Below are 72,089 nucleotides of genomic sequence, written 5' to 3'. Positions count from 1 at the left end.
TGATATGCTCCAGTAATCAAGGACTTCCAGAATACTCCTTACATCGGGTGAGCAGACAATTATTAAGAGAGAAGATAGATTTAGAATGCATATGCTATACACCCAGGTCGGATCTCTTCCAATCACGCAGAGGGTGAAACATATGACTAACTGAAGTTTTAGAAGGATTGAGAAGTAGAATGGTGCATATACTGTGTACCAGGTCGGATTATGAGTCACGCAAAGGAGATAGTATATGGCTAACAGATAGAAAGAATTGCATAGATAGAAGATGCAGAGAAATAGAATTGCATATGTTACAGTCCAGGTCGGATTTTGAGTCACGTAGAGGAGGTAACATATGACTAACAGACAGATAGAGAAAGAAAACAATTTTCTACAGACCTAATTCATCGGAATTCACCAGTCACCCCATCAATACCGGAATTAAGGACAGAATCCACACATCGAGGAAAAGTTAATCCACGGTTCCAAGTACAGGTTCTTTAATGTGACTAGTAGATTCCCATATATATCTCCCTGCTCAACCTATCCAAGCGTCGTATTGTCAGGCTAAACGGATCTAACTAGGTCAAGATTTGTCAAGTCTAAGAATTTCTTAAGTTCAACTCTGCCTAGTCAAGTCCCTTTAGAATCTTTCGTGCCTACCAGCGCATCAAACCCAGAGCATAGACCCTTCAACTTTGGGTACGTTACGCAGACTCAAATTGCCTGTTATCACTTGATAATATCACTTCCCAAATCATCTCCATCAAGCACATTTCATAACCAACATATTTTTGGATTTTCTGATTTTTTTGTTTTTATTTCTCCCCCTAAATTTGTGCATAGGAGAGAAACGAAAGTAAATGCGCAAATTTAAACTATCCTAAAACAAAAATTTGTCTTTGAAGCGAATCAGAGTAAGATAAACTCAGGAGTATAGAGAAGAAAACGCAAACCGTAATTCACCGATTGAATTTGCATCCAGAAGGTCTGAGAACGGCACGCATAATCTCAGAACAGATCCGAAAATTCTTCATGTCATTAAGCACTAACCCCATGTGTGATCCCTTCTTTTCTTCCTTTCCCGCAAAGGACACATACTCCCAGACAAAGTTATGAATGTTGTACATTTGAGAGATGTCCCCTATCATGTGCCAGGAACAGCCACTACCAACAAACCGAAGTCTGATGATATGCCTCCATAGCTTCTCCGACACATAGCGAGATTAGTTGGTCTTTGGAACCCAGTCCATTTTGAAACTGGGTCGACTTTTTTCATCTTTGCATGGTACTCTCTCCCATGACATATCCTGTTTATCACAAACAGAAGATGTAAAAATATTAGAATTGTTAGAAGATTTAGGAGAGTGAGCCTTTGGAACCCATTTGTATTTGGGTTTAACCCATTTCTTTCTCGATCCGATGGGTGGCTCAGTACTTGTTTTTGATCTTGATGTCGGCCGTTGAGATGACTTTGACCTAGCCGGTCTTTGTTTCACTTGAGCATCTCTTGGATTGGGCTTCTTGGCCGACATTCCCTTCTTGCCCTTGGGATTCGGATTCTTGGCCTTGTAGGTTTGATTCTTGGCCTTCTGCGCGTTCCAGTCACCATGGTCTGAACGTGACCTTGAGGGGTTTCTTTTGGAGTATCTCCCTCTTGGCGCGTTCTGCCAGCCTTGTGCGTAGTAAGGAACGTATGCGCGATTTGGACAGTTTCTGGCAATGTGTCCAGGTGTTCCACAGTGAAAACAAGTCTTTTTCTTTACTGTGAAGTTGTTTCGTCCTGCCCCTGGTGGCATAACCTTGCCTTGTCTCTTATTGTTCCCACAAGCACAATCACAACAGGCACTCTGTTTCACTGGAATTGGTGGCCTGTATTTCTGAACAGCAGGTTGATCAGAAGCAGCTGAGTTCGAAGCAACAGATTCAGAGTTCAAGGAGAAGTTGGTTTGTTCAATGGTGTTCTCCTTGTTCTCATTCTCTGCTACTTTACCTGCACATGAAGTAGATATGCTAGAAACAGGAACATCAGTATTTTCAAACAAATAATCAAATATGTCAAAAAAATTTAACTCCACATGATCCGATGCAAAAGCATCAAAAGCATCACAAGATGTATCATCAACTTTAATATCAGAAACAGAAGGTTTTTCATTGGAAACAGAAACATCAGGTTCAGGCTCAGTTTTGTTATCAGAAACAGATCCTTCAACTTTGTGCTTTGACTGATCTAAGGATTGATCTGCAGGGGAAGTAGAAACGTTAATACTTTCAACATTAATAAATCCTCCTGAATCGAAACCAGATGGCTTGCCATAAACCATAAATGGTTCATTGGCAATCTCATCCTTGGATAGGGGTTGATACTGATATGTATGATTATAAGGAGGAGGTACACTATCATATCCTAAACCCTTTGACTGATTTCGTTTGAACTGTATGCAGTGATCAATCATGTTGGCAACTACCTCGCTTGATCCATCAAATTTTCTAAAATTAAAATTTGCAGTTTCAAATTCTCTTTTCAATGTATCAAGCTCGGTAATTAACTCATCATTTTGTCTCTTAACATAATCATAAAGCTCACATTTTTCACTGTATTCTGTCTGAATTCTTTTAAAATCTTTTATTTTTGTCTCTAACTGGGCCTTAAGGGGCTTTTGTCCTTTCCTGAGTTGATATCCTTCATATCTCAGGTCCTCAACTTCTCTTTTTAATAAATCAATTTGTTCCCGAAGAAATTTAATCGTAGTTTCACAAGATGGAGTACATGAAACTTTAGTGACTGGAACGTTTAAAGAACTCATTGTTGTTGTTGTGTTTTTTTTTTTAAATATGCCCTTTGACTAAAAACTCAAAAGTCAACCTCAAAAGTCAAATTTGAAAAGTCAAACTCAAAAGTCAAACTGAAATGCTAAATTTGAAAATTTAAAAATCAAACGAGAAAGTTAAAGTTTAAAGTCAAATGTCAAACTTTAAAAGTCAAAGTCAAAATTTTAAGTAAAAAGTAAAAAATAAAAGTCAAAAATTAAAAATTAAAATTTTTGGTTGAAATTGGAATTTAAAATGAAAAGAAATTGAATTTTGGGGTTAAAAGTGTCAAATTGCGAAAATAGGAACCGAGAAGGACAGGTTTTGAATTAAATTTCGAAGGAGAGTATCAAGGTAGTTGAGTTGGCTAACACGCTGAGATTAGGAACTAGAGGTCTCGGGTTCGATTCCCGGCATCCCCAACTTCGCGTCCCCTTTTTATTTGAAGCTGCTGAACGAACAAGAGATACTGCTGAACGAACCGGAGGTGGCTGCTGAACGAGACGAGGCCGCAGCTTAGCCGAACCGAGCCGCAATCCACCGTCCACCGAGCAGAGGCGCAGACGATCCGAGCCGTAAACCGCCGAGCCGAGCCGCAAGCCGCCGACCGTAAACACGTTTACGGCCGTAAACTCCGGACCGTAAACCCTTCAAAGACCGTAAACTCTTCAAGAACCGTAAACACAGCTGCAGATCGCAAAAAAAAAAAAACGGCGTTTTTCACCATTTTTGCTCCAAAACTCGATCAAAAACTCGTTTTTATGAAAAACGCGAAGAACAAACCCCCCCTAATTTTCAGAGATCTATCCAAAAACGCAAGAATCTTTCCAAAATAAGATCAAATCGGCTCCAGATCTGAAAAAGATGACTGATACAATCCAAGCTCTGATACCAATTGTAAGGTCCCTAATCTGCTTGTGTATCAATCAGATCCGTTTGATGGTGCGGAATCCCAATTAAACGGATGATGTCAGATCAAATAGAAGAGAAGGAGAAGAAGAATATGATGAATCTTGTATGTATTGATTATGAATGAAGATCCGGATACAAGATTCACACACACTAACACACACTCTCTTTTCTCTCTCTTTCTCTCTCTAGAACACCTTGAGTTTCACACACTTAAGCTCTTCTAGTCTATGTGTTCATCAATCGCTACTCCTCACCCCTAACACCTATATATATACAAGGGGAACATGGGCTTGGTGAACATGGGCCGTAAATGGGTTTATGGTCGTAAATGGGTTTACGACTGTAAACGCTTAAACCGTAAACAGGGTTTACGGCCGTAAACACCCATCTAGCCGTAAACTCATAAAATATTACATTTTCCTAGAAAAGCAAAGTATAAACCATATTTTTGACCCAACAAATGGCTTGGTGTTAAGCCCAATCTCATGGCCTTTGTTGTTATGGTTGGTCAACAATTACAGGTATATTCCTAAATTACATCGATAATTGTTTATATTTTAGAAAGATTACAATGGATTAGATGCACGCACACACACACATATCGTGTTGAAAGTATTGATAAAATGAAATAATTATCTAAAAACACTCTATATTCGTTTTGCTTAAAAACTATTATCATTTTCCCATTATGTTATGTTCAAAGTATCGATAAAACGAATTGTTATGTAACAACTAAAAAAATCTTATAGGACCCAGTTAAATCATTTAAATAACAACCGGGTCTTAAAGCCGGCGAGTCCTATGTGAAAAAAATAAATAGAACATGGTTTTAAAACCGGCTCCTATCTGCCACAAAAGAACACGGTTGTTCATAAAACTGGGACATATAAGGGGATAATAATGCACAACACTTGATCATAAATGAAGATTAGGATGCGGTCCTACCAAAAATTGGGTCCTAATTGGCGAGTCTTATACCGCTTTTTGTAGTACTGTATATTCATTTTGCTTAAAAACCATAATGGATTGTACTTAGTTGTTTGAATATTGGGCAAGGTTCCTGCTATTTATTTCTCATGGATTTATCTTTTTACTACATTGTAGGTTATTAGCAATGGGCGGATAAAATGTTCAGAGCATAGAATCATAACAAACTCAATCGATCCTCGTATAACAATTATCTACTCCATGCGTCCAAAACCAAACACAATAGTAAAACCTGCTAAAGATCTCATCAACGGTTCTAATCCTGCCCTCTACAAAGCCTACCGTTTTCAAGAATTTCAAGAAACCACTCGAGAGTTAAAAGATTACAGTATATGGACGTTAGAGTATTTTAAGGTTAAACAAGAGTGATACATGTTGGCCGGGCATTTTGGGAAACTTCCCTTTTTTTTAGTACTCTATTATTATTAGCATAAATAAGGGATTAAGTCTTGTGTTTTTCCAGCAGCAAACCTTGATTTTCAAATAATTTCAAAGTTTTTTTCCTACTCTATTCCCCTTTTTCCCATGTGGCTTTTTTTACATGTAATGTGTACTTTATGCACTAGTTTTAAATTTTAAAAATTCTAATTTATCGCAACTAAACTAATACACTACATCGTGTAGCAATGTAATGTTAGTAAAAAACTGAAAACCTGGTAACGGGAATGATTCAAACCAACTAATTCAAATGTCAATCAAAATTGTAATCAAGAAAGTAAAGAGATGTTTTTTTTTTAAATTCGATTAAACTTAATTAAAACTAATAAAACGACAACAAAACTAGAGAATAGATTTAGAGACAATAAACATAAAGATGTTTTCACATAAATTCAATTTGTCATTAAGATATAATGCGCTACTAAAAAACAGGCTTTTAATATATGTGAACTATTACACACAATGAATTTAGGACATACAAAAATGGGTGTCCTAAAAAGTTATCATCTCTTATAAAATCTAAAGGATTTAGGACATATTTTTGCGTATCCTAGAATTTGTTGTCGTTTTATAATTTTTTTTTAGAAATGCGGTTCTTCCTCCTTAGTACATAGAGGGAAAAGGAAATCCCCAAATATTTTTAAACTATGCCTTCTTCTCCCACATTTGTTTCCATCTGTTCTCTTATATCCCCTCCCCTCCGTCCCTCACCCACCTCCATCGCCTCCAACCCTCACCCTCCTCTTCTAGCATCACAACCCCCACATAACTTCGATCGAAAGACCTCTTTCAAAAAAAAAACTTCGATCGGAAGAGTATGAAGGAATTGGAAGTTGCTCAATGACAAATTTCAGATGATGACGCCCTCAACACCCACCACACCAGCACCACCATACACCACCATCACCGTATAAAAACCCAAATTTTCAAAAAAAATAAAGAATTTTTTAAATATCACAAATCATGCATTTAACATCTTTTATTAAGAATAGATTTAAAAGCCAAATCCCAAGATCAATCAGTTACTTGGATCCATTATCAGTTATACTTCCATAATTTATGAAAACACATTTAATCAAATTTCAAAACCAGCATCCCGCCTCGAGCCAACGTGTACGATCATGCCTGACCATCCTGTGTACCTGAAACTGTTTTTAAAGGGAAAAGCGATAACCACAAAGCTTAGCTAATTCCACGTGTACACAATATCATATCATATAATCCTTACCCCTATACACAGATACAAACAGTATCAACACACAACTACGCATGCATGTCAGAGAACGAATCAGTAACATACATACTCCTACTGGGACACATTGGCTAAGCCCGACCCCCCTTGCTCAATACATCGAGCCCTTGGGACACATTGGCTAAGCCCAATCCCTAGTACCTAAACCCAGTAGGACACATTGGACTTGCCCGATCCCTATTGTTGAGTTCGTCGAGCATTTGCGACACATTGGCTACACCCGATCCCCACTCGGATGCACCAAGTTCTACCATGCATAATCCTCAATACGAGAGCGAAACAACTAGACTCTACCCTTCCTAGTACTACCCGCATAAAAAAAACATAGCACACATAAGCTAACGTAAAGAGAATATAACACAATACGGTGTAGTGAGGAACTCACCTCCAAATACAAATCAACCTGCAAACCAATCCAGGACTCACTCACACCTGATCAACTTTCGAACTCCCTAATAATAACAATTTAAGTTAAGTTTAGCCACTCATTGACCCTAATCATGCAAATAGGAAAATGGGTTAAATTTCAGGTTTCTACATAGACAATTAGGTCTATACGGGACTTGTTTTGCCCACATTCAACTCCATATTTTGTAAAAATGAGTTACATGTAAATGGTTCAGATTTCTACACATACATATAATAAAACAAACTTAATAACTTTGACATAATATGTTATGAGTATCTTGACAAATCAAAGCTCGAAACTATATTTGTGGTTAATTTTAATTAATCAAAAAAATAAATAAATGATAGAACGATTAAAACTAAGCTTCAAGTCATAAACAAAAATCTATTAGACTACAAAAGTAATTAAAAAAAAAAGAGGAGTACATCTTGCTTTTTTTTGTACAACAAATAAATGACATAAATGATGAAATGATTAAAATTAACCTATAAATATTAAAGAATGATAACATTTTTAAATTTTTTAGATAGAAATTAAGTTAATGCCCGTATAGGTATTAATTAGGATAAAGGAAATTAGCAAAGCCTGGTAAAAAAAATTCCAATTTAGTCAAGGAAATTGAGTAAATTAACTCTTATGAACGAAACTTTCGAAGAAAATAATCATATTTTTTTAGTTTTTGAAAAGTAACCATTTTTTTCAAAATGTCTACTTTTGGAGTACTGTTCATATTTCAGAGTATTGTACATTTTTTTTCTGGGTTTTTTTTCTTTTTTATTTTTCAAAGAAATTATTTTGTTTTTTTTTATTTCGAATGCTAAATTTCGTAATGTTTAATGTCATTATTATTCAATAAAATGCTTAATTTTATACATTCATATTGTATATAATTCATATTACTGTGTTTGTTAAATTAAGAAAAAATGATTTTTTCTCTTGAAATTCCGAAGTTTTTTTCCCCTGAAATTTTAGTCCGGAATACGGAATGTTGATCCGAAATCTAGAATGTCATTTCAAGGTCGAAAAACAGTGACATCAAACATTACGAAATATAGCATTTGAAATCTAAAAAAATAATAATAAATAAATAAAATAACCATCATAAGATCCAAAAAATTAGTAAGAAATTGTTTTGAAACACGTATAACATTCAATGTCAAGTGGCAAGTACGCCCCAACAAATCAAATAAATGTATTTACTATATGTAGATTGAATGCATATCAAGTGGCAAGTACGCCCCAACAAATCAAATAAATGTATTTACTATTTATAGATTGAATGCATATCCTTTGTATCGTCACCTTATTTATTTAATAATATACTGGTGTGACAAAAATCTCACATACACGAAAATATGGAAAATATGCTTTCAAGTTGGTTGTCTACAGACGCGAAATTCATCTGGGATTCGTACATTATGCTCATTCATTAACGACCTACCGATGACAGTAAGGACTTTTGCTCTCTTCCCGTGATCGACTTGGAGACTGCACTTTTTTGGATCGTCAAAATGCGGTTGAACAAGTGATTGAAGCATGTAAAAGTTTTGAATGTTTTCAGGTTAGAAAAATCTTATCTATCACCAACAGTTCATTTACTTGAATAAACCCAATCGGGTGTTTGATGACTATTTTTCCTAGATGCACACACAAACTGGGTTTGAGAGCTTTCTCAGACCCGACCACTGTTGGACAGGTCCACAACATGGCAAAACATTTTTGGGGATAATTTATTAAGCTTTTTTCAGTAACGTTTATATATATATATATATATATATATATATATATATATATATATATATATATATATATATATATATATATATATATATATATATATATATATATATATATATATATATATATTTGTTCCTCATTCTACGTATTATATTTTTATTAATAATGTTACTACAATTCGAAAACTAGCTGATCAACCATGGAGTCGAAGATAAAACACTCAGAGACACAATGGAAGTTGGGAAAGAGTTTTTTAGCCTTCCATATGAGGATAAGGCGGGTCTTTATTTGGATGATATTAAAAAAGAATGTAGGCTTTTCACTAGTGTTTCCTCCTTTAAAAGTGAAGAATTTCATTATTGGCACCATAGCCTACAACATAGATGTCCTCCCACCGTTGCCTCTTGCCGAAAAAACCAGCTAATTATTTCAGTAAATTACTTTTTATTCCTCGTATGTGATTTTTGTTGAAAAAACTAATTTTGAAATTAAGTATATGATATTGAATAATAAAGTATAATTAAACTTAAATCATTTAAGGTAGTGTTTGGATATGCTAACTCATGTAATCACTTTTGACTTTTTTTAGAATTTTTGACTACTTAAGAATATAAAAGTAACATCTCAAAAATATTTCTGAAAATTTTGAATTTAAAACATATGAACATCTATTTTATATTAATTGTAATCACATTTTGCTTAATATCCAAAACTAATAAGTTTGTTGCAACTGATATTAAACGATTATCCAAAATATATAACTAAACCTATAAACTTACAAATAAGACTACTTCATTAAAAAACTAACAATCGACCATTACAACTTCATATTACCATCATCCGAAAACATATGATTATTTCTAACAAATTCTCTCGAATAAATAAATGTTTTTTTTGCCACTTCTCACACTCTCATTCAATTTGTCAAATGTCATTTTGTGTTTTTTTGAATTAATTTTTTTTCGCACGTCATTTTATGAGTTTTCTATTTTATTAAATTTCACATAATTGGAAAAAATATAATAATAAATGGATATCAATTTCAATAATAAACTTACCTTTTAATTTCAAAATTCGTAAAATTAAAGCTTATTAATTTCTTTTCTTTATTTAAATTATTTGTTTAAATTTAAAAGATAAAAAACATTTCCATTATAATAATTCATTATTTTTCTTATTTTCTAATAAATTCAAAGTTTCAAATATTTTGACCTTTATATTTAACTATTTTTGTTTTAAATTCAACCATGTAATACATGTGTCTCACAACTCGTTGAAAAATATATCAAAATGACCCTTAATTCGATGTTGGTTATTCCTAATTTCCATTGTTTTTTACAACATGTTTTCCTTTTTCTGGTAATGATGTGATTTAATGAAAGATATAATTTGATGAAATAGTACAGTGAAAAATACTACTATTGCAATATAGATACATGGCTATATTTTTATCGCTAAAAGTTACGTACACATATAAAAGCTTCTATATATTACACTCCAAAGTATTCCAAACTATAGATCCAAGATTGTAGTTAAGGTATAATACAGTGTATTACATTACATTTTTATGTTACTGAATACTACAAATATTTTTTTGTTGCGGCATCTAATTCTTCGTCATATATATATATATATATATATATATATATATATATATATATATATATATATATATATATATATATATATATATAATTAAAAGTTTAATAAAGAACCATTATTAATCAAGGAACCAAGGAACCAATCTAAATCGTCGGAATTTAAAGCGATCAACAGCAAAAAGAATGCTATAAACTTTTATAATAGACGCACATGTACCGGATTATAATAAAACCCATTTTTTCATTTAATTTTTTTTAAGCAATGTTTTTTTTTATCGAAAAAGAAAAACCGAATAGACCAATGTTCATGATTTTCCGTCCTCTTTCCATAGAGATCTACACCTCTCTAATAAATGAAGGTTTTTTTTTTGTTACTTGTCACACTCTCATTAAATTTGTCAAATGTCATTTTGTGTTTATTTTGAATTACTTTTTTTCCACATGTCATTTTATTAGTTTTTCTATTTTATTAAATTCAACATAATATTTTAATGTAATAAATGCAATAAATGTAATAATAAATGGATGTCAATTTCATTAATAAACTTACCTTTTAATTTCAAAATTCCTAATATTAAAGCTCATTAGTTTCTTTTCTTTATTTAAATTATTTGTTTAAATTTAAAAGATAAAAAGCATTTCCATTAAAATAATTCATTATTTTGTCTTATTTTCTAATAAATTCGAAGTTTTCAAATATTTTTACATTTATACTTAACTATTTTATTTAAATTAATCCATGTAATACATGGGTCTCACAACTAGTTCCATATTAATTGAAGAGACGTCGTTATGCAATATTCACGTCAAGTGGGTGACCTGTCATCAAGAATTGTGGATCTAATATGTGAAGGTGTTGAGCTTGAAATTATGCTAAATAATAACAGAGTACTAAAAAAAGGGAAGTTTCCCAAAATGCCCAGCCAACATGTATCACTCTTGTTTAACCTTAAAATACTCTAGTTGTGAGACCCATTTATTACATATTAGATCCACAATTCTTTATTTTCAAATAATTTCAAAGTTTTTTTCCTACTTTATTCCTCTTTTTTCCATATGACTTTTTTTTACATGTAATGTGTATTTTATGAACTAATTTTAAATTTTAAAAATTCTAATTTATCGCAACTAAACTAATACACTACATGCAATGTACCTGATCGTGTAGCAATGTAATGTTAGTAAATAACTGAAAACCTGGTAACGGGAATGATTCAAACCAAATACTTCAAATGTCAATCAAAATTATAAACAATAAACTAAAGAGATGGTTTTGTTTAAATTCAATTAAACTTAATTAAAATTAATAAAACGACAACAAAACTAGAGAATAGATTTAGAAACAAAAATAAATAAAGATATTTTTACATAGATTCAATTTGTCATTCAGATATAATGCACTACTAAAAAACACGCTTTTAATGACACACACTGAATTTAGGACACACAAAAATGGGTGTCCTAAAAAGTTATCATCTCTTATAAAATCCGAAGGATTTAGGACATATTTTTGCGTATCCTGGAATTTGTTGTCGTTTTATAATTTTTTTTAGAAATGTGCTTCTTCCTCCTTAGTACATAGAGGGAAAAGGAAATCCCCAAATATTTTGAAACTCTACTTTCTTCTCCTACATTTGTTTCCATCTAATCTCTTATATCCTCTTCCCTCCGCCCCTCACCCACCTCCATTGCCTCCAACCCTCACCCCCCTCTTCTAGCCTCACAACCCCCACATAACTTTGATTGGAAGAGTATGAAGGAATTGGAAGTTGTTTAACGACAAATCGCAGATGATGACGCCCTCAACACCCACCACACCAGCACCACCATACACGACCATCACCGTGTAATAACCCAAATTTTCAAAAAACGTGAACTTTTTAATATCACAAATCATTCATTTAACATCTTTTATTAAGGATAAATTTAAAAGCCAAATCCCAAGATCAATCAGTTACTTGAATCCATTATCAATTATAATTCCATAATTTATGAAAACACATTTATTCAAATTTCAAAACCAGCATCCCTCATCGAGCCAACGTGTACGATCATGTCGGACCATCCTGTGTACCTGAAACAGTGTTTTGAAGGGAAAAGCGGTAAGCAAAAAGCTTAGTGAATTCCACACGTATACACTATCATATCATATAATCCTTACCCTATACACATAAAACGGTATCAATAAACAACCATGCATGCATGTCAAAGAACGAATCAGTAACATACATACTCCTACTGGGATACATTGGCTAAGCCCGACCCCCCTTGATCAATACATCCATCGAGCCCTTGGGACAAATTGGCTAAGCCTGATCCTCAGTACCTGAACCAGTGGGACACACTGGCCTTGCCAGATCCCTATTGCTCAATTCGTCGAGCATTTGCGACACATTAGTTACACCCGATCCCCACTCGGATGCGCCACGTTCTACCATTCATAATCCTCAATACGAGAAGGAACCACTAGACTCTACCCTTCCTATTATTACCCGCATAAACAACACATAGCACACATTAGCTAACGTAAAGAGCATATAACACAATACCGTGTAGTGAGGAACTTACCTCCAAATACAAATTAACCTGCAAACCAATCCAGGACTCACTCACACTTGATCAACCTTTAAACTCCCTAATAATAACAATTTAAGTTAAGTTTAGCCACTCATTGACCCTAATCATACAAATAGGAAAATGGGTTAAATTTCAAATTTATGCATACACAGTTAGGTCTGCCCACATTAAACTCCATATTTTGCAAAAATGAGTTACATGTAAATGGTTAAGATTTCTACACATAAAAATAATAAAACAACCTTATTAATTTTGACATAATATGTTATGAGTATCTTGAAAAATCAAAGCTCTAAACTATATTTGTGGTTAATTTTAATTAATCAAATAAATAAATAAATGATAGAACGATTAAAACTAAGCTTCAAGTCATAAACAAAAATCTACTAGCCGACAAAAGTAAATTTAAAAACAAAACGAGTTCATCTTGCTTTTTTTTTGTACAACAAACAAATGACATAAATGACGAAATGATTAAAATTAACCTATAAATAGTAAGGAATGATAACATTTTTAATTTAATTTTTTGAGATAGAAATTAAGTTAATGCTCGTATAGGTATTAATTAGGATAAAGGAAATTAGCAAAGCCTCGTAAAAAATTCCAATTTAGTCAAGGAAATTGAGTAAATTAACTGTTATAAACGTATTTTCAATGAAATTAAACATATTTTTTTAGTTTTTGAAAAATAACTATTTTTTCCAAAATATCTAATTTTGGAGTACTGTATATATTTCAGAGTATTGTTCATTTTTTTCTTCAGGGTTTTTTTTTCTTTTTTTTCTTTTTTTCAAAGAAATTATTTTGTGTTTTTTTTATTCCGAATGCTCAATTTCGTAATGTTTAAGGTCACTATTTTTCAATAAAATGCTTAATTTTATACATCATATTGTATATATTTCATATTAATATGTTTGTTTAATTTTTTGTTAAATTAAGAAAAAAATGATTTTTTTTCTTGAAATTCCAAAGTTTTTTCCCCTAAAATTTTAGTCTGGAATCCGGAATGTTGGTCCGAAATCTAGAATGTCATTTCAGAGTTGAAAAACGGTAACATCAAACATTACGAAATATAGCATTTGAAATCTAAAAAAATAATAAATAAATTAAGTAACCATCATATGATCCAAAAAATTAGTAAGAAATTGTTTTGAAACACGTATACATTTAATGCCAAGTGGCAAGTACGCCCCAACAAATCAAATAAATGTATTTACTATTTATAGATTGAATGCATATCCTTTGTATCGTCATCTTATTTATTTAATAAGATACTGTGAGAAAAATCTCACATACAAGAAAATATGGAAAATATGCTTTCAAGCTGGTTGTCTACACAGATGAAATTCATCCGGGATTCGTACATTATGCCCATTCATTCACGGCCTACCGATGACAATAAGGACTTTTGCTCTATCCACGTGATCGACTTGGAGACTGCACTTGTTAGGATCGGAAAAATGCGGTTCAACAAGTGACTGAAGCATGTAAAAGTTTTGGATGTTTTTAGGTTAGATAAATCTTATCTATCACCAACAATTTTTTTACTTGAATAAACCCAATCGAGTGTTTGATGACTATTTTTCCTAGATGCACACACAAACTGGGTTTTAGAGCTTTCTCGTACCCGACCACTATTGGACAGGTCAACAACATGGCAAAACATTTTTGAGGATAGTTTATTAAGCTTTTTTCAGTAACATATATATATATATATATATATATATATATATATATATATATATATATATATATTGTTCCTTATTGTACGTATTATATTTTTCTTAATAATGTTACTACAAATCTGAAACTAGTTGATCAACCATGGAGTCGAAGATAAAACACTCAGAGACACAATGGAAGTTCGGAAAGAGTTTTTCAGCCTTCCATATTGGCGCCATAGCCTACAACATAGGTGTCATCCCACTGATGCCTCAGTTTACTTGTGGCCGAAAAAGCCAGCTAATTATCTGTAAATTAATTTTTATTCCTCGTATGTGATTTTTGTTGAAAAAACTAATTTTGTATGTAAATTTTGAAATTAATTATTATGATATTGAATAATAAAGTATAACTAAACTTGCCATTTAAGGTAGTGTTTGGATATGCTAGCTCATGTAATCACTTTTGTCTTTTTTAGAATTTTTGACTATTTAAGAACGTAAAAGTAACAACTCATAAATATTTCTGAAAATTTTCAATTTAAAACATATGAACATCTATTTTATATCTATTTTATATTAAATGTAATCACATTTTTTCTTAATATCCAAAGCTAATAAGTTTATTGCAACTGATATTAAACGATTATCCAAAATATAGAACTAAACCTATAAACTTACAAATAAGACTATTTTATTAAAAAAAAACTAACAATCGACCATTACAACTTCATATTACCATCATCCGATAACGTATGATTATTTCTAAAAAATCTTCTCTAATAAATGAATGTTTTTTTTTTGCCACTTGTCACACTTTCATTCAATTTGTCAAATGTCATTTTGTGGTTATTTTGAATTAATTTTTTTTTCGCATGTCATTTTATGAGTTTTTATATTTTATTAAATTTCACATAATATTTTAATGTAATAATTGAAATAAATATAATAATAAATGGATATAAATTGCAATAATAAGCTTACCTTTTAATTTCAAAATTCTTAAAATTAAAGCTTATTAATTTCTTTTCTTTATTTAAATTATTTGTTTAAATTTAAAAGATAAAAGACATTTCCATTATAATAATTCATTATTTTTCTTATTTTTCAATAAATTCAAAGTTCTCAAATATTTTGACCTTTATATTTAACTTTTTTTTGTTAAATTAACTTATGTAATACATGTGTGACAACTAGTTGGAAAATATATTAAAAGGACCCTTAATTCAATGTTAGTTATTCCTAGTTTCCAATGTTTTTTACAATATGTTTTCCTTTTTTCTGTTGATGATGTGATTTAATGAAGGATAAATTTTGATGAAATATTACAGTGAAACCATTGCAACAGAGATACATGGCTACAATTGTTAGCCATTAGATTTTATTTGAAAGGGTTAGATTAAAAATTGATAATCCATGTGCCTAAAAACCGACCAATAAAAATCAAACAGTTTTAATATATAAACCGGTGGTGGATTAGATGTACATCACACTTTTTGAATAACTCTTCCAAAGTCTCCATAGATATCGGGTCTCCACCTCTTGTGTGTGTAAAGAACCCTAATTGCGGCGTTCAGCACCATCATCCACCTGCAAAATGGTTGTTGTCTAACTTGTCGCCATTTATCCTCTGTCGCCATCACCATTTGTAGAGATTTGTGTTCACCGTCCACACACAAATCCGTTTAAACGTACCAGTGTTACAGTCTCTTTCATTTGATGCAGTCTCTCCGCCACTAACGCCATCAAGACCTACCACCCTTCTTCTGCCGCCGTCACCACTTTATGCCACCGTTTCTTCAACACCAGCACCTTTACCACTATTAAGTTAAGAAGGCACCTGTTCTTCTCTTTAGCGTTTTTAGATCTTGAAACAAATATGTTTAGTTCCATCAGTTGAAAACCATGAAGCTGATAATCATTCTTCGGTATTTTCAGATACAAATATAAGCCTCAAGATTATCCTCATCTTTGGTTTCCAGGGATTCCATTTCAATTTGTATTATGTTTGTTTTTTTTGTTGAAGTTTTTGATATCGTTGTGATTTGATTTTTTTTTTTTTTGCTGAAAATTTGATTGTATATTTGTATGTCATTTTATTTTCTTTTGTTATGGAAGTTGGACCGTTATTTTTATAAATAGCTGATTAGCTGCATGGTGATCGAGTGTGGTTTGGTTTTTATTCAGGTAGAAGAAAATGGTTAATTTTCTGCAATTTTTAAATATTATTTACTTTTTAGTAATGGATTGTCATGTTATTTGTAAAATTATTAGGTCAATGCTTGTCATGTTGTTTCTAAAATTATTGGTGGAATGCTTTTGATTCTTCTGTATTTCGATTGTAACGTAAAAACCTTTTTACATGACTTGACTCCCCCTTTTATCCACCAATTTATTAAAATTCATCCTTAAGCTTGGTTTTAATTTCTTTTCTTTAAGTCTACATATTAAATTTTAATGGAGATGGATCGATATAGGAAAAAATGTAATTACTATGATTTTACAAGTAATTTAGCTTGAAACTTTTGTTGATATTATGTAAATCTATAAAACATTTTTATTAATGTTATATCTTTTAATTTACAAATGAAGATAAATGATAAAATTAAATATTATAAAACCAAATAAAGTTAACAAAATAACAATTAATAATAAAATAAATAAATATGACATCTTAGACCATCCGTTATGGTCTTCACGACCACCACCGTCATCCACCTCCATGTCACCACCACAACTATTCCTCAACCTAATGGGATGGTCACTTCCTCGTGGTCTGCAAGAAAGAAGAAGACAGGAAGAGAGAAGAGGAGAGAAGAAGTAGAGAGGAGAAGAGACCTGATTGGTCGTCCGCCTTCGACGTCCCCAACACGAACCGCCACGACCACGAGCAACCACGAGGCAGTGGGATAGTGTGCACGAACGTGGTTCATGGCCAGCTAGACCACGGAGGCCTTCGTTCCAGGTATACAGGACAGCCTTACTAATCGATGTGTACAGTTTCAAGGTAAAGGAATCATTCAAAGTGTCGATGTGTGGTTTCAAGGTACCAAAAGCAAGCTGTCAAAGCTCAAAATTGGTAAACTATGATTATCTTTATAAATAAACCTGATAGATAACCATAAAGCTTTAATGGATAATAATTACTTGATAGTTCCCAAAAAAATTCATACACTCCACGAAACTCAAAAGAAAGTATATAATGTGACCTATAAAACTAAAATTTCCAATACTAATATAAATATCGATAAATTTTTTTTAACATAGTTAACTATATAAAAATATTTTAATTAAAAAATGTTAATATATGTTTTCACATACAGTAATATTTATATACCATATATATAAAAAGAAATAAGCATATTAACTAATATTTAAAAAATTTTAAAAGATAAAATCCAAATACAAATAGTAATAGTAAAATTTAATTTAGTATGCGTTTGAAGCCTAGAAGACAAATCGTTTTTAGATGAGTTTAATGTATTTTTACGTAATCATCTTTCACCTTCTTTTAGTTTTGTTTGTGCTTAAATATTATTTTTCACAACACCAATTTATGAATGAAATGTCTTAAAATCTAAAAAAATTTAGCAAAATATGTATTCCACAAAAAATATTAATATGAAACTACATTTTTCTAATGATATAAGAAATAATACCAATTAATTGCACAAGATTTTTTTTAAAAATAATTCAAACAAGATTTTTATATTTTTAGAATTTTGACCTTTTAAAAGACGCTTTTAACAAATATGCGATGTAGATTGATGTTTACGATTTACTTTTTGAACTTTTTTCAGCGTTTCAAACTTTTTAAACCTATTTACAAAATAAAAAAAAAATTGTCATTTTTAAACGTAGTTTTACTGGTTACATAAGAATTAGTGTTTGGGGCATTGTCCCTTGTTCATTTTATTTTTTTAGATTTACCCACAAGTAACTACCTTATTAGTTGTGATATGAATTTGACAATCAAAACATTGTCAAAGACCAACAAACGACATACAAATGTGAGAAACGACAATAAACAATTAATGTTTCTTCAATGATGCATTTTTCTTTCTGTAATTTTTTTTCGATAATATTAAATAAAATAATAGTGATACTTACAAGATGAAAATATATAATATTTTATATCTAATTTAAAAGGTAAAAACTGTCAAAATGAAGTCAAATTAATGTGATAACATACAAAATTACGATAAACCATTAAGATTTATTCACGACCAAATATTCATATAATATCATATAACTATATTTTAATTTTTATAACAAAATTATTCTTTAAAACGATGATTCGTTAGAAGATAAAAATATATACTCTAGCTAATTTAAAAGGTAAAAACTGTCGAAATAAAGTTAAATTTATGTGATAACATACAAAATTACTATAAAACATTAAGATTTATTCGCGACCAAATATTCATATAATATCATATAACTATATTTTAACTTTTATAACAAAATTATTTTATAAATCGCTTATAACCAATCGTATTATACTTTATAACCGATCAACAAGCTTTTATTTTATCCAAAATATTAATAAAATTTTATTTGTAATAACAAATACCAATGTAATGTTTATATTAAACCCAAAACCAATATATTTTTCTTTTTAACATGCCAAATAGGCCGTTGAAAGGAAACTAATTATCGTTTTGAAATTAATTTTCGCCGATGCATCGTGCGGGTAGCCTACTAGTATATATATATATATATATATATATATATATATATATATATATATATATATATATATATATATATATATATATATATATATATATATTAAAAGTTTAATAAAGAACTATTATTAATCACAGCACCAATCTAAATCGTCGTAATTTAAAACGATCCACGACAAAAAAAAATGTTATAAACTTTTATAATAGACGCATATGCACCGTATTATAACAAAACCCAATTTTTTTCGTTTAATTTTTTTTAAGCCATTTTTTTATCGAAAAAAAACCGAATAGACCAATGTTCATGATTTTTGGTTCTCTTTCCATGAAGATCTATATACTCTCTAATAAATGAAGGGTTTTTTTTGTCGCTTGTCACACTCTCATTCAATTTGTCAAATGTAATTTTGTGGTTATTTTGAATTAAATTTTTTCCACATGTCATTTTATTAGTTTTTCTATTTTGTTAAATTCCACATAATCATCTCCAATAAATAAAGGTTTTTTTGCCACTTGTCGCACTCTCATTTAAATTGCTAAATGTCATTTTGTGGTTATTTTGAAATAACTTTTTTCCACATGTCATTTTATTAGTTTTTCTATTTTATTAAATTTCACATAATATTTTAATGTAATAATTGCAATAAATATAATAATAAATGAATATCAATTTCATTAATAAACTTACCTTTTAATTTCAAAATTCCTAAAATTAAAGCTTATTATTTTCTTTTATTTATTTAATTTATTTGTTTAAATTTAAAAGATAAAAACATTTCCATTATAATAATTCATTATTTTTCTAATTTTCTAATAAATTTAAAGTTCTCAAATATTTTGACCTTTATATTTAACTATTTTTTTAAATAACCCATATACTACATATTTCTCACAACTAGTTGAAAAATATATCAAAATGACCCTTAATCCGATGTTGGTTATTCCCACTTTCCATTGTTTTTTACAATATGTTTTCCTCTTTTCTGTTAATGATGTGATTTAATGAGATTCTAATGAAATATTACAGTGAAAAAAACTACTATTGCAACAGAGATACATGGCTACATTTTTATCGCTAAAAGTTAGGGACAGGTGTAACAACATCAATATATTACACTCCAAAGTATTCTAAACTATAGATCCAAGATTGTAGTTAAGGTATAATTTACATTTTTATGTTACTGAATACTACAAATATTTTTTTGTTGCAGTACCTAATTCTTCGTCATAATTGTGTATATATATATATATATATATATATATATATATATATATATATATATATATATATATATATATAATATTAAAACTTTAATAAAGAACCATTATTAATCAATGAACCAATTTAAAGCGTCGGAATTTAAAGCGATCAACGACAAAAAGAAGGTTATAAACTTTTATAATAGACGCACATACACCAGATTATAATAAAACCCACCTTTTTCATTTAAATTTTTTTAAGCCATGTTTTTTCTCGAAAAAAAATCGAATAGACCAATGTTTATGGTTTTCCGTCATCTTTCCGTAGAGATCTATATACTCTCTAATAACTTAAGATTTGTTACCACTTGTCACACTCTCATTCAATTTGTCAAATATCATTTTGTGGGTATTGTGAATTAAGTTTTTTTCCACATGTCACTTTTTTAGTTTTTCTATTTTATTAAATTCCAAATAATAATCCTCTCTAATAAATGAAGCTTTTTTTTTACCACTTGTCACACTCTCATTCAATTTGCCAAATATCATTTTTTGATTATTTTGAATTAATTTTTTTCCACATGTCATTTTATGAGTTTTTCTATTTTATTAAATTTCACATAATATTTTAATGAAATATTTGCAATAAATATAGAAAATAAATGTATATCAATTTCATTAATTAACTTACCTTTTAATTTCAAAATTCCTAAAATTAAAGCTTATTAATTTCTTTTCTTTATTTAAATTATTTGTTTAAATTTAAAAGATAAAAAACATTTCCATTAAAAATAATTCATTATTTTTTCATATTTTCTAATAAATTCAAAGTTCACAAATCTTTTGACCTTTATATTTAACTATTTTTTTAATTCATGCGTCTCACAACTCGTTGAAAAATATATCAAAATGACCCTTAATTCGATGTTGGTTATTCCCAATTTCCATTGTTTTTTACAATATGGTTTCCTTTTTTCTGTTAATGATGTGATTTAATGAAGGATAAATTTTGATGAAATATTACAGTGAAAAATACTACTATTGCAATAGAGATACATGGCTACATTTTTATCGCTATAAGTTATTGTTAGGGTGCAAAGTCACGCTTGGATGTATTTGTGCTTTACCCTTATTGATGTGTAAATGAGTTGTCTTTCCTATAAATAGGAAATGAGTGACACTCATATTTAGAATGATCATTTTGGAGTGTTAGACTAGAGAGAGAAATTTATACAGACCCATTTGTATATCCTTTCTAGATCTAATATGAGCTTACACAGATTTATTTACTCATTGTGTTCTTGAGTTTACATGATGAATCATTAGATCTTTTATAATTCCGCACATGCCATCATAATCAACACCACTACAATTGGTATCAGAGCGGGTGTTCTTGATTTGATCAAGAATTGATCCATGGTGGCTTTCTAGATTTGGTGATTCTTCGTTTTTTATCTTTGATCTTTGTGTTTTAGAGAGTTTTTGGATTCTAGAAATCGAATTCATCTTTGATTCTATTCAAAATTCGATTTTCTTCACTAGAATTCAAGTGATTTTTACTTTCTCTCTCTAGAAAAACCATTCAAAATCACTTTCTCTCTCTAGAAATCTTCAAGTTTTTGTGATCATGGTGCGTTTGGAGTATGATTCTTGGGTTGTAATCGTTGAAGGTGTGAAATACAAGGTCAACGAATTTGAATTTTATGGGTTATTGTTAAGTGGGTTGATTTCATTGGATTCTATGGTTTCTTATGGAGGTTTGAAGGATGTTCATGGAAGATTGGTATTTCAACCACTTTCAAAGATTGAATGCTTGTATGATCTTTTCATTATCATGTTAGTTCGTAGTGATAACCGAAAAGAAGGAGAAGAAAGAGATTTGTTTAATAAAAGATACATTTCTCTTGTTGAAAACTCAAGTGATCTTCATGCTCTTAAGTTTGTTGAAGATGTTCTTGATGATGATCATCATGTTCTTGATGTTCAAGAAAAAGGAGTTCAAGTTGATTCTCAAGATGAAAAAGTTTTTTGCTCGATTGGAGTTCAAACCGATGATATTTTGTGTTCTTGTGATTCGTTTGAAGGAATGATTCCTTATCGAAAGCCGGTGATCCAAGAAATTCACAAGTATCAAACTCCAAAAGATTTGATTCAAATTCACAATGTTGAAGTTGTGGAAAGTGGGTTTGTTCATGAAATTAAGTCTTCAAGATGCAAAAATATGAGAAAGAAAAAGAAGAAGAAGATTAAACGGAAGAACAAGCGAGTTAATTCACAAAAATCATCGAATGTTGTTGTGAATCCGAAATCCGTGAAGCAAATTTGGGTTCCAAAGCAACAATCTCCAAAGGTTGCAACGAATTTGAAGTCAAAACCCAAAAGTGTTGGTGGTTCTTTTGAAGGTGTTATTGGATCGTTGAAGAACACGAAGAACAAGAAGAACGAGTTGTACATCTCGCATAATGGGTGGTACAATGTTCAAATTGGAGATTTTCTCGTTCCAACAAAAGAACCAAGATCTTCTAAATTTGATTCGTTCGTTGAAAATGGAACCTGATTCGTCAAAAAGGTATCTCAAATTCTCAAATGGATTCCAAAACATCCATGATTTCGATTTGAGAGTTACGTTTTTCATTTTTGATCGATTTGCCTCATTGGATCAAAATCGTTTCAAACCCATTGATTGATCCAATTATTTTTGTTTAGATCAAACACAACATAAAAATCATACTCGTACAATTTATTTTTAAATTTGAAATCATTTTTTTTTGTTCGGAAATGTTATTGTTCATCATTAATTCACTTTGTATCCTTGAATGTTCATCATCCATTATTTGAAGCCCAAATTTTTGAATATTGTTCATCCTTTCATGAGCCTAAATTCCGATCTTACTATTCATTCTTTAATTGAGCCCATTTTGTTACCTTGATATGATAAACTCATTGGTTTTATTTGAGTCCGTAAATCGATCGACTCACTCTCAGTTGTTTGTTCAACACCATACGCATAAACCTGTTGTACATTCGTGACTTTCTTTGAAATTGGAGTTCTTCAAATTTCGTTTTCTTTTACGGTGAGTTGAACATATCTTGTTCAAAAGATCGATTATTAAATATTGTTTGAAATCGATCGCTGATTTCACTCTTCGATTTCAGTCTTTGACTGATTTTGATTTTAGTATTTTTTTGGACATCGATGGTTGATTAGGTTACATGTTCTTGGTGTCGACTTCTCTTGACATCAGGTCGAATCAAGATTGGATTTGATTAGAGTTGATAGTACTAAAATTTGGATTCAATTTTGATAAAGTGTTCGTTAACAAGACTGATTTTGTTGATTTGGTTGACTTTTTGAAGTCAAAATCAATGTTCTTGAATAATTGAACACTTGGAGGTCGATAATTCGATGGTTTCTGTATGCGAAGACTTGGATTGATTGTCGATAGCTTGGAGGTATAAGTTGATTCTGATTTCGATTGGTTAAATTGGAGTCGAGAACGATGATTTTGGAAATCAATGGCGAAGGGTTGATGTGCGAAGGGTTGATGTTGGTTTGTTGATTTTGATCGACTGGGAAGCAAGGTCTGTTAATGGATTGATTGATTTCGAATGGCTGGAGTTGATTATTCAGTGATCGATGGATTGATTTTGAGGAAACGAAGTGTGATGTTGATTTTCGATTTGGAGTTTTTGATATCGATTTTGTTTGATGACTAGCGAAGACTGATGTTGGTTGTTGATTTTGGTGAGTCGACTGTCGAAGTGTAGTTGTTGTTGTCGATTTATGTTTTGGTGTTTTGGTTTCAATGAAAAAGCGAATCCATGAGTTTGGAAAGTGATAATGAAGAACGGAGTGATGGTCATGTTCAATTCGTTAACTGGTATTGTCAATGTTGGATTGATGAGTAACGAATACTTGAGCTTGATGTCGATGTTATGAAAAAGTGAAGGATATTTGTTTTGCTGTTGATAAACATAACGAAGATTTGATTGTTGAATAACGAAAGTTTGATTTTGGGCTAAAGAACGAAAAATTTGAATAACGAAAGTTGTTGTGATGAAAAGCAAAGGTCGATAAATAGGTTTGTCTTACTAACGAACATTTTGGAAGTCGATGGAACAAGCTTGCTAACGAAGTCTTGTACTCTTGATAATGAAACCTTGTTTTGATGTCGATTAACGAAGGCTATGGATTCACGTTTCGTTATCATGGATCATACACGATTTGTTAACAAAGCCCTCTCACTAAAAAGCGAAGCGTGAAGATGTAAAAGGAGACTTCGTTACCTGATTAACGAAGTGAAGAAGAAGAAAACACAAATTTTCGAATTGGTCCTCAACTTTTAACGAAGTGGCAGAATAGGTCCAACTTCGACATTGGAGTAAAAATTTGTGAAGAATGGCAGAATTTCTCATTTAGCCCCTGCAGTTTTAAAGTGTTGCCAACAAATACCCAACTTCGAAATTGGGCTAATTTTTTGAGAAATTGAAGAATGTTCATTTCTGGTCCTTGCAGTTTGTGCGAATTAACATTTTCTACCCAGTTTCGCAAATGGGGGAGTGTTTCGCATATTTGGCTGTTTTTGGCGCAACGGGTCCCTGTAGAAATCTATTATTTATAGTTTTTACCCGGATTTTGGAAAATCTTGCAACTTTCACCCAAAAAGTCAAAAAATATCACAAATTGGAAATTTTTTGAGGCTTTTTCGTGATTGTTTTTTTGTGTAAGATTTTTGGTGATTCATTTTTGGTACACATCAAGGGGGAGTATTGTGAAGTTTATTCCTCGGGCGCTTCTCACCCTTAATGGGTTTTATAATCATTTTTTGATTATAATAAGGGGGAGAATGATGGGTATTCGAAGCGGGTTTGTCGGATATTCATTTGCGGATTTGAAGACCGGTGTTACTTCGAGGGGGAGTTTGGTCTTGATCGCGCTAGCTCGTTGGAGACTGAAGTGGGGACATCCAATAATAACTTTGAGGGGGAGAATGTTAGGGTGCAAAGTCACGCTTGGATGTATTTGTGCTTTACCCTTATTGATGTGTAAATGAGTTGTCTTTCCTATAAATAGGAAGTGAGTGACACTCATATTTAGAATGATCATTTTGGAGTGTTAGACTAGAGATAGAAATTGTACAAACCCATATGTATATCCTTTCTAGATCTAATATGAGCTTACACAGATTTATTCACTCCTTGTGTTCTTGAGTTTACATGATGAATCATTAGATCTTTTCTAATTCCGCACATGCCATCATAATCAACACCACTACAGTTATGTACAGGTGTAATAGCTTCTGTATAATACACTCCAAAGTATTCAAAACTATATATCCAAGATTGTAGTTAAAGTATAATAAAGTGTATTACATTTTTATGTTACTGAATACTACAAATATTTTTTTGTTGCAACATCAAATTCTTCGTCATATATATATATATATATATATATATATATATATATATATATATATATATATATATATATATATATATATATATATATATATATATATATATATATATATATATATATAGGGCTGTAAACGAACAAAACGAACACGAACAATGTCTTGTTCATGTTCGTTCGTTTATCAAATTACCTTGTTCATGTTCGTTCGTTTATGTTCGTGAACATGCTAAACGAACATAAACGAACAAAGATAAAAAAACACAATTGAACATATATGAACATATATGAACATAAACGAACATATAATATAGCAATATAATAAAAAAAATTAAATATAAATGAATATAAAAAACTTAAATGAACGAACATAAACGAACGTAAACGAACATCATAAGCGAACGTTCACGAATATAAATGAACGAATGAGACCATTGTTCATGTTCGTTCATTTAGCTTAACAAACGATAATTTTTGTTCATGTTCGTTCATTTATTAAATAAACGAACATAAACGAACTTCCCGCCGAACAGTTCACGAACGGTTCGCCGAACGTTCAGTTCGTTTACAGCCCTATATATATGATATTAAAAGTTTAATAAAGAACCATTATTAATCAATGAACCAAGGAACCAATCTAAATCGTCAGAATTTAAAGCGATCAACGACAAAAAGAAGGTTATAAAATTTTATAATAGACGCACATGCACCGATTATAACAAAACCCATTTTTTCATTTAATTTTTTAAGCAATGTTTTTTATCAAAAAAAAAAAACGAATAGACAAATGTTCATGATTTTCCGTCCTCTTTCATAGAGATCTATATCTTCTGTAATAAATGAAAGTTTTTTTTGTCACTTGGCACACTCTCATTCAATTTGCCAAATGTAATTTTTTTGGTTATTTTGAATTAGTTTTTTCCATATGTCATTTTATTAGTTTTTCTATTTTATTAAATTCTACATAATAGTTTAATGTAATAATTGCAATAAATGTAATAATAAATGGATATCATTTTCATTAATAAACTTACCTTTTAATTTCAAAATTCCTATTATTAAATCTCATTAGTTTCTTTTCTTTATTTAAATTATTTGTTTAAAATTAAAAAATAAAATGCATTTCCATTATAATAATTCATTATTTTGTTTTATTTTCTAATAAATTTTCAAAGTTCTCAAATATTTTGACCTTTATATTTAACTATTTTTTTAAATTAATCCATGTAATATATGTGTCTCACAACTAGTTGAAAAATATATCAAAATGACCCTTAATTCGATGTTGGTTATTCCCAATTTCCATTGTTTTTTACAATATGTTTTCCTTTTTTCTGTTGATGATGTGATTTAATGCCGGATAAATTTTGATGAAATATTATAGTGAAAAATAGTACTATTGCAACAGAGATACATGGCCACATTTTTATCGCTAAAAGTTAGGAACAGGTGTAACAGCTTCTATATATTACACTCCAACGTATTCCAAACTATAGACCCAAGATTGTAGTTAAGGTATAATAAAGTGTATTACATTTTTATGTTACTGAATACTACAAATATTTTTTTGTTGCAGCGCATAATTCTTCGTCATATATATATATATATATATATATATATATATATATATATATATATATATATATATATTCTAACTAATTATTGTGTGGATGTAGGATTGATTGTGAACCAATCATTTTAGTTATTTTAAGAAAATGATTAATAAATATTATTGAATTAAAGATAATTGAAAAATACCATCTAAATTCATTGTAGGGGTATTTTAGTCAAATAACAAAATTTTAAAAAAGGAAAATTACAGATTTTAGGAAACAATTAATTATCTAAACTTTAAAATTTTGATTTTTTATAATAAATATATTAATTCGGACATTCTAAAAGAATGTGTTCATATTATCTTTAAAAAACCATTCTATTCTGACATAATACTATAAACATATACTATCAAAATTAATATTTTTTAATGAATACAAATTTTATATGAAACGGATTTTAATGGCTAAGAATTACATTTATTTTAAAGGAATAAAATTGAGAATGGTTTAAAATCAAATAAAAAATTGAAATCAAGGTAAAATACTAATACATTCTGAGAGCATATTGTTGTTAATCCATTCTAATAAAATAAAAAAAAAATACATTCTTAATGAATAGCAAATCCATTCTATAAGAATACAATGTCAATGGCATTCTGTATGAATACATTCTGCTAGAATATATTCTCGTCCCTCCATGTTTTCTTTCTTTTCCTCTTCAAAACCTAAACCCACAAAGAAAACATATTCAACTTTCAAATATTAAAAATGTCATTACATATGTGGTTCTTACTATAATATTAAAAATCAAGAAAATAAAGACAATTACTCAATCACAAGATGAAAACTAAAAACAAAGTTCCTTTTGATTACTCAACTACAAACACAAAATTCTAAATAAACAAGCAGCAAATAAAGTGAAATTACAAATACAAAATTATGGAGTGGGGATCTGGTTGAAACAAGAAATGAACTAAGAAATGATCAACTGATTTCCATTGAATCACTAAGTTTAGCTTTGAGGAAGTTATATGTATGAAACAAGAAATGAACTACTTGAGCTTACCAGGTTATAAAGTAGTGCAGGTGGCTGTTGAAGCCTGGATATTAGCATGAAACTGAAGAAAAGGTGGAAAATAAATCAATCTATTTGAGTGTAGAACCAAATTTGAGAGAAAAAAAAAACAAAACTTACCCTCTGTGAAATCCACTAGCATCATCTAATGTATCCATGGCTTCCCAAAGTAGTTTATGTGGGACCTAATGAGGAGGATACTAAAAGCGAGCAACATCTAAAATCAATGCCATGTCTCTTCCAGCATGATAACCACCAATAGGCGAAAAGTGGCCACTACATGTATATAATAGAAAAACAAGACAGAGCACTCTAATAAGCCCCTTTGATCACCAAACCACCAAATGGCTTAAAACTTGCCTGTTTAAAAGTTGCTTTGTTATATGATGAGATCACATGACAATCATTAGAAGTAGAACATGAGATCACATGACAATTACTAAACTCAAGAAAAAGAAAACTAATTTTAAACACATCAAGATTTTGTGCAAAGAACTGACCTTCCCCCAATATTCAGTCAACTAAAACCCAAAATCGACAAATATTCAATAAAGGAAATCAGTTTCCAGATTCCTAGCAACTCTAAACAATCCAGAATCACCAGAAAAAACCCAAACTATGGTGATAAGAAGGAGGCAGAAGTGGATGGCGGTGAAAAATAAAGTTATATATGAAGATATAAATATCAAATATTTTTTAAAGTAAATTTTATAATAGATATAAAAAAATACCCTTTATTAGGTTTTTGAAATGATTGGCCCACGATTATTCCTACATCCACACAATAAATGGTTAGAATACATGAAAATATATATATATATATATAGTTTTAAAAGTTTAATAAAGAACCATTATTAATCAAGAAACCAATCTAAATCGTCGGAATTTAAAGCGATCAACGGCAAAAAGAATTTATAAACTTTTATAATAGACGCATATGCACTGGATTATAACAAAACTCACTTTTTTCGTTTAATTTTTTTAAGCCACTTTTTTATCAAAAAAAAAAACGAATAGACCAATGTTCATGATTTTCTGTACTCTTTCCATAAAGATCTATATACTCTCTAATAAATGAAGGTTTTTTTTTGTCATTTGTCGCACTCTCATTCAATTTGTCAAACGTAATTTTGTGTTTATTTTGAATTAATTTTTGTTCCACATGTCATTTTATTAGTTTTTCTATTTTGTTAAATCCACATAATCCTCTCCGATAAATAAATTTTTTTTGTTGCCACTGGTCACACTCTCATTCAATTTGCTAAATGTCATTTTGTGGTTATTTTGAATTAATTTTTTTTCACGTGTTATTTCATGAGTTTTTCTATTTTATTAAATTTCACATAATATTTTAATATAATAATTGCAATAAATATAATAATAAATGAATATCAATTTCATTAATAAACTTACATTTTAATTTCAAAATTTCTAAAATTAAAGCTTATTATTTTATATTCTTTATTTAAATTATTTGTTTAAATTTAAAAGATAAAAACATTTTCATTATAATAATTCATTATTTTTCTAATTTTCTAATAAATTCAAAGTTCTCAAATATTTTGACCTTTATAATTAACTATTTTTAAAAAAAAAATTACTCATGTAATACATATATCTCACAACTAGTTGAAAAATATATCAAAATGGCCCTTAATTCGATGTTGGTTATTCCCAGTTTCCATTGTTTTTTACAATATGTTTTCCTTTTTTCTGTTAATGATGTGATTTAACGAAGGATAAATTCTAATGAAATATTACATTGAAAAATACTACTATTGCAACAGAGATACATGGCTACATTTTTATCGCTAAAAGTTAGGGACAGGTATAACAGCTTCAATATATTACACTCCAAAATATTCAAAACTATAGATCCAAGGTTGTAGTTAATGTATAATTTAAAGGTTGTAGTTAATGTATAATTTACATTTTTATATTACTGAATACTACAAATATTTTATTGTTACAGCACCAAATTCTTCATCATATATATATATATATATATATATATATATATATATATATGATGAAGAATTTTTGTTGCAGCACTCTATTTATCACAACTTCCCGCATAATCCCTATAACATCGCATGAACCCGGATTCCAATCCTCTTTGTATGGGAACACAAAATCAAGGTATATCTTCTCTAATCAACCAAAAAAGCGGTAGATTTTGTTGTCATTTTTATATATACTCATCGATTCGTGAAGAGTTGTTTACAGAAGTTGCATTGTGATCGTTCGAAGTAAAAGAAATTGGAGTATAATCAGGAGTACAAGGTCGACTTCTTTCAAATCGAAATTTAAGAACACACAAGAAACGGTGTTGAATCTAGATGAAGACGATGATGATTTCGTTTCTCCGCCTATAGGTAAATTTTTTTTTACTTTATCGTTTGAATACACAACATTCTGTTGAAATGTTTGAACAATGTAGTATTTGCATGTGGTTTTAAAGTTGTATTAAGTAAAGTAGACCGAAATAGTGTAAAAAGGGGGTATTTTTTTATTAGGGTTTTCTGAAATTGGGGATTTAAAATTTGATTAAAATTTTGGATTTTACAGATATCTGACTGTTGTTTTGCAAAAAAAAGGGTATGTGATTGTTGTTTTTGTTTTGTGTTTTGGAAAAGTAAAAAGATTTTGTTTTTGTTTTTTTTTCATTATTTTATCGATTCTGTTAGAAGTATTATGGATGATATTCTGTTAGAATACATGGTTGTATGGCAATGTTTTCTATGTAATGCATTATGTCAGAATCACAATACTTAAATTCTTGTATGTGGTTGTTGTTGTGTGAGTTTAGGGGCTGATAGTGTTGATTTGTTTTTGTATTTTTTTTTTTAGTATAGTGAGTTAGGTTTTTTAAACCTTGCCAAAATCTTCTATGTACTTGATGTTCTGTGACTATAGGGGATGATATTGTTGTTTTGTTTTGTATTTTTTTTATTATGAGTTAGTTTTTATTTCTTGTTTTATTCCTGTGATTTTGAGGATTTACTTTATTTGTATATACTATTCGACTTTAATTCTCAAAGAATCAGTGTATGAACATGTGTTACATTCTTAAAGAATAGAAACATAAAAAGTATAGATAGCGGTTATAGAGATTGAAGTATGGCTGGTTAATTTGATAAATGCTAGTAATTAACTGTTTTTTTATTCCTATGATTTTGCCGGCTTTACTTTATTTGTATTTACTATTTGACTTTAATTCTCACAGAATCAGTGTCTGTACATGTGTTGCATTCTTAAAGAATGAAAACATAAATAGTATAGATATCGGTTATAAAGATTTAATTATGGTTGGTTATTTTGAAAAATATGACTAACGAACTGTAATCATTTGATTCATTAGTTGTTGCAGAACCTGAGCCGAAGCCAATTAATGTTGATACTACAAGCCAAACAAATGTGAGAAGGAACTATTGTACCAGATTAACACCCGTGAAAGAGAATATCATTTCTCACCTACAAGTAGTTTTCTTTTTTTGGTTCATGAAAAATAATAATAATAATTTTAGAACATGTTGATAGCTAATATGTATCTTTTGTTACTTGATGAAGCAGAAGGTGTAGGAAGTGAACCAATTCATATAAATATTGTTGGATCAAGTAAAACAAAGGAGCACGGAAAAAAAACTTCAAGATCAGAACATGGAAAGAAAAATGTAGAATCTGGAAAATCAGGTAAGATCATAAGTGTTTCTAATTACTAATTTATAGTATATAATTCTGATATAGCTAGTGTAAAATTAAATATTGTATTCAAGTTCTAGTAGAACTTGTAATTGTATACAATATAATTCTAGGATAAATGGTATTAATTTAAATATTATAACAAACTTACATATTAATTTTCGAATATATTTTTAAATTAGTGTTATTGGGTTATTAAATAATGTGTGTGTAATGCAAATGAGTAGACAATGAGTAATTATGTTTGTGTGATTCAACAGTTGATAACAAAGATAAACAGGAGACAATACCTATTGATAGCACAAGTGTAAGAAGGATGAAAAGGAAGGGTTCTGCGAGAACGACACCTGTTAAGGATAACAAGAAATTGGCAGAAGCAAGTGCTGAATGGAAAAAACCAAGAAGTTTAAATGAATTACTTATGGAGAGTATGAGTGGGTCAAAGAGAGACAATGAAAAGGCAGAAATTGGTATGGATATGGAAGATAAGGAAGATGTTGTTAAAAGAAAAAAAGTAGTGAATGATGCACATTCAAAGAAATCTCCAAAGAGAAAGAAGGGAAAAATAGAACATGAGAATGTTAAAATCAAAAAGATGGAGGGGAAGGTTAGAAAAGTAAACAAGGACCATCCAGAATGTTATAGAAGACTTGCAACTAGGATGACTCCTGGAAGGGTTAGTGCAGCTGTGAAAGTAATGTCCCCTGCACAGAAAAATGGGATTGTGTCTATGGGTTTTGGTTCACTTATGAATATTGACATGGACACTACTCCGAGGTTACTTAACTACTATCTCTTAAATCACTATGATCCACAGAGTAACCGTCTAGTTCTGGAGAATATGGTGATAAAAATTACAAAAGACACAATGCATGACATGTTGGGGTTACCAAATGTAGGGGAAGACTTCTTGAACATGAGTAGTTGTGAGAAAGATAATGAAGTTCTGCAAGAATGGAAAAATCAATATGAGAAAAAAGGGTTTAATGGTGAAGAATACCTGAAAAGGATCAAAAACACAAAGCAAGACAATCTTATGTTTAGGCTGAATTTCCTTACCCTTTTCATTAACACATTTGTGGAATCAAATTTGAGTGGTACCAATCAAATAAATGTTGTTAATAAGTTGGTATTGGTAAAAGACTTCTCTAAAATTGGTTGGTGTAAGTATATTCTAGATTGATTGGTCAGCATAAAACAGATGTGGAGAAGGGATAATAAGACATGCTATTACAGCAGACCTATACTCGTTTTGACGGTAATCTTGTTGTCTCGATTAGATATTTACTTTAATTTAAAATGAAATATGTATATTGAACTAATTAATGTAATTTTTTTTGATGTAGCTGGTGTATGTGTATAACATGAAGTTCTCAGGTTTGAAGATAGTGAAAAGGTTACCGTTTTTCAGAAATGTTACGGGTGCTCTTCTTGAAAAAATAGAGAAGTTGGAGATTAGTGTTGGGGGGTTTGGAAGGCAGCTACAAGAAAACTTTGAAAATATTGATGTTGATGATGAAATGATTGATGAAGATGAAATGTTGGACGAGCTGAAAAGAGACTATGGGGATGAGGAGGTAAGTCATAAATTCTATTAGAATTTCTTGGAAAGTAGTGTTAAACTGTATACTTTAATGCTTAAAGTAAGTGAACCAGTAAGTATGTGGAACATTAATTCTGTCAGAATTTTAGTAATCATATGTTGATATACCCTTTATAGGCGTACATGGCTGTTATCGAGCATAGCTATGGAATAATCTTGTCCGAAAAGAAGAATATTGAAAAGGCTTTGAAAGGTGGAATTGAGAAATTCCCAAACAGCTTGCTGTTGAAGGAGTGGTACGAAAAAATAAAGAATTGTTCAACGAAGTGAAGAATACAGAGACTGGAGGAATGAAAGATAATGAACATGGTTTTGATGCTGATAATAACAAAAGAGAGGCAGATGATGGTAATGAAGATGGATTCTCTCCAGTTAGAGGATTTGTAGTTTATGGGGATAAAAAGGATGATGGTGGAGGTTTCAATACACCTAATGTGGAAAAGGTCGATAATACAGACCATCTAACCTGTTCACAATTCTTGGAGCATCCTGAAGTGTTGTCAACAGCAATTAAAATGACAGATGATGTTGTGTTGGACAGTTATAGAAAAGAAAAAAGAAAAAGAAAAGAAATATTAGAAACAGTTGAAGTAGGTGAGGAAGATGATGATAATGGAAAAAGAGAAAAAGAGGGCAAAAGTTACATGTATATGGAAAATCACCGTTTGTTGAAAGGATTGTTAGAATGGGTGACAAGGTGAAGAAGGATGAGATGGCATTATACAATTCAGTTTTTGCATCAAAAAGAGATTATGGGTAATTGAAATAATATAAATTAGTGGTTTGCTTTTAAAACATGGATGTGAAATTGATTTGATTAAAATTGTTGAGCAGGGAAGAGATATGGAACATTGGGAGCGGTCATGTGTTGCATCAAGGATTTGCATATCATTTTAAAAGCAAAACGTTTATACATGCGATAATCATTGACTGTTGGACATCATTACTCAACAGAATGGAGGAACTAAGGGATGTAGGATCAGCTGCGAGAGTTTTCTTTGACACAAAATTTTTGGTAAGTATTAAATTTAAATGTAGTTGTAAATAATAATATGTGTTGTCTTGATTGATTCATTTATCTATACAGGCAGATGAGATACTGGATGCATCGGTTGCATACGATAGAACCCAAACATTATTTGATTCGATGTTGAAACTCCACATTAGAAGTCTACCAAAAAAGGAAAATCTCAAGAATGTTGGACCGGTAATTTAATTAATAATTGTGTTTTATCACTTACAACCCTAACATACAAATGTAGCTTATTGTTATAATTTTTTTTATACCAGGTTTTCTTTCCAGTAGTTGATAAGAGTAAATATTATTTTATATGCTTTGATCTAAGGGTACCAACCTACTACATTATAGACCATGTCAACCGAACAGGTACTATTGAAGATATATATGGAAGGAAACCAGTTCTTGTGGTAAGATTAAGAATTACATTTTATAAGTTTTATATAACATGAATTTTGTATTGTTAAAAAAGAATTTTAATATATTGATTGTATTGTATCGTAGAAAAAATTGCTTGGGAACTATTTAAAAACATATAATTACCAAAAGTCAACAGCTTTCAACAAAATTAAAGCTCGTGTAATGAAATTCACATGGAAAGTAGAAAAAGAAGGATCAGACTGTAGAGTGTATCTTATGAGGCATATGGAGTCATATATGGGGGAAAGTGAAGGGCGTTGGGATTGCGGTTTTACAGGTAAAAAACAAAGTGATGTACTTGCTTTAAATAATTTAAGAATCAAATAAATGGCAAAGCTTATGAAATCGGAGTACAACAAGTATAAAAGTATGTTGGAGAGAGATGCAGAAGAGTATAACAGGCTTGATCCATTGGAGAAAATGGCTCTGATGAATGAAGTGAAGGAAACTAGGGAGAAGCAGAGACGTGGAAGGCGTCGTTTTTAAGATGGGCATTTTATCATGGTAGGATGGTTTGTGTTGAAAGACTTTTGGTAACATGTTTTGTTTTAGTCTAGGTATTTTGTTTGGGGAACTGTCGGAAGACGTATGTTAGGGTGTTTTATTTTGTTCTAGGAGTCTTTGTTTCAGGGAAACAGTAGAATGTGAATGATATTTGTTCTAGTTGTCTTTTTTTTGGGAAGCATTAGAATTTGATTGATGTTAGAATGTGTATATGGATATAAAAATTATGAAAACATGTAATGTGTTGAAGTTTAAAATGTTTGCAGTTCATGTGTTGACATAATGTTACCAATAATGATTGAGTTGAAAGATGGTTGGTAGTGTACAAGTAAGTTATGGTTTTCAAGTATGTAATTATGATATGCCTTTGTTATGGAAGTTTGATAAAAGTTATAATACACATTAATCGTGGTTATGAATTGTTAGAATTATCTCTTCATCATGTTATGAAAGAATGAAATAACTTGAATAAAAGTGGTAAAATGTTTAAAGATTATGTTCTTCCATGTTTGAGCAAAGTTTATATTTCAGTATTTCTGTAATGAAAAATATTGGGTTTTTTTTGTGTGTGTTCTTCCATGTTTGAGAAAAGTTTATATTTCAGTATTTCTTTAATGAAAAAATATTGAGTTTTTTTTGTGTGTTACGTAGTAGTGTTTTTGAAGGGTCTTAAAATTATAAAATATCCAAATGGGTTGCCAGTCTTCTGAAAGAATGAATATAATGTGGAATATCTATAAAATTCTGTTATGATTTGTTATGTTCTGATATTACATTGTTCTGTCAGAATTGACGTAAATGGTTTAAAGTTAAATTGGTTTAATGTGATTTGGAAAAAATGTGTTTTTGGGTCATAAAAAAACCTAATGGAAAATAGTGATTGTACATAGTGGAAAAGTTGGGGTAATACGCTTGGATAAAGAATGACAACAAAGTGTGCAATAATGTATAACCATATATGATAATTATATTAAAGACTCGCAAAATTGTAATCAATATCACTACTAAACATGAAACAAAAAGTTTTACTGTAATATAACATTTCAAAAAACCTATATATAAAGCATACTACTTAGACACGTTTTTTAAGCGGACAATTTCGTTTATCATGGTTAGCCATCTGTTTACATAAAGCACACTTTCGCTTAGGCTTCGAACTTACTTTTTCCAACATTTCTTTTTTTGATTTTAATCTCTAACCACGACTGCTAGTTCCCTTATTACGAATATCATATGGATTCTCAATATCGGGAACATCATTAGTTATTTCTACACCTATAATCTGGTTGTAGAATGATTCTCTTGATGGAATCTCAGGGGCTGGACAATCATCTACAAATTTTTTCTTCAGCTTATTCAAATCTTCAAGGTATGACTTTAACTTTGCTGCATCATGGCTCAAAAATGAAACGCAACGATCTACATCTGAAAAAATTTCAATGGCAGTCATGTCAGAATTTGAGTCTAGCAAAGAATTAGAGAAACGTCTCTTAAGCAATTCTGTTGGAATAACATCCCGACGCCAACGTCTCATAATGTATTCTTCAGGAATCTGTTAAATACTGTAGAACTTAAAGACACAGAATATGTACCTACACAAAAGACCGACATGTTCAAAATGCATGCAGGTACACTTGTATGATCCATCTATTTTTGAGTGCTATTTTTGAGTGTGTAACCTGGAATATATATGATAATATATGAGTATTTGTTAGAAAGTCTTATTATGTGATTAAAAATAAATGATTATATAATGAAGTAATAACATACCGTGTATTGGGTATCCTCTATAAGACAATCGTAATGGTATTCCTCAAGTTTGTCATCAACAACAGGACTTGATGGTTACATTGTGCTTATGTTATTTTGCTTCTCCAATAAAATAATAGTGTCAACACCATTGTTAGAAGTAACACTCATTTGGAAACAAGTATTATCAGAATCTGAAATCTCTTTCTGCACCTGATAAAATATTTTACGAGTGTAGACCTTTGAAGCATGTGGTTCAATTGGACTAGATGTGATGAATCTAGGAAGTGTTGTAGCAGTGTTAAAGTCATTGACAAATTGACTACGTCTTTGACATTCCATAACACCCTCAAATATCATCATAAACATTAAAAGATAAGAATCGGTAAGGGTGTTGTTATGAAACGACCAATTTTGGCCTTCAGACAATGATGTAGTTCTTATAAGACCAGACATCGGTATGTCCTTGAAAAATGCAGGTACCCAACGTCTACGCAACGCATACATCTCTTGCATCCACTTGTTATTTGAAATGTTAAACTTATGTAAACAAGATTGTCATGCGTTATCAAACTCATGTGGTTCCAGCTTAGAATTCCAAATTATAGAGTGAAAAAGCTTCCGAAAAGCTGAGTTTGTGGCTAGTTGGGATGTTATCTGAATAAAAATACAAAATAGATATTTGAGTAAAATATAAAATGGTGGTGTACGTCGAATGAAGGAGATGAATGTTACGAAACATAAATTCTGATAGAATTTTGTCAAATATTCTAGCAGAATTACATTATATAACTTCAGTATAATTCTGGCAGATCCATTGTTCTGGCAGAATTATATTCTGATAGAAAGATATGTACTAACAAGATAAACATATTTACAGTATTTTGATTATAAAAAAATATTCACCTTGTTTGGCAGTTTTTTTGTAATATGCCACATACAAAACCTATGTGATGACAGTGGAAATACTTCATTAACAGCTTTGTTTAAAGTTGGATCTTGATCTGTAAGAACAAGAGTAGGATGTTTTTTGAATGCTTTCAAGAATGCTCTAAGCAGCCAAGAATAAGAACTACCATCTTCTCTACTCAAAAGTTCAACACCAAAAGTCACACATTTCTTATGGTTATCTATCCCAGTGAACGGTACGAAAACCATATCATATCTGTTTTAAAATACAAAAATTGGTTATCGTTATTGGAAGTAAAAAAAATTGTGATAACATTGCAAATTTAAAAAAATACTTATTCATGCTGAATGTGGCATCAAGGGATGCAAAAAGCATTGTAGTTGTACTTTGCGGTTTCGTCAGCCCAAAAAAGTGCATTCAATTTTTTCTGCATGACTTTAAACTCGAAAGAAAAAGTTGGGATATTTTTTTTCCTTTCCAGCATCTTCACTACAAGGAATTTTGCATCCCTGGAACCTATGTAAGAATTGAGATTTCTCGTACTGTTCTTGAAATTAGAAACCAACCCACCTCGAATGTCATATCCATCCTGAAGTCCGGTATACAATCCATGTGCTCTTGAGGCACCAATATTTTGCTTTGACAAGTTATGAATAAACATCTCCTGAGAATAATCAAGTTTCCTCTTTGTACGAGACCAAAACATGTTGTCCTTACCAAACAACTCATGATTATGTTGTTCGACAAATTCAGCAACAATATATTTATTAGTACCATGTAGTAGAATAAAAACAATTTTCGCTTTGCATTCACACCTAAATGAGTCTTTCCTTCTCTGAATCTTATTATGTTGAGGGTCTAGAGTATCCACTTTAGCGGTTCTTGGTTTACCTTCCCGATTGCATAGCAAATGTCGTTGTGTGATAATGTTGGATTCGGTTGTTCTAATTGTTCCAAGCCTGACATCAAAACCTGCTAATGATGCATAATTGTTATACATTTATAATGTTGCACTATATGATTCAACAACTGAATTGATTTTAGGTTTGATGTAGTCCGAAACAACAGGAATCCAATAAGATGATCCACCAGGAGAAACATAATCATGTGTAACATGAGATTGTTCTGCATAAAAAAAAAATTAACCTTTATGCAAATTGAAAAAAATCGTAAAGAATTAATCTAGTTTAGTAAAATATTTTCTTATTGGTATACTAACCTTTCTGTAAATCAATGTTATCATCAGCTATAGTATAATCTGCCTCATAAGCAATGAACTCGATTTCGTTTTCTGCATCTTTTAAGTAGAATATGTGTAATGGATACGTAAATATATAAAAAAACAAATAAATAATTAAAATACATCACCTGGGTTATGATTACTACAATCACCGAAGTGATATTCGGAATTGTCATATATATGATTTTGAATGTGTTCTAATGGATCCTCATCTTTGCAAGTGCAAGTTTCGCCAGATTGCAAAAAACAATATACAAGTTCAACATTATTATTATAAAAATTAACAAGTATAAAAACTTATAAAGATACTTCACCTATATTTAGATTGCTATTCTTGACTATTTGAAAATCGATATTATGTAGAGAATCATGATCAGCTAACCCGAAATCTTCATAATCATGTGCATAATCATTAGGATATTCATGTTGATCATGAATATGATCGTCACCAGCTAATACTGTATCATCCATAAGATAATTTACAGCACGATTGAACACCAGATGATTGGAGAAAGCAAAATAAATTCAATCTTACAAACTTTGAGCCAATTAAGTATATATTAAAAAAGGAGAAACCGTGTAATTGATATGTAACTAAAAAGGCGTGATATCTGCATTCATTGTTATCAATTATTTAATTTTTTGAATTTTTAGAAACATTGTAACGATAAGAATCAACACAAAATACTATTATTCATCATGATATTGTAAATATTTGAAAAATTCATATTCCAAAGATAATACATTCCATAGATAAGACTTTACAACTTATCATCCTGCGTAAATTTGACTTTTAATTAATTTATTCAGGAAACTTTAAAAAAAATTATTTCGTATGAATTTACATATGATTACTGATTAATTACGACATAAATGCATATACTAAGAAAACAATGAAGATACCAGACTCTTATTCTGTCAGAATAGGTGAAACAAGAATTACAATAAATTTATTTTGCTCATGTTTGTTCTGGATATTCTAATACAAATTAACATTCTGCAAAAATTTGATAACAACAATTCTAACAAAATCTTTGCATAATCATTAATTAAAACGCAGTTAGGAACAATTATTCTATACGAATAGAAAAACAAAATGCATTTAAAAACATACATTAAATTGTGTTTATGTTTATTCTGGATGTTGTAATACACATTAACATTCTGCAAATCTTAATAACAACCATTCTAACAAAATGTTTGCATAAAACATTAGGTATAACACAATTACGCACAATTATTCTAACCGAATATGAAAACAAAATACATTTACAACAACATATCTGTAAGCATATGATAAATAACAAAATGTATGAAATTCTATCAAACTCAAAATGAAAATTATTAATATTTATTGAATGAAAACATAAACTTACAAGGATAAACCCCTAAAATTTATGAATCCATATCATTATTAGACTGAAAAAAACTCCATCACATCCGATAAGACTAAATTGAAAACATTATTGAATTTCTAATATATCTTGACGAAATAAACATCTACTCTCTCTTGACCAATGCTTGAGGACAGTTCCTCCTATCATGACCAACACCAAAACAAATCTCACATCTTCTTTTTTTCTTCAAATCTTGATTCACTTTGGATTGCTTGACATTCCGACCATTGTTATAAGAAAAGTCATTGTTATTGCTATCAACATTAGCTTTGTTCTGAAAATCAAAACAAATATAATTCAAAATATGAATTTCATCAATGAAATATCAAAAGAACAAATATTATATGTATCTGATGAACGATTAGTCTGCAATATCAAGAGAACAAAAATTATATGCATATGATGAACGGTTAGTCAACAATAACAAAATAAATAATGTATGAACAACATATCTCCATTAACGAAATATCAGAATAAAAAATATGATATGAAGATGATGAACGATCAGTCTAAAATAGAATAAAACGTATATGATATATATATCTATATATATATATATATATATATATATATATATATATATATATATATATATATATATATTATTTTCGTTGATAAGATCCATATTTAATAGCTTGATATTTAGGAATTTGATTGAAATCAATCAAATTTTAATTAACTCGGGATAATATTAATTATATGGTAAGATTACACTAATACCCTTTAAGATTGATTGGCTCACATTTATGCATACAATCACACAATAAATACTTTGAACACTTGAACCTATCTCTCTCTCTCTCTCTCTCTATATATATATATATATATATATATATATATATATATATATATATATATATATATATATATTGTTGTAAAAGTTTAATAAAGAACCTTTATTAATCAAGGAACCAATCTAAATCGTCGGAATTTAAAGCGATCAACAGCAAAAAGAATTTATAAACTTTTATAAGAGACGCATATGCACCGGATTATAACAAACCCATTTTTTTGTTTAATTTTTTTAAGCCGTTTTTTATCGAAAAAAACCGAATAGACCAATATTCGTGATTTTCCGTCTCTTTCCATAAAGATCTATATACTCTCTAATAAATGAAGGTTTTTTTGCCAATTGTCACACTCTCATTCAATTTGCCAAATGTAATTTTGTGGTTATTTTGAATTAATTTTTTTCCAAATGTCATTTTATTAGTTTTTCTATTTTGTTAAACTCCACATAATCCTCTCCAATAAATAAAGGTTTTTTTGCCACTTGTCACACTCTCACTCAATTTGCTAAATGTCATTTTGTGGTTATTTTGAATTAATTTTTTCCAGGTCATTTTATGTGTTTTTCTAATTTACTAAATTTAACATAATATTTTAATGTAATAATTGCAATAAGTATAATAATAAATGAATATCAGTTTCATTAATAAACTTACCTTTTAATTTCAAAATTTCTAAAATTAAAGCATATTAATTTCTTTTCTTTATTTAAATTATTTTTTTTAAAATTTAAAAGATAAAAAACATTTCCATTATAATAATTCATTTTTTTCTAATTTTCTAATAAATTCAAAGTTCTCAAATTTTTTGACCTTTATATTTAACTATTTTTTTTAAATTAACTCATATAATACATATGTTTCACAACTAGTTGAAAAATGTATCAAAATGACCCTTAATTCGATGTTGGTGATTCACAGTTTCCATTGTTTTTTACAATATGTTTTCCTTTTTTCTGTTAATGATGTGATCTAATGAAGCATAAATTTTGATGAAATATTACAGTGAAAAATACCACTATTGCAACATTGATACATAGCTACATTTTTATCGCTAAAAGTTAGGGACAGGTGTAACAGCTTCTATATATTACACTCCAAAGTACTCCAAACTATAGATCCAAGATTGTAGTTAAGGTATAATAAAGTGTATTACATCTTTATGTTACTGACTACTACAAAATTTTTTTTTTCTTGCATCACATAATTGTTCGTTATATATATATATATATATATATATATATATATATATATATATATATATATATATATATATATATATATATATATATATATATATATATATATATATATATATATAGGGAAGGGTTATTTGGAAAACAACAAGACCCTAAAAAACTCTAAAAATCATAAAAATGCATAAACAAATACTTAGAAATTACAAAACTTTTTTTAAAATTTTTTTATAAAAAAATCGCAGGTTTTTTAATAAGTTCGCTGAAAAAAAAATAAAAAATCAAATTTATTTATTTATTTTTTAAATTAAAAAAAAATTCAAAAAAAAAATCAGCGAATTTTTTTAAAAAATTGCGATTTTTTCATAAAAAAATTCAAAAAAAAAGTTTTGTGATCTCTAAGTATTTTTTTTAATGCATTTTTATTATTTTTAGGGTTTTTTGTTTTCCATAGAACCTAAACCTATATATATATATATATATATATATATATATATATATATATATATATATATATATATATATATATATATATATATATATATATATATATGAAATAGGATCGGGTGAGGACTAATTTTAAAGTGACGACTCGTAAGGACACCTTAAAAAATTGAAAAAAAATAAAACAAAATACAAATCATAAAATCGAGCATAGATCTATATCCGGGGGAAAAAAATTGGATCATCAAAATTGAATCGTGGATCATAATTATGCAAAATAAAAAATTAAAATTGAATCATGGATCAATTTTAATAATGCAAAAAAAAATTTCCAATTTTTTTTCTCCCGGACATAAATCTATGCTCGATTTTATTATTTTTTAAATTTTTTTCAATTTTTTTAAGGTGTCTTCAGGAGTCGTCACTTTAAAATGAGTCCTCAAAGGAATCGGACCACACACACACACACACACACACACACACACACACATATATATATATATATATATATATATATATATATATATATATATATATATATATATATAGTTTTAAAAGTTTAATAAAGAACCATTAGTAATCAAGGAACCAATCTAAATCGTCGGAATTTGAAGCGTTCAACGGCAAAAAAATATTTATAAACTTTTATAATAGACGCATATGCACTGAATTCTAACAAAACCCACTTTTTTCGTTTAATTTTTAAGCCATTTTTTTATCGAAAAAAAACAGAATAGACCAATGTTCATGATTTTCCGTCCTCTTTATATAAACATCTATATGGTCTCTAATAAATGAAGGTTTTTTGTCACTTGTCACACTCTCATCAATTTGCCAAATGTAATTTTGTTTGCCACTTGTCACACACTCATTGAATTTGCTAAAATGTCATTTTGTGGTTATTTTGAATTAATTTTTTTCCACATGTCATTTTATGAGTTTTTCTATTTTATTAAATTTCACATAATATTTTAATGTAATAATTGCAATAAATATAATAATAAATGAATATCAATTTCATTAATAAGCTTGCCTTTTAATTTCAAAATTCCTAAAATTAAAGCTTATTATTTTCTATTCTTTATTTAAAATATTTGTTTAAATTTAAATGATAAAAACATTTCCATTATAATACTCCCTCCGTCCCAAAATTATTGTCCACCTTACTATTTTAGTTTGTCCCAAAATTATTGTCCACTACCAAAAGTAGATTACACTTTTACCATATTACCCCAAACATTTAATAAAGTAAACTTGAATAATTACAAACACACATTTCCTATTGGTTTTAGAAAAGGGCAAGAGGGTCATTTTACTCAAAAAGACAAAACTAATGATTGCTTTTCTTAATCTATGTGTTTTTTGTCTGTGGACAATAATTTTGGGACAGAGGGAGTAATTCATTATTTTTCTAATTTTCTAATAAATTCAAAGTTCTCAAATATTTTGACCTTTATATTTAACTTTTTTTTAAAGTAACCCATGTAATACATATGTCTCACAACTAGTTGAAAAAATATATCAAAATGACCCTGAATTCCATGTTGGTTATTCCCAGTTTCCATTGTTTTTACAATATGTTTTCCTTTTTTCGGTTAATGATGTGATTTAATGAAGGATAAATTCTAATCAAATATTACAGTGAAAAATACTACTAATGCAACATAGATACACAGCTACATTTTTATTGCTAAAAGTTATGGACAGATGTAACAACTTCAATATATTACCCTCCAAAGTATTCCAAACTATAGATCAAAGATTGTAGTTAAAGTATAATTCACATTTTTATGTTACTGAATACTACAAATTTTTTTTTTTGTTGTGGCACCTAATACTTCGTCATAATTATATATATAATATTAAAACATTAATAAAGAATCATTATTAATCAAGGAACCAAGGAACCAATCTAAAGCGTCGGAATTTAAAGCGATCAACGGCAAAAAAAAAGGTTATAAACTTTTATAATAGACGCACATATACCATATTATAATAAAAGTCATTTTTTCGTTCAATTCTTTTTAAGCTATGTTTTTTTTTCGAAAAAAAAAACCGAATAGACCAATGTTTATGATTTTCCGTCATCTTTCCGTAGAGATCTACATACTCTCTAATAACTAAAGGTTTTTTTTTCCACTTGTCACACTCTCATTCAATTTGCTAAATGTAATTTTGTGGTTATTTTGAATTATTTTTTTTCCACATGTCATTTTTTTTAGTTTTACTATTTTATTAAATTCCACATAATAATCATCTTTAATAAATGAAGGTTTTTTTGCCACTTGTCATACTCTCATTCGATTTGCCAAATATCATTGTTTGATTAATTTGAATTTTTTTCACATGTCATTTTATAAGTTTTTCTATTTTATTAAATTTCACATAATATTTTAATGTAAAATTTGCAATAAATATAGAAAATAAATGTATATCAATTTCATTAATAAACTTACCTTTTAATTTCAAAATTCCTAAAATTAAAGCTTATTAATTTCTTTTCTTTATTTAATTATTTGTTTAAATTTAAAAGATAAAAAGCATTTCCATTAAAATAATTCATTATTTTTCATATTTTCTAATAAATTCAAAGTTCTCAAATATTTTGACCTCTATATTTAACTATTTTTTTTAAAATTAAAACATGTAATACATACATCTCACAATTCGTTGAAAAATATATAAAAAATGACCCAATTTCCATTGTTTTTTACAATATGTTTTCCTTTTTTCTGTTAATTATGTGATTTAATGAAGGATAAATTTTGATGAAATATTACAGTGAAAAATACTACTATTGCAATAGAGATACATGACTACATTTTTATCGCTAAAAGTTATGTACATGTGTAATAGCAATCATATATTACACTCCAAAGTATTCAAAAGTATAGATCCAAGATTGTAGTTAAGGTATAATAAAGTGTATTATATTTTTATGTTACTAACACTACAAATATTTTTTTGTTGCAACATCAAATTCTTCGTAATATATATATATATATATATATATATATATATATATATATATATATATATTAAAAGTTTAATAAAGAACCATTATTAATCAAGGAACCAATCTAAATCGTCGGAATTTAAAGCGATCAACGGCAAAAAAAATGTTACAAACTTTTATAATAGACGCACATGCACCGGATTATAATAAAACCTATTTTTTTCGTTTAATTTTTTTAAGCAATGTTTTTATCGAAAAAAACCGAATAGACCAATGTTCATTATTTTCCGTTCTCTTTCCATAGAGATCTATATATTCTCTAATAAATGAATGTTTTTTTCCCACTTGGGACACTCTCATTCAATTTGCCAAATGTCATTTTGTGGTTATTTGAATTAATTTTTTTTCCACATGTCATTTTATTAGTTTTTCTATTTTACTAAATTCCACATGATAGTTTAATGTAATAATTGCAATAAATGTAATGATAAATGGATATCAATTTCACTAATAAACTTATCTTTTAATTTCAAAATTCCTAATATTAAAGCTCATTAGTTTATTTTATATATTTAAATTATTTGTTTAAAATTAAAAAATAAGATGCATTTCCATGATAATAATTCATTATTTTGTTTTATTTTCTAATAAATTCAAAGTTCTCAAATATTTTGACCTTTATATTTAACTATTTTTTTTAAATTAACCCATGTAATACATGTGCCTCACAACTGGTTGGAAATATATCAAAATGACCCTTAATTCGATGTTGGTTATTCCCGGTTTCCATTGTTTTTTACAATATTTTTTCCATTTTTCTGTTGATGATGTGATTTAATGAAGGATAAATTTTGATGAAATATTACAGTGAAAAATAGTACTATTGCAACTGAGATACATGGCCACATTTTTATCTCTAAAAGTTATGTACATGTGTAACAACTTCTATATATTACACTCCAAAATATTCCAAACTATAGATCCAAGATTGTAGTTAAGGTATAATAAAGTGTATTACATTTTTATGTTACCGAATACTACAAATACTTTTTTTTGTTGCAGCACATAATTCTTTGTCATATATATATATATATATATATATATATATATATATATATATATATATATATATATATATATATATATATATATATATATATATATAGAGAGAGAGAGAGAGAGAGAGAGAGAGTTAGGTTCAAATGTTTCCAACAAGTATTGTGTGCATGGATGCACCGATCACAATTTAGCAAATTATTAATTATTTTATTAAATATGTAAGGGTAATTATGTAATCTTTCATTTTAATTCTTTATTTAGTCTGATTGTTATCCCTTTATATTAGGCAATGATTTATGATTGACTTAGTTATCATTAATTTAATTTTCTTTATATACTCGATTCAAACGTTCCCCACAAACAGATGACAATTGTCGATTCCCACAAACAGATCACAATTGTCGATTCCATTAGCTGATAATCAATTTGTTTTACACAATCGATGGATGTTCATACTGTAAATCGGAACCAGGTATTCATACATTATTAACAACAACATCTGACCATGATAATGAAGATTCGATTCAAACGTCCCCCACACACCCTTTTACTGTTTTTATATATATACATATGTATCAAATCTGATAATTTTGCATGATAATGAAGATCAGAATCCCGGGAAGGATCTGGGTAATGTCAGTGATCCCAAGAATCCGGTGAATGAAGTTGTGAAGGACAAAAGAAGATGTAAAATATGCTTTGGATTTGGTCATGATAGCAGGAACTGTCCTTTTGGATTGAAGAAAGCATAGAACTACAAGAAATTCATCAAATTCGTCGTTTTTAGATATTATTAAGTTTGATTTCAGTAAAATAAAAGTATGTTTTTGATGAATTATATGGTATTATTAAGTTTCATTTTACTGTAATAAATTTATCCTTTGAAAGGATGTTTGTGTTTTTCTTGTATATTTATGTTTTATAGGATCATACAGTTTATCATTCCAACAGAATGTCAAAGAAAAACATTACAATTATAATTCCAACAGAATGTCAAAAAATAATGTTCATTACATTTCATAAAATATGTTTGATGTTTCATAAAATCAAAACACATAATGTCAAAAATAAAATTTGCACACAATGAGCAATACAATGACTTGAACTTAAATAGTTTAAGATTTAACTGTATTGTAAGCCATATTACTATAATATTCTAGTAGATTGATTTGGAGATAACACATAGTAAACATTTTTGTTATCCATATTGCTACATTATTCTAATAGAATGATATTAAATGAATACAATGTGCATAGTTTTATAAGCCATGTTGATAATCTTATCAGTCATGTTTTCGAGGTAACACAAATTGATAAGTTTTATAAGTCATATTGCTATAGTATTCTGATAGAATTCATTCGAAAATAAAATAATATGCAGAGTTTTAGAATCCATATTGATATATCATTCTGATAGAATTATGTCGTTAATAAAATACTGTGCAACTTTTTTTTTAAAATTACATAATATTATTGTAAGTAATTACTTTAATGTACTGTTGAAATGTTTTATATTTGGAATGTGAATAGAGTACCTTATGAATATTATTATCTTTATCATGTTTTAAAAAAGAATCAAATCGGAATCATTTATTTTTATCAATGATCCCTAATATCAATCCTTTTAATTTGCATAGAATCCGTTTTTATCCCTATTTCTTTTCTATGTCAGTTTAGAATATTTTATTTTTTCAACTTCCAAAGCATATAGAAACACTGTCGAAATTTCTTAGTTATGGGCGATCAACTACCAGAGGCCAATAATCATATTTACGAGGAACATTATTTGGCTAGTGATGATGAAAATGGAATTGAAGATTTTAATTTTCCTGATAATGATACACTATATAATGGCGGATTTCACATAGGAGAAAGCAGTAATCCTTATTTAGGTGAGTTTTTGAATTATTTGTTTAATTTTTCATTGTATGTCAGATTTTATATTGTAACAAACATGTTTAATATTAAATGTTCATATTTTCGTTGATGAACATACAGAGGACGCAAATCATGAAGAAGATGAAAATCAGGTCGTTGATGAAGATACAAAGGTTAATATTGATTTCAGTGAAGGTATTAAATTCAATTCAGGATATTGAAATTTTTACAGAATAATAAAATTCTTTCAGAATAATTTTGTATTTGCTATGTTGAAACAGGACAACCTCATGTTACACATGATTACGTTTCTCCTGGTGGCACCTTGTATTGGACCCCGATTGTTTCAGACGATATCAAACCAAAAGTTACATCAAAATTCGATTCATATGGTGCAGCAGTAACAATGTACAGAAACTGTGCATTAGAATCTGGTTTTGATGTCAGGCTTGGAAGAGTCAAAAAACGAAAAATGGGATTATTACAAATAGACATCTTGTATGCAATCGAGAAGGTAATCCAAATACTAGTAAAGTTGGTACTCTGGAAATTCAGCATAATAAGACTCAAAGAAGGAAAGATTTATTTAGGAGGAATTGTAAGGCGAAAGTTGTTTTAGAAATAATTCCCAGTACTCTTAGATATATCGTGACTGATTTTGTCGAGCAACATAATCACGAGTTGTTTAGCAAGGGCAATATGTACTTATCTCGTTCAAAGAGAAAACTTGATTATTCCCAGGATATTTTCATTCATAACTTGTCAAAACAAAATATTGGTCCTGTAAAAGCACATAGACTGTATAGTGCTCTTCAGGTCGGTCCTTCGGTTCGAGGTGGATTGGTTTCTGATTTCAAGAATGCTAGGAGAAATCTTAATTGTTACATAGGTGGGAGGGACGCGAAATTCCTTGTTGACAAGATGAATGACAGGAAGAAAAATGTCCCATCATTTACTTTTGAGTATAAAGTGTTGAACAAAAGATTGAATGCTCTATTCTGGGTAGACGAAACAGCAAAGTATAACTACAATTCGTTCGGAGACGTTGTATCACTCGATGCCACATTCAGCATGAATAAGTATTTCTAACCTTAAATACTTTTACAATAGCAATTTCATTGTTTTCAGTTGTGTAAACTAATATTTTATTTTTAACATAGGTATGATACGGTTTTTGTTCTGTTCACTGGCATTGATAACCACAAAAAATGTGTAACATTTGGTGCTGGACTTTTAGGTAAAGAAGATGGAATTTCTTATGAATGGTTGCTTAGAGCTTTTTTGAAAGCTTTTGGAAAACAACCTCAATTGGTTATATATGACCAAGATCCAACTTTGAAAAAAAGCTATAGATAACGTTTTCCCGTTGGCACATCATAGGTTATGTATGTGGCATATAACAAAGAAGTTGCCAAATAAGGTATGCATCGAAAGACTATTATCCTTATTTTTTGTCATGAGTCTACGATGATTTTCTCATATTCTAATACAATAAATTGCTTTAACTTTATTATTTTACTCATCCTCATTAAATTTCAATTTATACATATTTTATCAATTGAAGATGCAGCCACCAATCAAAAATTTCGAAAGCGTTGTCACTATATAATTTGGAATTCTAAGCTGGAACCACATGACTTCGAGAATGTATGGCGTATGATGTTGGAGGAGTTTAAAATTACAAATAACAGTTGGATGAATACCATGTATGGTTTGAGAAGATTTTGGATCCCCACATTTTTCAAGCACATTCCAATGTCTGGTCTTATGCGAACTACATCACTGTCTGAAAGTAAGAATTGGTCATTTCAAACCACCACATTAACCGGTTCTTATCTTATCATGTTTATGATGACATTTGATTCAGTCATGGAACGACAAAGACATAATGAAAATCTCAATGATTTTAATACTGCCACCACTTTTCCTAAATTCATTACCCGTAGTCCGAATGAAACTCATGCTTCAAAGGTATATACGCGCACGATTTTTTATCAGGTTCAGAAAGAGATATCAAGAGCTAAAGATAATTGTTTCCAAAAGAATGTGATATCTTCCAACGGTGTTGACACAATTATTGTTTTGGAGAAAAAAAACAACAAAACTACTAGGCAAACGAATGATGTCGATGTTGATGACAAACACGAGGAATACAATTATAATTGTCTTATAAGGGATACTGAATACACGGTATATTTTTTTCACATTAATTGTCATTTTATCATTTGGATTTAAACACTAAATATTTACAACTTAAACATTCTCACTAATCATCTTATATATTCCAGGTCACACACTCAACCAATGATGGTTCATTCAAATGTACTTGTATGCATTTTGAACATGTAGGGATCTTATGCAGACACATATTCTGTGTGTTTAAGTTTTATGGCATTGAACAAATTCCTGAAAAGTACATTTTGAAACGTTGGCGTAGGGATGTTATTCCAACAGAATTACTGAAAAGACGCTTCCATAGTTCTTGTGACGATTCTAATTCCGACATGACTGCTATTGATATTTTTTCAACTGTTGACTGTTGTGTGTCTTTTTTGAGCCATGATGCAGCTAAGTTAAAGTTATACCTTGACGAGCAGAATAAGTTGAAAAAAAATCCGTAGACGATTGTCCAAATTATGATCGACCGACCAGAGCAGAACAGTTCAAGAAGCTTCTAGGCGTGGTAGTTCCTGATGTAGTATCTGATGTTAGTGACATTCAAAATCCTTCAGATATTCGTAACAAAGACTGCGGCAGTCGTAGGAAAAGATTAAAATCTACAAAAGAGATGATTGAGAAAGAAAGCTCGAAAGCTAAGAGAAAGTGTGCAACATGTGAACAGATGGTTCATCATGACAAAAGAAATTGTCCTTTAAAGAACGTCCAGAAATAATTCCCTTTTTATGTTATTTTAATGGTTTTAGTAAAATGACATTTCATTTTAATTTTGTCAGTTCACATTCAATGTTATCTTTTATGTCGTTTAATAAAGTATTCACCTTGATTGCTAGTGACGATGCCATTGTCAATGTATCTAACAATATTTATCTTTTTTTATTACTTAAAAATAATCATATAACGAAATACAAATATTCATTTCATCAATTCTATAAATTCATTCTTTTCCTTACTTACAGCAAGTTATACAACTTTTTTCAATCATTTTAAGATTGATTTTCATTTTAACAAAAACGTTTTATTGCTTAGTACAGTATACAAACAATGTGTACAATTTATATACAAGTATTCATTATACCATATTTACTTTCAAAAAGCCTATATATTTCGTAAACATAATCATTCCAACATAATTTTATATCTAAATATACATTTTCCATCTACATCCAATTTATATACACGTATTCTTTGTAACAAATTTGTTTTTTTCCGAATTATACATTTACACACACATATTTAATTTAAAAAAGGGTACATTATACCAAAATATACATTTCTCATCTAATTCAAATTAATAGAAAATAAAAACTATAACATATTCTTCTAGAATCATAACAACATAAAATATTCTGTCTGCATTAAAAAACTGTAAAAACAGCCGAGGCACACAACATATGAAATCGACGAAATTGACTTCATATTTCCTAAACATATCCATTCCAAAAGAATTTTATATTTTGATTTTTTATGCATTATACATTTACACACACATATTTAATTTCAAAAAGGGTACATTATACCTAAAGATACATTTGTCATCTACATCCAATTAATAGAAAATAAAAAACTATAACATATTCTTCCATAATCATAACATTTACAATATTCTATCAGCATGAAAAAACTGTAAAAAACAGTCCATTCACACAACATCTGACCATTTATTACAAAACATACATCAACACATACATTATTAACAACAACCTAGAATTATATTTAAAAAATCTTCATAATTTAATACTAAATTTTATTAATAAACAGCCCATCAAAAACTTAGTATTAAACTACTTCCCATTCTACCAGAATTGCTTATCACAATGCACAACATCATCATCCCAGAATTTAAACAATGCATCAACACAACCTTTATACCAAAATTAACATTCCATTAGAAGATATAAGCTTACATACCGATAACAATACTTCAAAACATATGACAGACAAAGTACTTTTTCAAACATCTAACATAAAGCAGAATCGTGTTTGAACAACCACAAAAAAAACGTTCAGATCATGCCATGTCAATATTTATCTTAAAAAAACCAAACTACCACTTCAAATTCTTACCTACGACCCTTTGCTTTTCTTTTTTTCTTCCTATTTTCAGCTGACTGTTGAAGAAGCATATTTTGTTCCAAAATATCCAGCTTACGAAATGTTTCAAAATATTTAACTATCATACTCTTAAACTTATTGAACTCAGCTGTCAACAATCTTGTCATGTATTTCATTCTTAACTTAATTATAACACTCACATCACCAGGCATTTTACCTGTAAGACCACACTCCCAACGCCCTTCATTTTCCCCCATGTAACTTTCCATATGCCTCATGAGGTAGATTCCACAATCTGTTCCAGATTTTTCTACTTGCCAAGATATGTTCATCACCCGTCCCGCCTTAAAAGTTAAGGCTTTTTCCATTGGATGATGTTCTGATGTCAAGTAGTTGCAAAACAGTTTTTTCTGTCATTAAATAGATCACACATATTCTTATAACAATATTTAGAATGAAAACCTAGTGCTCAGAATTTTTTTGATTATCTTACCACCAGGTTTGGTATCATGTCATATTTCCTTTCCAAAGTTCTTGTTCTCTTCACATGATCTACTATGTAGTATAAACTTGATCTCAAATCAAAGATGAGTAAGTAATACTTCTCATCATCAACTATTGGGAAGAAAACCTTGTACACATTAAAAAAAGAAGTTAATTTAATATTAAGTGATGCAACAAATTTTACATTTACTAAATAAACTTACAAGCGCAACATCTCTAAAACTTGGCTTGACATCAAATTTCTTAATGTAGATTCGCAATAGAGTAGCAAAAAGCCTACATTTCAGATCTTCCGACTTTAGTTCATTCAATATCTCTTCTGTCTATAAAAACCCACATCAACAACAAAATTAATTCTACAAAAATAAATTTGAATTTAAAATTAATTTAAAACATAAATTCATACCACAATAGTTGTATCGAAGAAATATCTTGAAAGCGATGATTCATCCTTGTAGTTCTCCATTTTATTTAAAAACGCAGCCCAACAATCAATTACTTTAGAATGCAAAAACATTCCTTGATTGAATTGATATGCAAAACCCTGGTGCAACAAATGACCTGTTCCAATGTCCCAAATCTCATCCTTGTAACAAAAATTATATATAAAATCAATCTAAATACATTCAAATTTATATTCTACAAATATAATAATTGACTCATATATACGAACCCATCATCTCTATTAGATGCAAAAACTGAATTGCATATCCCTGTTTCATCCTTAGTCAGTTTATCCCCAACCTTAACAATTCTTTCAATATAAGGGGAATGAAATATTTTTGCCTTTTTAGGGAAACGTTTTTCCCTTTTGTCATTATCATCATCTTCTGCAGCATTATCAACAGCTTCTCCTATATTTTTTCCAACCACATTATCCCCACTTATTCCTGACATTAGCTTTTTCCTTCTATACACCTGTAACTCAGTTTCATCCAACAACTTAATCATTTCCTCATTCACCCCAGGAAGTCGATGAAACTGACTCATTGTTAAAGAATTGGTATCAACAGGTGTACTATAATCGACTTCTTTTTCTACATTAACTTCAATAACTATCAATCCTCTAACAGGTGAACTATTTCCTTCACCACCATCACCTACATCATTCATATTTAACTCATTACAACCCTCCGGCTCATGAAATTTTTTGTTACTTGCCCCTTCATGCACTTCCTTGAAAAGCTCATTCATCTTTTCCATCCACTCATTTAACACCACACTATCAGGGAATTTTTCCAAACCATCCTTCAACGCAACCTCCATAGTACTTTTTTCTGTTAGAATTAACCTATAATTATGCTCTAAAACAGCAGCGTATGCATGCAATACATATAATTAATTATTAATTACATTCCAAGAATATTTCACCAACTTTAATATGGTAAATGTATAGAGAATTTAGTAGTATTCCAAAATATGTAATTTATATTCTACCAGAATATAAATTCAAATATTAATTACAGTAATTACAAATTAAATAATTATCCAAAAAAAAACATACTATTACCTCCTCATCTCCAAAATCCATCTTAAAACTGACCAATTGTTGTTCTTCACCTCCTGTTTCAATCCTCATATCGACATCATCATGCTCATCCCGAAATTGCTTCCCAAACCCTCCCAAACTGATTTCCAATCGTTGAATCTCTAATAAATTAGCACCATTAATATGCCCAATAAAAGGAAGCCTTTTAGCTGACTTCATAGAATACTTCATGTTATACATGTACACCAACTAAAAAAACATTAACTTAATCAATATATCAATAATAAATCACTACCAAATCTAAATTTTCATATAACACTATTTCAAACTTACAATCAGGAGTGTAATAGGACCACTGTAGTAGCTTGATTTGTCATCCCTTTTCCATAGTTTTTTCCTTAATCCCAAACAATCAAGCATATATTTACACCAATTTAACTTTGAAAAGTCTTCTACCAACACCAACTTCCTTACCACTTTTATTTGATTTGTTCCCATCAACATTGACTCTATGAAGTTGTTAACAAAAAGGGTCAAAAAATTAAGCCTAAACATCAAACTATCTTTTGTTGTAGCCTGAATCCTTCTTAAATACTCCTCACCATTGAACTTATCACAAGTATATTGTCCCCTCCATTCTTCTAGAATTTGATTCCCCTTATCACACAATGGCAACTCATTGATGTCTTCTCCACCAATTGGCAACCCCATCATATCATGCACTGTCTGTTCTGTTATCTCAATAACAGAGTTTTGTAGGACAAGTCTTTTACTATCAGCATCATACACATCTAAAAGATAGTAGCTTAGTTGCCCCGGATAACTTCTAATATTCACTTGCATAATTGACCCAAAACCCATTCTCAAGATTGCTTGTTTTTGTTCCGGTGACATCCCCCTAACAGCTGCAGTGATGTTATCACATTTCATTTTGGTTGGAAGGTATCTTAAACCAGGTGGATATTCCTTACTTGTTTTTCTAACATTAACTTCTTGTTCCTCATTGACAGATTCATCAATTCCCTTATTCTTTAAATTTTTTACAATTGGAACTCTATCATATTTCCTCTTTGACCTTATCTCTCTTTCCAAAAGTAGTACATTTAAAGGTTTAGGACTTTTCTTTGGTTCAACTGATTTATCAAGCTTTTTCTTTGACCTTCTTTCTCGTTTCACATGTTGTTCCTCTTCATGTACTTGTTCTGCTATAACACACAACAAATATTATAATGTTTAGTATAAGATATTAGATATTAATGTTTTAAAATATAAGATATTCTCTATATTCTAACAGAATAAAAATTTATTTCAATAACACAACTACCATAAACACAAAATTCCCATTCAAACAGAATACAAAATAATGACATATTACAAAAAAATATTTAAAGAAGTGAAATTCTAACAGAATATAAAATAAACTAAAAAAACATCATACATTTCATTTTCAAACATAACCCACTGCACATTGAAATACTTATATTCATACACATATTCGTATTCTACTAGAATATTCTACAATAATTGTACCTGTTTCAATTTAACTCATAATTCTAACTTAATAAAAATTAAATAACAAACAGTAAACATATTATACAATTTGTTTAAATGATAACAATATAAAAGAAAAATTAACAAAAAAACACCCTCTTTAAACTCTATCAGATGATATTACATATAAATTAGAATTCTACCAGAATCATTTATATTTCAATACAAGACATAAAATCCACTATCTATTTGGATAGTCACACTCATATAAAACATACTATTCTACTAGAATTTTACATATGTAAACTTAATCGATCTATTAGAATTTTGAATGTTTTAGTTTAAGTCATTAATCATATACAAACTTTGATTCCAGTAGAATATAAAATCTTTACACCCTGCTAATTAACTACTTATTCATAGAATTTTTCATTACAATTTTAACTAATAAAACAACATGATTAATTCTAGGAGAATAACAAACATCTTTATGTTCATATGAATAGAGCACTCGGGCAGAATAACATGGACAATTATTTCATTCTATCATACTATTATTATTTCAAGGCATACTGTAATGAACATTAATTATTCTTAGGAAATTCCAAAAAAATGACACCTTCTTCTTCAAAACTACAAATCATACATGCATAAATGATTTTAAATACACTTCCTACACTATAATACATTTTTCGAACTCAATAAACATCAACTAAAACAAAAAAATTGTTACCTTCAGGTTACGCAACGAAATCATCATCGTCATCTTCAAGATTCAAGGTCGTTGCTGTTGTGTTCTTGAACTTCGACTTGAATGAAGTCGATCGTGTACTCCTCATTCTTATAGAATACCGTACACAGAAGCCCCCAAATGCCGATTCCGTCTTCTAGGGTTAAGCGTCGATATTTATATGAAAAACCTTCAAAGAATCTTCCGATTTTGAAGATTGATTACAAAAAATCAGAATGTGTTTCAACCTCCAAAGGAATTGGGTTTTTGATTTTGTGAGTATGCGAGATATTTGGGATTATCGGTTGATCACTTCCATAGTTATCGACAATTTCCTAATAAAATGACGAGGAATGTACCATTCTACCCTACCGTGACCAGTCAATTAATGAAAGCCTATTAATTTGTTTTTTTTTGTATTTTATATTAAAAGAAAATCACTTTCTTAATTTACCACAAATGATTGGCCTAGAATCCTTTACACAAGCACACAATACTTAGCAAAAACAAAATAAACTAACCCTATATATATATATATATATATATATATATATATATATATATATATATATATAGAGAGAGAGAGAGAGAGAGAGAGAGACAGAGGTAGGTTCAAAAGTTTATCACATCTATTGTGTGCTAGAATAAACCAATAAGAATTTAGTAACAATTAAATGTATATTAAATAATATCCATACTTATAATTTCTTTTTATGGAAACTAACTAAATTCGTCATTAATGTCAACAATAATATTATTTCAGAATGAATTCGTATCTAGAAGAATGAGAGTGTAATCTAGCAGAACGAGATTCGTATTCCATGCAACTTTATTGTATTTTAAGTGATTAAGTTCTGAAAAAAAGTGAACCCATATATAAAAACATAGATACGAATTCATTCTGAAGAATGTTATTGCTGATATTAATGACGAAATTAATTATTTTCCATAAAAAGAAAATTATAATTATGGATATCATTTAATATACATACAATTATGGAAATCATTTAATATCTATATTTATTTAATTAAATAATTATTTAATTTTATTAAAATCGTATTGGTGCATTCTAGCACACAATAAATGTAAGAAACACAGTAACCTAGCAATATATATATATATATATATATATATATATATATATATATATATATATATATATATATATATATATATATATATATATATATATCAGTGTTGCAGAAAACGGTCTTGGCGGCTGATTAATCGCTTGACAGCCTTGAACCGATTACGATTAGGGTGCTCGACGGAAATTGGTCAAAATTAGTCAAACTCGGGCTTGGCGGTCCTTGGCCGGTCTTGGCGGTCCTCGGCGGGAATCATTTAAAAAATTCAAAATTTTTAATTTTTAAATATTACACCAACATTTTAAATTTTCAAATTTTAAAATATTATACTAAAATTTTCAAATTTTCAAAATTTTAAAATTTTAAATTTTCAAATACTTAATTTTTTAGGAAATATTAAAATTTTAAATAATTTTATTTATAATTTAGGGTCCACGCTTAATCGCCGATTAATCCCCGTCTAATCCGATTAATCGCTTATTATCAGTCGACCGCCGAGCTACCGCCGAACGATTTTTACAACCTTGATATATATATATATATATATATATATATATATATATATATATATATATATATATATATATATATAGAGAGAGAGAGAGAGAGAGAGAGAGAGAGAGAGAGTGAGAGAGAGAGAGAGAGAGAGTCAAGATCAAATAAGAAGGAAATTTTTGGCAGGAAGGTAAGAAGTTTTTTTTCTACGTATTTTTTTCGCGAACAAACAAAATGAATCATTAGATGATTCATTTGTAAGATGATTCACAAGAAAAAATTCTCAAAAAAACATCTCGATGATTCATTTATACAATGATTTTGTTGTTATTCACTAAAATTGTCATAAAAGTGATTTTTTTCTTAATTTACTTAAAAATGAATCATAAAGATGTTTTTTTTTGGGAATTTTTTCTTGTGAATCATCTTACAAATGAATCATCTAGTGATTCATTTATTTTGTTCGTCAAAAAAATATATAGAAAAAAAACTTCTTACCTTCCTACCAAAATTTTTTTTTTTACCGGATCTATATCCTATATATATATATATATATATATATATATATATATATATATATATATATATATCATACTATAATTTTTCCTATCACCTCATGCATTTGAAACCCCACAAATTTTCAAGCACCTCATGCATTTGAATCCCCCACACATTTTCACTTTCAAAGTAATTAATCACACATCATGAAAGGTTTTATAACTTATATAATATGTTTAATAAGCAATTAATGGATAGTCTACTATAAAATGTCATTCTTTTTGAGTAGACACACAAATACAAATCAAATACAAAATCCACAAAAAAACAAGTTTAAAGGTTTTGTGTTGGTTTGAGGGTTTTGGACCATTTTTCGAGCCATGTTATTATGTTAAAGTTTTTAATTTGTAAGTTTGTTATATATTTATTTTTTTATATTTTTCTTAGTTTAAGTATTATTTTAAGACAATAATTATATGTTGTGGTTGAAACTTTAATGTAAGTTAGATTGGATTTATGTTATCGATCATATGATATGGAAAGTGATATAAATAATATTTAATTAAATATTGTATATATGTTTGTATGTTTGTGTTGCTTCAAAGTAATAATTACTAAAAAATCATGGATATGCAATATTATCCATAGTATCTATGTAAGTCTTTTCTAAAATGCAAATTGTTTATCTTATCACTTTATATTTTAGTATATGTTTAACATTTTAATTATAATAATGTCTTTTAAAATTTTTCTTTCGTTTATTAATAATAATAATAAATGGTTTTAAAACTAATGAACCATAATTATAAATAATAAAATCAAATTATAAAATCATGGATATGTCATATTATCCATGCAAATCTCTTTTGAAATGCAAATTGTTTATTTTATCAGTTTATTATTTAGTGTATGTTTCACATTTTAATAGTAATATTAAATGTTTCTTAAAAGTCTTCTTTAACTTATTAATAATAATAAGTGGTTTAAAACTAAAGAACAATAATTTTAAATGATAATAACATCAACTTATAAATTACATAACGTTAACAACAAATAAATTGTATTTTAAATGAACATCATTATTGAAATTCAAAAATAATCACATAAGTAAAAGTTTAAATTAATCAATCTTAATAATTGTTAAAAATAATATTAAATAGATAATTATATTTAATTTTATTAATGAGGAAGGTGAGTTGATGTAAATGAATAATATTGTTCAAAATATTATGTCAAAGTTAATGTTAATAACATAAACATTTTAAACATATATTTTTTAACATTTTAACAATATAGTTTTAACCTACGCTGCGCAATGCGCGGGAATTCGTCTAGTATATATATATATATATATATATATATATATATATATATATATATATATATATATATATATATAGTAATACTTCACCAAAGAACATACTTTCTTCGGTCCTCATTTTTCCCCACTCTCCACTTACGCCATTATCGATCACACTCGCCTTATGTGCCCCGCCCCCAAATTATCCACTCAGATTTATTCTACGTCCCTGCAGTGTAGGGAGCTCCTCTCACTCCTCTTGTATGCTATGTCATTCGCCATATACTTCGTCAATCGGTAGGTCGTTCTCGATTGACATTCCTCATCGCCTTCATGTTCACTGTGCGTTATCCTACTCCTCTTCGCCATTATTGCTCTCGATTTCACGATCGTCTTCGTCCCTACCAGGCAACCTTCTTATCTCTTATGTTTGCTTCTTAAAACCTATGTGATTCACCACTAAATCAAGAAAAATACTACTAGCTTTTAGTAGTACATTTTAGATACAACCCTAACTTCAGGTAAATCATCATGTTTTTATTTTGCCCTTCGATCTTAGTTTTCGGCCCTCTTCCGTTCTCGCCCTCTCATTTATCACATCTTAAGCATATGAGTGTTAACTTCAGGTAAATCTTTCTTCTTGGCTATAGAATTTCAATTATGCCTAATGCCAAACGAATATGTCATTAATGAGATCACGCATACATAATAAATGATGTACTTACTAGCTTAGCAATGAGATAACCTAACACAAGAAACTCACGGAACAACAATGTAATGCATCGACAAAAGAAATCAAGTGTCAAAAAACATATATAGGCTCAACTATCTTCAGTTGATCAAATAGAACAACAACCAGTTGATGGATATTATCTGGTGCCAAAACCTTTCTCGAAATGTACTTTTGTGTCATGTTTTTACTCTCTTTTGTTGGATACAGAAGGCAAATGATGTTACACATTAATCTTATACTACACACTCAACATTTATTCATGTAGAAAAACATCTCTCAATTATATTCTAATGCTTTCCATATTCATAACTTCAAGTGATATTGGTTTTGAAAAGTTATAAAATTTAGATAAGTTTTTCACTACCTGTGCATTGATTGAATATTTTTAATGATGTGATTCAGCAGATGGGTATTTGTATTCAACTATTTATTTCTTTTCTTTATTATTTTATTATCATCTATAAATTGGATTTCATTTCAAAAGTTGTTAAAAAATCAATGAAGTTCTATGAATTTAGTGACGTTATTGTCCTGTGGTTTTATCAATTTGGTCTATGGATGATGAGATTATTCAGATATATTAGTATTTACTTATTTAGTAGCCTATCGGGCCTGAATTAATTTGATTTAATGAGGAATCTCTTACTACAGTAAACTGTATAATGGATTATTGGATTACTTACACTGGATATATATAAATTGGTGTTGTAACGGTTGTTAACTGAATCAATTATCAGTATCAAGAGTTCTAAAGATGTCAAAAGCATCAAATGATTGAATAAGATGGGTGTTTCTATGCACATTTCAGTAAAAACTTTTTAGGTGGAAATTGATATGGCACTATCTGCACATGTGATCGAGGTCGTTGTCTCAATCAAAAATAACCTCAAAAACCACTAGATAGCTAGGGTAAGTAAGGGTCGAATCCACGAGGAGTTTGTGGTTAAACCTTGTGTTAAAATAGTCAAATGGAAAAACTAATGCTTGCAATTGTCACGAATTCAAATTAAACTAAAATCAACTAAACAACTAGAAACTTTATGTTGCAAAAGGTTGTTAAAACAAATACTATGAATGAGAAAACAAGGTACTTCCGGTTCAGTTGTTTAGATGGTTGGACAAGCATGTTTTCTTCCCTTAAATTCCAATTTAATTACCTAGACATAATTAAGGTTGGCTCACATTCAATATATAATTATGGGCACACAAAATGTTGATCCAACTAATTGTCTTACTCCATATGTCTAACTGGATTAGGAACAACTAGTGGTTTGGCGATAATGTGTCTTACGATTACATATTAGAATGTTGAGCATTTAATACTACAAGTTCAAAATAATGTATGTGGATTCTACTAGCCATCTTAATTCCTAAACTACTTGAAGTCGGAATGATTAGTGAATTTAACAATACACTATCTTAATTGCAATATCACACAATAAGAAAAACCCAACTCCAATTATTGCAAATAAAACTTAAAACTTGAAGAATAGAACAATGATTGAAATTGATTGGAATAAAAGTAATAATCATATCATGTTTATCCTAACATCCTACAACGTTCCCGGAAGTAACCTAGGTGGTTTAGTATTCCGTAACAATCAAAAAGCACACAAATTGAATAAAAACAATGAAAGTCATACTAAAATTTATAAACAAACTTGAAATCATAAAACTAATAAAGTCTAATGATCAATCAATCATGGAACGATGAAACCTTGGAGAAAAAGTAATCAAATATGGAGTTTGATGGAATTGATGATGATTCACCGGTTCAATGATCTTCAAACGTTGCTTGATGATGAACTTGGTGATTCGTAGCCTCGGATTCAGAAATTGATGATCAATAACGCGTTTGGAGAAGGTTTGAAAGTGTTTGGAACCCTCCAAAACTGTGGAAAGTCGCAGGGGAGAAGTCCAATTTCGATCAGGGTTAAATCTCCTTTAAATAGGTGCTGAAAAACTGATTTTCGGAGCTGTTTTCCGCGTCGGCGTCTTAGACATCCTATAGGACGTCCCGACGTCCTTTGTGGCGTTTTACAGGCTTTCTTTCGTCATTGATTTTCACTTGAAAATGGCCTAAAACGGGTAGGCGTCCTAGGGGGCATCTTAGACGCCTTCGAGGACGTCCTTCATCCTTGGTGCCCCTTTTGGTGATGAAAACGGTAGAATCAGTAAAAACGCAAAAGATAAAAGTTGTAGGAAACTTTGTCTAGTTTCCAGAACTTCTTTACTCATGTCAATCGGAGCTCTAGATCTTGAGATATGATCAAAACATTGAAGAGTGGTCAAATTTCTCAGCACCATTTTTCTTCATTCCTTTAGCAATTCGTCTCCCATGCTTGTTAGCTTCATTTTGCTCATTTTTTTTGCGGGTTCCGCCCACTTTAGCACTAAGTAGTTGCCTGCACATAATGTTCAACATTTCGTCAAAGTAGTGCCATTCTTGGACAATTATACATCAATTCAACATATTTAGTATAATTTATTGTGCTATAAATATAGACCGATCAACATGCGAATGCTCGAAGGTGGTATGAGCAAAGGAAGAAACAAGAGAGCAAACAAGAAAAGACACTTATAGCTCATGCAAATGCCTTTAAGGCTGCCGAAAAGAAGACACGTCAGCAACTTTCTCAGGTAAATTAACATCATGTAATTTATAATAATCTATAAGTTTATTTTTTTGTACTAACTATGGTTATGGTGAAATCATCTAGAAAAATCGGTTGTAGCAATTTTTACATATACGAAACGTGTACTGGTTTGAAAAGTTCAATTGGTTTATAAGCATTAAGAATTATTTGGTTATTAGTGGACGTGATGCTCAACAAAATGAAATGATAGTCAAACGTTACATGTCAAAGGATATTTGTGAGTATATATTGTTTCTATGCTGTTTGTTGATACTTTTTTATGCTGATTTTAAACTTTTTGATGATGAAAAAACAGGTATGTCCATACAGAACTACATGGAGCTTCTAGTAATGTGATTAAAAATCACAAACCTGATAACCCTATACAGAAGGTTGCATTAAAATTTGAACTTTTGTATGTTTTGACATTTTTGGTTCTTAAGTGGATAAATTGATGATTTATTGGTGTAATGTTCAGTGCTCTTTGTGGAAGTCATGGTGTACCACGTGTGCATTTGAAGGGTAGGCTCTAAATACATAACGAAGGTGAAGACAATGGTTAAGTAAAAAAAGAAGTGGAAAAGAAAAAGGAAATTGTAAATCATCCACTGAAAGAAAGTTGATCAGAGTGTAAATAGTGGTGGGAAAATGAGTCGAGGGCAAAATGGTAAACTTAAAAGGTTGAAAGAAGAATACACTAATCAAGATGAAGAAGAAAGAAAAATCCATATATTTTTACTTGCGGTAAGTATTTTATGATTTACTTATCTAATAATTTAATAAAACTTTATAAAAGTCGTAAAATAATGATTTGATTTTACCATAAAAAACACTGCGGTCTGCTGGAAAAGCTACAGCTACAAGCAAAGAGTTGAAACATTTAGAAGGTAATAGTCCGTCGACACAAATTGCCAAAATACCCATCTTATGGTATCTGATTATATATGGGTGTTTGTTTGAATGGTTGCAGCATGGGATGAAGATGCTCCAAAAAGATGTTACAAGTTTAAAAAGGGACACCTGGCAGTCCTGGCTAAAGACTGCAAGGAACATTCAGATGGAGTTGGAAATGGTAGGAATGGAGAAAATGGAGATTGGTGAAAGTGCAATGCTTTTATTAATCAATGATACCATATTATGTATCGTATAACATTTTATGCTTAATTTATATTTTGATTTTGAAATATTTATCTTGTGATGTATTGGATATTTCTTTTAGTTTCTATAGAAATACTCTTACTTTTGGTTTTATATTAATTGTATTTTTATAATTTGATTTAAATAGTTGAATTGAATAACCGAATTTTACTGAATAATGGTATGGAAAAATTGGTACGTAATTGGCTACGGAAAAATTGCTACTGAATTTGCTCTAAAATAATTGCTATGGAGTTGGCTATGAAATTGGCTACGGAAAAATCGCTATGGAATTGGTTACAGAAAAATCGCTATGTAATTTGCTACGGAAACATTACTACGAAATTTGCTACGGAAAAATCGCTATGGAATTGGTTATGAAAAAATTGTTATGAAATTTGCTACGGAAAAACTGCTACGGAAATGTTGCTACAAAATTTGCTACGAAAATGCAATGAAACTCAAATTGCTATGAAATAGATGTAGAAACCGCTATAATAAAATTGCTACGAAATTATAATTCCGTAGCTAGCTAGACATTTTGCTACAAGAAATAAAGCTACGAAGTCTAATTGAAAATTTACGTAGCAAATTCCGTAGTTATTTAGCTTTAGCTACGGAATTTTAGCTTTTTACTACGAAATTTTTCCATAGCTAAATTCAAATTTTCTTGTAGTGACGGAATCCCACATCAGCATCTAAATGGGATCAATAGGTAAAAAAAGGGTTAAAACAAATTATGTGAGAAGTATGAGTTTATTCCTAAAATTTTATTAGATATATGTAAACATGTCAAAAAGATAAGGGCTTTTTCAAAGTTAGTTAATCGGTATGATGCTGTGAGTAAAAAAAAATATGAATTGATTTTCTTTGAATTTGCAAGAATAACTAGGGGTTTTTGAGATTTGATATAGTTAGAAGGATCTATAATTTTTTATTTTTATTATTTATTTATTTATTTATTTTTTTAGTTTCTATTATATATTTGACTGACATTATTTTGTAAAATGAATAATTCTTTTTACAACATAAAATGGATTGTACATTGATATCCCACTAATTTCGTTTTTAGCGAATTTTCCAATCCTTTCAAGGTGAATATGGTAATTTCGTATTGTTTAACCTTTGTTACTAAACCCCTAGATCTCCTTTAGACAACGTGCATGTAGCCACTTAGGGTTTGTACGCTCGCCGCGATGGATCTGAGCTTCAAGAATCGTCTTTCTTTTTTGCATTTCTCTATGACTTTTGTGTTCTATTCTTATTCGTATTCTCCGAATCGTGTCAAGGAAGTCCCTTATTGTTCATGGACGATTGAATCGTTGATTTGGTGGTTGATTTCGACATGTATATATTATTTTCGATGAATTTAGTTCATGAAATATTGGCGATGATTTTTTCGACTGGGTTTGAAGTTCTTCGGCCGTGATTTCCCTGTTTAAAAGGTACGCCTTTTCTTTTCTGCGACTTTTCTAATCTGTACAATAATGGTTATGTATACATTTAGGATTTAGAAGTTAGGGTTTATAATTTATATATACATAGTTTAATACGTTTGGCTACTGATGTAAACTTTGAAAAGAGTCGATAGTCACTAGTTAGAGAGACGTGCATGCGTTAAAATTTTGAGCCTTAACATTTAATTAAGGAAAAAAGTATGGAGACAAAGCTACTATAATTTACATAGTTATATGCTAGGCTTAGAATTTGTTCCGTTTCTGGAACAAAGGTAGAATTTGAGCAAGTAAACGATTAACAGCAAGTCGTTTGGAGAAAGACATGCCTACATAAACCTTCTGACTACAAAACCTTCCAAACTTCAATAATAGATTAAAGGGCACAGCAAGTCGTTTGGAGAAAGACATGCCTACATAAACCTTCTGACTACAAAACCTTCCAAACTTCAATAATAGATTAAAGGGCCAATGGCGTAGCGGTATGGAGTGACCATCTCATATGAGAGGTCAGGGTTCAAGTCTCGGTTGAGACATAGGTGGTTATTTAGGAGTAGATTAGTTAGTTTGCCGTTTAAAAAAAAAAAAAAAAGTAGCAAGAGCTCACCCTACGTAATCAATGAAGGTAGTTGAAAAGCCACCAATAAACAACATGATTACTTGGACCAATCAAGTAAACCAGGAGATTAATGTTACCAAACAACCAAGCGAAAACATATAAAATTTTACAGTTTCATCGTTTGCTAGGCATGAAACTTACAAAATTAAGAAATTATAATGTCAGTAGTTAGGTTTTATCTTCATGTTTATTCTTTTGGTTGTACATCTTACTACCGAAAAAATTATAAAATTGATCGTATGGGCAAACAACTACATTAGCGGAGGGACCTCCAGTGGCGTTTGTTTCAATATATACCCTTGATGCGTTTCAATATCCAGTTATACCCTTGCATCATTCAATTCGTATACCTAAAAATTGACATCTGATAAGATAATAAATTTGTTTTTAATATTGATATCATATTCATATCTCACTTCTCACTATCTTAATAAAAGGCTCCTCTCTGCCATGTGTCCATTCCACAATCGATTTTCATTGAATGTAAAATTCCATTTTTGCGCCTCATTGATATAACAATCTCGATTACATGTCCAGCTGATATGATATGTGTAACTGATATCCTATTTTAATGTGATTTGCATAACACACCTTGTTCAGGTTTGGAAGGAATTAATTGCTTACCATATTCATTCTTCTATTTCATCCTAGAATTAGTCTATGGCTATTATCACTCAAATAAGAAGAACTGATAAGCTATGATAACTTCTATTTTATTTAAATTATATTTCTATTGATTTATTTGCTTTTTTTCATCGTATTGATTTCTATATATAATTCAGACCCTTTTAATCATTGATTTACACGAACATTCTTTCATACTTTCTCTGCAGAAAACAAGAGCAAAAACTTCTCCAACCTTCTCATCAGTGAGATTAGGCGAACAAATGTATGTACTTACTTAAATCCTTTTAATCCCTTTTACTCAGGTTAGTTTCCTTATACTAAGATTGATCATTCACTTGAATTTTTTATATGTAGTCAATTCATATTCTATTTCTCAATCCAAAACAAAAATATGCTTAATGTATGTTATTGTATGTGTGTTTTGTTGATTTTTATTGTGATGTGTTTCAAACTGTTTTCCAGAAAAACACAAAATGAACAATAAATTTTGTATGATATGCAGGAAATAGTTGTGTACTTTCATAAAGAAAAACAAATTTCTTTATTTTTTGCTATTAAACAATTGTACTTTAAATGACCATTCCATAAAATAAAAAGAAAAATGCTGGAAAAGTTTACGTAATTTCATTCTTTGACAAATTAAGGGCATGTTAGCTTTATTTCCCTTTTAATAAGTTTTTGTTTTTCATTTGGGTTATTTTCATAAAAGACCCTATATTTTGATTCTTTTTCTTTTTAGACCTAAAACTTTTTTCTTTTCCGAAAAAGACCCAATTTTTACCTATTACTTGTTATTTTAGACCCCAGGAGGTTACCAAAAGGGAAATCAAGTATTTTCATTTCATAAAAAACCTTACATTTTGTACTTTTTTCCAGTTTAGACCTAAAATGTTTTTTTTTTTATTTCAAAATAAACTCAACTTTAAAATTGGTTACAACCTTTAACACTAGTTGTATAAAGTACTTAACTACACCGATTTAATGAAAATAATTTTTTTTTGTTATTATGCTAAAAGATTCTTCTTAGCCATGTATTATCCATGTTATAAAAAAATATCAAATTAACATCAAACTTTTTAATATCGGTAATAATAACATTTTCTATAAACAATATATCATGTTTAATGATATAATATATATCCAAGATAAAGTTTAATTATATATTTTAGACAAAAATAAAATTTTGCAATTCTTTTAGGTTATATTCGTTCAAAAGATAATAGATTAGATAACATTTTTTAGTGTATACATGTATACTTTCTTTTTCGGTGTAGTCAACAACTACCTTATATATTTGGTCTTGAAGATTATAATCAATTTTAAAGTTGAGTTTATTTTGAAAAAAAAACATTTTAGGTCTAAAATGGAAACAACTACAAAATATATGGTCTTTTATGAAACAAAAATACCTAATTTACCTATTGGTGACCTGCTAGGTCTGAAATAACAAGTAACACATAAAAGTTGGGTCTTTTTCGGAAAAGAAAAAAAATTTAGGTTTAAAAAGAAAAAAAGTTAGAATATAGGGTCTTTTATGGAAATAACCCTTTTCATTTTAACTGACTTTATCATTATACTTTAAATTTATGACAATTAACTTAAATTTTCAAACTTTTCTTAGTTTTGTTCCAAACTCAGACCAGTCTTTTAAAAATATTACATGCATACAGTACCTGGGGTAGAAGGGTCATATTTTTGTAGGGGCGGAAAGGTTATTTTTGTTAAGGGGTAAAATGGTCATATTTTACCATCTTACTTACTTTATACTGATTTCCATACGACCCATGTGATGTTTTGATCTCCAAATGTTTATCATCTTTGTGGTTTAGTTAATTTCATTTTTTCATCTGTGGAAAGTGTGTATTCCTTTGTATTCATAAATGTTTCCTACCAACATAGCAGTTGCATCTTTATAATATCTAACTATGATCCTATTTTTGAAAACAGTAAACTTAAAGTTAAATTATGATATGTTATACGAATATTATCCATCTTCCAAATCGATTTCCATGTAACCATCTTGGAAATCGAATTCCAAATTGTCCCTAAAATAATTATGCTAATTATCCATTTAAACTTTATAAATGAAATGAATAGAAAAATAGCATAGGGGGTCAACATTTTATGACAGTAAATAATAATTATCTAAAAAAACAAAAGTTTATTCTATATAATAAACAATAACAGATCGACATGAAAATAAGGCCTAGTGTCAAAACAGAAAAAATGTAAAGTAAAAACTAAAAAATGGAGATTGTTTAAACAATGAACCTAGTTAGTAGCAAACATAAACCATCATGGAAATCGGATTCACGAACATTGTTTTTTCAAAGAGGACAAACCAATTCACTTTTCAATCTTGGGTATTAAGAGACTTGTTTTGTCATCCAACTTGGAATTCACTCGAGGTGCTTTGGTCGAGGAATTCACATTATCATAGTCATCAACATGAATGAAATCTTCAAGGTTTCATTTTTTGATGATTGGGGGAGACTTAAACTTCAACGGACTCGTTGCTTCCAAATTGTTAAGGCATGGATAGGGTCAAATTTTTACTGGTTTAAGAGATAGCATCCTTAAGTGAATCAAGTAAATAGGTTTAGTCATAAAAAAGTACAACAATCTTTTTTAAATTATAATGTAATTAAAATATAATCTTTAATGACTTCGTATCCTGAGATGTAATATACATATCATAAACATTAAAAGAGATAGAATTACCCTGTGGCACGTATAAAAATATTTATATAAGTAGTTTCAACAGCTTTCATATTAATAAAGTATATAAAATTGTCAAAGCATAAAAACTAAGAGTATAAACAGGTAATTATATAATCACCTCAACGATTTTTTTTTTCAAATCCTTGATAATATTATTATCAAGCGTATATTTAAGTATTCCATACACATTGTAGTTTTTGGTGAAATTAAGTGACATCAACTTTGAATGCCATCTTTTGATCCTCTAAACATTTAAGGTCATAAGGAAACAATTTTGCATTATCCCCGACCTGGAAACAAATTTATATAATATTGTTATAACAATTATAAAGCAAATAAATAAATGATGGTAAGTAATTAATAAGATAACCAAAATATTGTATACCTCTCTAATTTTATTTAGGAGAAAACTTTCACATTTTTTTACCAATTTGTAAGCATCTCTATCGAGCAAATGGTATTCATAAATTAAAGCATTAAAGCATTCATAAATTACACTTGCATCACTACTTTTTTGACCGTTACCACATTCTTTTCACTAACTTTCATTTCACATTTGGTACACACAATATAGTACCAATCAATATCTTGTCGAATCCCATAAATGACCCCAAAATTGATGAATTTACCGACCTGGAAAATACCATACGATCATTAAAATAATACTATTTGTCCATGATTAATAGAAATGACATTAGTATGAACTTCATTTCAGTAATACTATTTGTCCATGATTAATAGAAATGACATTAGTATGAACTTCACGTCATGTGGTTCGTGTAAATCGACAACATTTTTAAGCTTGTGCTTAATCAAAAAATCATCATATTCAGAATATGATTGTTAGGTTTGAACCGACAAAGAAGAAGGATTTTGAAGTCCTCATTGACCAACAAAACTGTTTTTTATTACAGAGATAATTATAAAAATAAAAATATATATATATATATATATATAAAAACCAATAAGTTATTAAAATATTCAGTAACCTTTCTGTAAAGGTAACAATCTCCGGAAGATGAGCATTGCTGAACATGCGAGTGTGATCATAATGATTGTTAAGAGAAGGTACTCCTAAAAACAAATTAAGAGACTGATTATTATAAAATGTTTCAATAAGGTTGGTTTGTATAAAAACATACCGTTATAGACATTAATGTTAGCAAT

The 72,089-nt window shown here is 29.4% G+C and overlaps 3 protein-coding genes, 1 long non-coding RNA gene and 1 other non-coding gene across 5 annotated transcripts; 3 read left to right on the top strand and 2 right to left on the bottom strand.

Annotated features, from left to right (window-relative positions):
- Window positions 1-27,877: 27,877 nt before the first annotated feature.
- On the bottom strand, window positions 27,878-28,941 carry LOC145128723 (uncharacterized). Its single transcript, XR_013717067.1, has 3 exons — window positions 28,423-28,941; window positions 28,294-28,345; window positions 27,878-27,952 (listed from the first exon to the last, which is right to left on the bottom strand). It is a non-coding gene; the product is annotated as an uncharacterized LOC145128723 (long non-coding RNA).
- An 8,915-nt stretch (window positions 28,942-37,856) lies between these two features.
- On the bottom strand, window positions 37,857-39,208 carry LOC145131435 (protein FAR1-RELATED SEQUENCE 5-like). The gene is made up of 3 exons (XM_079066116.1): window positions 38,595-39,208; window positions 38,268-38,463; window positions 37,857-37,955 (listed from the first exon to the last, which is right to left on the bottom strand). The coding sequence occupies exons 1-3, from the start codon at window positions 39,206-39,208 to the stop codon at window positions 37,857-37,859; spliced, it is 909 nt and encodes a 302-aa protein (XP_078922242.1).
- A 9,815-nt stretch (window positions 39,209-49,023) lies between these two features.
- On the top strand, window positions 49,024-50,522 carry LOC145131434 (protein FAR1-RELATED SEQUENCE 5-like). The gene is made up of 5 exons (XM_079066115.1): window positions 49,024-49,180; window positions 49,287-49,361; window positions 49,448-49,680; window positions 49,722-50,245; window positions 50,327-50,522. Exons 1-5 carry the CDS (start codon window positions 49,024-49,026, stop codon window positions 50,520-50,522), a joined length of 1,185 nt encoding a protein of 394 aa, XP_078922241.1.
- A 348-nt stretch (window positions 50,523-50,870) lies between these two features.
- Window positions 50,871-52,059, top strand: LOC145131433 (protein FAR1-RELATED SEQUENCE 6-like). Its single transcript, XM_079066114.1, has 3 exons — window positions 50,871-51,356; window positions 51,455-51,704; window positions 51,788-52,059. The coding sequence occupies exons 1-3, from the start codon at window positions 50,871-50,873 to the stop codon at window positions 52,057-52,059; spliced, it is 1,008 nt and encodes a 335-aa protein (XP_078922240.1).
- A 9,875-nt stretch (window positions 52,060-61,934) lies between these two features.
- On the top strand, window positions 61,935-62,026 carry LOC145135112 (small nucleolar RNA R16). Its single transcript, XR_013719590.1, has one exon. It is a non-coding gene; the product is annotated as a small nucleolar RNA R16 (small nucleolar RNA).
- Window positions 62,027-72,089: the final 10,063 nt, after the last annotated feature.

This window comes from Lactuca virosa, chromosome 8, assembly GCF_052849685.1.
Source record: "Lactuca virosa cultivar CGN04683 chromosome 8, Lactuca_virosa_CGN04683_v6, whole genome shotgun sequence".
NCBI lineage: Eukaryota > Viridiplantae > Streptophyta > Magnoliopsida > Asterales > Asteraceae > Lactuca > Lactuca virosa.
The sequence above is the reverse complement of the archived record's forward strand: the minus strand, read 5'-3'. Positions and strand labels throughout refer to the sequence as shown.

Bases quoted from the DNA above. Each gene is read 5' to 3' on its own strand.
- LOC145131435 (XM_079066116.1), bottom strand. From the start codon at position 39,208: ATGTATAACAATTATGCATCATTAGCAGGTTTTGATGTCAGGCTTGGA. The intron at 38,464-38,594 runs GTACAACTACAA...ATTTTAAAACAG, and splicing joins TGGGCTGACGAAACCGCAAA to ATATGATATGGTTTTCGTAC. The intron at 37,956-38,267 runs GTATTTCCACTG...ATTTTTATTCAG, and splicing joins TAAACAAAGCTGTTAATGAA to ATAACATCCCAACTAGCCAC.
- LOC145131434 (XM_079066115.1), top strand. From the start codon at position 49,024: ATGGGCGATCAACTACCAGAGGCCAATAATCATATTTACGAGGAACAT. The intron at 49,681-49,721 runs GTAATCCAAATA...CTGGAAATTCAG, and splicing joins TCTTGTATGCAATCGAGAAG to CATAATAAGACTCAAAGAAG. The intron at 50,246-50,326 runs GTATTTCTAACC...TTTTTAACATAG, and splicing joins GCCACATTCAGCATGAATAA to GTATGATACGGTTTTTGTTC.
- LOC145131433 (XM_079066114.1), top strand. From the start codon at position 50,871: ATGTATGGTTTGAGAAGATTTTGGATCCCCACATTTTTCAAGCACATT. The intron at 51,357-51,454 runs GTATATTTTTTT...TATATATTCCAG, and splicing joins TAAGGGATACTGAATACACG to GTCACACACTCAACCAATGA. The intron at 51,705-51,787 runs GTTGTGTGTCTT...AAAAATCCGTAG, and splicing joins TATTTTTTCAACTGTTGACT to ACGATTGTCCAAATTATGAT.